Raw genomic sequence first — 59,564 nt, forward strand, 5'->3', positions numbered from 1 at the left:
ACTTTCCTCCTTGTCCTTGCCCCTGATTGGAACACAGGTCTCACATGGCGTGTCCAAACTCCAAAATCCTTCTAAGAAGTGCTGAATGCCTGATTTGGAGTTTAGTGTGAGCGCAGATGGTGCCCATGCAGTTCCGGTGACAGGTCTTTTTTTTCCTTCTGAGCCTGTCGGGAAGTGCTGCCCGTGAGAGGAGACCTGGGATAGTCTCGCATAGGGTGAGAGAAACGAGTCCGACGGTAGAGTCTTCTGAAAGGCAGCAGCAGTTCCAAAAATCTCGACACCATGGGAGCAGGAGCCAGCGCCGAAGCGAAACACTCGAGGGAGCTGGAAAAGAAGCTGAAGGAAGATGCTGATAAAGATGCAAGAACGGTCAAACTCTTACTGCTGGGTAAATAACAGTTAAAACATTGAGAAAATGAAGGCTTTGCAATGATTAAACTTTCGGACAACAGAAAAGGCGCATTTTGCTTTATAGCCAGATTTTAAGCTCTGCTCGCTGTTATGGATAGGTGTAGATGCACGTGTTAAAGCTCTGAGCTTATATTCCAGTCTAACCTGCTATTTATAATAAGTTATTGCCTTTCCACATATGTGGGGACTTCGCAATGGAAGTTGAATAGAAAATGGTGGAAATTGTACAGAGGCAGGAATCTTTTACATTGCACTGAAGGATTCCTTTCAGTCATTGTAGAAGTTTAAACGAAAAACAGCAACAACTTAAAAGGAAAGCTTAGTTTGAACTATTCTTTATAAAACGTGTTCTTCTCAGTCACTAAGTGTTGCTTAACTGCACCTTTCGTGAGGTTTGACCAATGAATTTGCCACTTTTCATACACCATCCCATAATAAGCATTCAACAGAACGCTTTCTTTCCATTTCCTAATGAAAGAATGAGAAGTAGTCTTTACAATTCATTTCATCAAGATTCAAAATTCTCCTAAAATATTCAAGAAAACTCCTACAAAAAGATTTTTAAAAAATAATCAACCAAAGTTACTGTGATCTGAACCTAGTTGAAGAATGACTGTGTATTAAAAACATTATATGCAATATTAATATACAAGAGTCATGCTATATGCTCAGGGATCTTTGTGTCCGATGAATAATGTTGAGGTGAGGTCACTTTGAACAGTTGTCCCAGAGCTTTCATGAGTTTCATATTTGTCCTCAAAAGTGTTCAGAAGTAATGATGTTTCAAAAATGCCTTGACATAAGAATACTAAAAAAAAGCAGGGTAAGGGAAGGCCATTTGACCCAATGAAGCTCATCCCCGTGGTACCCTGATTTTCCCATCATAGCATCCAGCTGTACTTTGAATGTCCTTAATGTTTTGTCTCCACAATCCTGCATGGCAGATTATTCCAAATATTTCCCATTCCTACAATGATCCTGTGAAGAAGAGGATCTTTGAATTTGTGCACAATACATGTTAGTGCTTAAAGTGATTGGCAACAATGAACTTATTCCGGAACAGAACTATCAATTTATACCCTGTGGCATTAAGATGTACATATCTAGAATTACTTTTTCTTTGTTCCTCATGCTAATTTAGTTTCAAATTTATTTTTAACCTCTTTATTCAGAGCACTGCATTCAATTCACCATATCACACCACACAAAAAAAATCAGTGTCCTATGCTTCCACTCTCCTGACTTACCTTAAAAATAATATTCTGGGTTTATCTTGCCTATTCTGTGTAATATTTTATTTACCTCATTGAGGTCTCCCCGTAACCATCCTCTTTAACATTTCCTCTAAGCTAACCTTTAAACTGATGTTCAGTGTGATGTGCTGTATTGAGTACAATACTCCAAGTAGGGCCTGACGATAGTGGAACTTTGAAATCATACATTGCTGAAAATGAAATGGTCTTACTTTTGGGTAATATTCACTGCACTTTCTGATTCCTGTAGGATGGAGGTGGGAGAAAGATGGAAATGAGAGAAGCTTATTGTGTTTTCTCAAAATGTTGCCTTTCTATGTCAAATCCAATAAAAAAAAACTAAAGCCGGTATTTTACTTGTATCTGCTAGTGTACTCTACAAGGTGGAACTGATTGTATTATACTAACACTTAACACTCTTGCATCAAACTCCTCTGTCTTCTATTTTAAAAGAGTGTTAACCTGTTAAGAAAGAGTTTGATACAAGTGCATTAAGCGTTCATGCAGTAATATTGCTAACATCAATTTCTACTGTTATATTTTAGTATCATAGGAACATAGGGATGTAGGAACAGGAGTAGGCCATTCAGCCCCTCATGGCTGATCTGTATCTTAACTCCATCTATCCGTCTTGGTTCCGTAACCCTTAATACCCTTGTCTAACAAAAATCTATCAACCTCAGTTTTGAAATTTTCAATTGACCCCCCAGCCTCAACAGTGTTTTGGGGGAGAGAGTTCTAGATTTCCACTACCCTTTGTGTGAAGAAGTGCTTCCTGACATCACCTCTGAAGTGCCTAGCTCTAATTTGAAGGTTATGCCCCCTTGTTCTGGACTCCCCCACCAGAGGAAATAGTTTCTCTCATTCTACCCTATCAAATCCTTTAATCATCTTAAACACCTCAATTAGATCACCTGTTAAGCTATTATATTCAAGGGAATACAAGCCTAGTCTATGCAATCTGTCCTCATAATTTAACCCGTTTAGCCCCAGTATCATTCTGGTGAATCTGTGCTGCACCCCGTCCAAGGCCAATATATCCTTCCTGAGGTGCGGTGCCCAGAACTGAACCCAGTCTCCAGATGGGCTCTAACCAGAGCTCTGTACAGCCGTAACATAACTTCCATCCCTTTGTATTCCAGCCCTCTTGAGATAAAGGCCAACATTCCATTAGACTCTTTAATTAATTTTTGTACTTGTCCACCAGCTTTTAGTGATTTCTGTACTTGGACCCCTAAATCTCTCTGCTCATCCACAGTTCCTAGCTTTTCGCCATTTAGAAAATACTCTGATCTATCTTTCTTATGTCACACTTTCCCACATTGAACTCCATCTGCCACAGTTTTGTCCACTCACTTAATCTATCAATGTCCCTTTGCAACTTTCTGGTCCCATCTACACTATTTATTATGTCACCTAACTTAGTGTCGACAGCAAATTATCAACTCCTATCCATGTGCACCAGCTAAAAGAGCACAATTCACTCATATCTGAGACTGTATGGAGTAAACTCGATAATCTGTACACCTACCAAAGCAGAGACTCTGATATTTGAAAACAGGACAAGCTTGGTTGGTAACAAAGGAGGCAGTATTCATTGCTTACACAGAATATAGCAATAAATAAAATACAGCTTGTAATGTTTGTGTCTTAATAAAGATTATACTGTGTACTAGTGCCAGCCTTTACATAGTACATGATAGACACGCACTTGAATAGCTGATGCAACATGAGCAATAGTCAAAACGTAATTCTAGATATCTTCATCTTAATGCTACAGGGTATAAACTGATAGCTCTGTGCAGGAATAAGCTGATTGCAGTCAATCACTTTAAGCACTAATGTATTGTGCACAAATTCATGGATGCTCTTCTTCACAGGATCATTCTCAATTTGACATTACAAATCTAGATAAACATACTGAGAGACAGTGCATTGAAGTCCGCTTGGGAGGACCGGATTCCACAACAGAACTGGAAGTAAAGCTCATTGGGGTAGATCTTGATTTGGTGCGATTCTGTAAAACAGATGGTAACGAGTCGTCAGCCCGATCTTGATTTCCATTGACTTCAATCGGGAGAGATATAAAATGGGTGCCGACTTGCTATCACCTGTTTTACACCATCACACAAAGTCATGACCTACCCCATTTTCTTTCCTTGCCAATTTTTCCCCTTCCCCTCCTTGTTTGCTGGGATAAGATTCCACAGCATCACTCACCCTCAGTACCTCACCCAGGCAACCATTATAACTCAAGTGCGACTCCTGACACCGAGTTTCGGTGGACTGTTTAACCATAGAGGACATCACAACCATCGCTCACTCCTGTCCTATCACCAGGAGTTGCTGGATAGCAATCAGGAGGAGGGACCCCAGGCAACTTTCTTCTCCCTGACCTACAGGCACTGAGATAAATTGTATCATCCCCTATCACACCACGACGTAGAGTTTTGCGGGAGTTTCTTAGCCTGTTTGGGTTAACTGCTCCCTGGATAAATTCTCTGAGCCCCAAATAGTCACACTCTTAAGTAACAAATGCTGAGTATTATGTTTCTGTACACTTTGGAGTTGGGAGGGGATCACAGGAAATTGGACAGATGCGGAAGCTTGGTTTTGAAATGACAGGGTTATTATTAATTAAATTAATTAGGAATAATTGAGGCTTTGTTGTGGGGGTGGGGGGAGGCATTGTAGGTTTTCACCAGTAATCCTCCATTGCTAAGCATCAGAGCTCAGCCATTCGACTGTGGGGAGGCACCAAGCAGAGTTTGTGGCACCTTGCTGTGCGCAAATTTGCTGTCACCGTTCTCTACATTACACAGTGATTGCACTTCAAAAAAGTGCTTAATTGGATGCGAGTCTGAGTCAGAAGGTCGTGTGATAATGACCAGATAATCTGTTTTTATGGTTGGTTGAGGGATAAATGTTGACCAGGATACCAGGACAATTCCCCTGCTCTTTTTCGAATAGTGCCATGGGATCTTTTACATCCAGCTGAGAGAGCAGACGGGGCCTCGGTTTAACATCTCATCCGAAAGATAGAACCTCCAGCAGTGTAGCGTTCCCTCAGTACTGCACTAAAGTGTCAGCCTAGATTATATGCTGAAGTCCCTGGAGTGGGCTTGAACCCACGACCTTCTGACTCAGAGGTGAATGTGAACCAAAATAGCCATATCCCTTTAGAAGGGCAGCAATCGATGGCCATTTTATCGGGCATCCCATACCAGTATTGCTGCCATGTGACTGACTGATCAGAACTATCTAGATTTGGTCAGACATAGAAATCAAGACACTACGAAAAGATTCTTCCACTCAACTGAAGAGAAATCCATGAGGGAATTATAATTGTGATATGTATAGCTGATGAAAACTATTTTTAACAAATGGCTATTCAGTCAGCTATGTTTTAGTCAAATACATATTGCAATACAGTGAAGTCTTGATACATTGAGCACCAATACATCTCAGTAAAAGAAAGAAAGTTAAACTTGCATTTATATTGCGCCTTTCATGACCTCTGGATATCCCAAGGCGCTTTACAGCCAATTAAGTATTTTTGAAGTGCAGTCACTGTTGTAATGACGGAATAACAGCAGCTAATTTGCACACAGCAAGGTCCTAAAACAGCAGTGTGATAATGACCACATTTTTTTTTAACGTGTTGGTTGAGATATAAATATTGTCCAGAACTCCCCAGCTCTTCTTCAAAACAGTGGCGTGGGATCTTTTACGTCCACCTGAGAGGGCAGACGGAGCCACGGTTTAACGTCTCATCTGAAAGACGGTACCTCTGACAGTGCAGCACTCCCTCAGTACTGCACTGAAGTGTCAGCCTAGATTATGTGATCACGTCTCTGGAGTGAGACTTGAACCCACAACGTTTTGACTCAAAGTATATCAAAGTTCTGGCCTATCCCAGTCCCCTGTATAAAATGGTGTTCAATTCTGCTTTGATACATGAAAGGTCTCTTGTGGACTCTGCTCAGATGGTCCATAACATAAAACATAGGCCTACACATCACAGTGCTTAAGATTAGCCAAACCAACTTCGTTGTTTCCAGATCAGATCCACTCTGATTTCAGCCTTACCACTTGTAGGGGAGCTCCGGCTACTCTGTTATTCTGTAAGTATACTAGACTGTCCACATAGTTTACATATTGTCTGAGGTAGGGATTGTCTGATATTTATCTCATTCTGTACAAACCTGTGAGCGTCAAACAAATGATAATCCTTCAGAAGCCATTAATCGCTCACCTGCTTTCACAAGGAAAATTTTTCAGAGAGAAAGTCTTTGGTTATCATTAATAGGTTAATGAATGTGTTAAAATAACAGAGCTAGGAAATTAACATGAATTCATTAACCAGTGCAGTATAAATATTGCAGAGTAACTGAAGGTTACTGAGATTTATACATCCTCTAACTGAAGTTAGCAGCACTCAAGCAATCTGGGCGATATTATTTACCTTCCTTTTATATATCATAGAAACATACAGCACAGAAGGAGGCCGTTCTGGCCATCGTGCCTGTGCCGGCTCTTTGAAAGAGCTATCCAATTAGTCCGACTCCCCCGCTCTTTCCCCATTGCCCTGCAAATTTTTCCTTTTTCCGTTTCTTGTTGGACGGATAAAAAGAATATGAGAAAGACAAAGGAAACACCCGCCTCTTTCTTCAAATGAAACATTATGAAGCAAAGATCTTTAACAAGGTGAACAATAGTTGTATGGTGTTGACCGGTCAGGAACTGAGAACAGCTGTAAGAATTGAAAGTCTCAGTGGTATTGTTGCATACTTGATTCCTGTAGACAACATTTTCAACCCTACATGATGGATATTACTCTTGATCTTTATTAGCAAGCTCATCTTCAACCATTAGAAGTTTTCCATAAATGCTTTTCTTGTATATGTGATCTGGTTTAAATCCAACTCAGCCTGAAGAGACAAAAACCGTCTCTCTCATGATTGTAAGGGTCCAGAGAGAAATGAATTTGGAGCAGCCTCATCCCACCCAGTTCTGCAGCATAAAACTACCTGTAATGTAACAATATCTCGCAGTTCCACTCAAACTGGTCAAAGAAATGGCTGACATGGAGAGTTGAAATGTCACTGTATTTGATACTCCCTCAGTACTGCATGGGAGGGGCAGCCTAGATTTTGTGTTCAAGTCTCTGGAGTGGGACTATGAACCCATGGACCTTCAGTCTCAGAGCAAAGATTGCTACCCACTGAGCCACGGCTGACACTCGTACCATCTTTGCACATGAGCCTACAGCCAGACTGTTGCTACAGACAAAATTCTTAGACAGATTTATTTATAGGAGATGGAATCATTGTACACAATTTGTTTTCGTGACAGATAATGCAGCTGATTCCCTACTTCACACAGTCACAGATATCTGTCAGGAAGTGAACTGCAAGGAAGATAAACTTAATCGAATAAAGGGGGGCATATGATGTCTTTAATGACTTTCTGCTAAATTTGAGTGCCAGCCTTAATCTCACTGCCAGACATTTAATATTGCTGAATAGTTGAGGGAAGTTTTCATCCCCCAGATTTTGTACAATTATGTGTAAAATAGACTGGCTGGGATTGAATGGTAGAGGCAGCACAACAGAGCTGAAAGGGTAATAAAGTCCACACTGATGTAGGTCTCCCAGCTGTATGACAACACGATGACAATTTGCATTTATATAACTTGCCTTTAATGTAGTAAAACGTCCCAAGGCGTTTCACAGGAGAAGCGATTATCAAACAAAATTTGACACTAAGCCATATAAGGAGATATTAGAACAGGTGACCAGAAGCTTGGTCAAAGAGGTAGGATTTAAGGATGATCTTAAAGGAGGAAAGAGGTAGAGAGGCAGAGAGGTTTAGGGAGTGAATTCTAGAGCTTAGGGCCTAGGCAGCTGAAGGCACGGCCGCCAATGGTGAAGTGACGAAAATCAGGGATGCGCAAGAGGCCAGAACTGGAGGAGCTGGTCTATTACCAAGTTCCAGCAGTGAATCACTAATTGATCAATGATTTTGTATACATTATATTGCAATGCAGTATGACACTATCTCAGCATAGGCTGGCCCAAAGTGCAATAAGGCAATCTCTGACTTGTTCTGTTACAGGCTAATCAGTACAAGAAATGTAGTGTTGAAAGCAGCCTATACAAACATACTAAAAACCACAAAAAGAATCATTCCAGGGACTGGATGGCACAGTCTGTTTGCACATTGCCCTTTCACCTCTGGAGCCCAGGGTCAATTTCATTCCCGGCTTTAAATGAAAGTCTCCACTTTCTGCCTGCTTTAAGAATCCTTAGAGAAATGAGTTTTGGACATTTTTAATTTAGCTTCACATGAGAATGAATCACAACAAAAAACAAACTGTTTACAATTCAACACCAATTAGCAGTGTCCCTCAGAGGGGTTGATGCGGGAAATGGAAATGTCACACTGATATTATAGACACTGACCTTCTGAGATTGGAGCAAAAGTACATCATTGGGTTAAGAGTGGAACGGGCTTTACTCTGCACCCAGCCTGTGCTATATCTGATCTAGGAGTGCTTAAATGCTGACATTGGGTGAAAAATGTATGAAATAAAACAATATTCTTCAGTAGGTGGGGAGTGGGTAGTATATCAATATAACAATATGTAGAGGGAGATGGCCTCTGCTCTTTACAAGTAAGTTTATAATTTCACACTGAAATTTGGAATTCTAGATTTAACAGATAGATGTCAACAGATAGATGTCAAAGGAGACTGGGAAACATACTTAGTGTGAACCACCCCAGGAGTACCCCTTCAAAATTGGAGCTGGTTGTCTGAAGTGCCAACACCTGCCAGGCAGAGATAGGAAACTGGATCGTGCCCACAATTCCCTACATGGGAATACGCACTGACCTGGAGAGCAGCTGCTCTCCCAGTGATACTTTTTGAGGGAAACAATGTAACCTGAACAGAAAGATACTGCAAACACACAGCAGTTTAGCTAGCATCTGCAAAGAGAAAAGACAGATTATGGGCGTGTTCCCTCCTGAAGGCGGAGAGATCCTGAAGCCTATTGCCAGAGTGTAAACCCAGCAGCTAATAGTTGTCTTAGGCTCATTGCCAGTCTCCGGAGTTAGGGCGAGCAAATGTGATAATTGTGCGTTGAATCATAAAACTCAAAGTTTTTTTTAAAACCGCGAGTACCTCAGCCCTTTCAATGACCTGTGCTTGAATAACTAATACTATCAGTGATCTGTGGGTTTACCACTGTGTGCAATAGAACCATTGAACTGTCGTGCCTGAGTGACAGTAAAATTTTAATGTATAGCAATAAAGGCCCTGGAGACATCAGTAGATCACTATATCTCAAAATAAAGTAACTGCGCACGTCTCACGAGGAGTTAACGGGCCCTTGGCATGGGGCAGGGAGGGGACTCAGACATGGGCAAGTCCATAAAGAAACTGGTGTGATGTGACCCTTGCATTAACATGAGAATAGATATGGGGAAAGAGCAGGGGAGTGGGGCTAATTGGATTGCTCTTTCAAAGAGCCAGCACAGGTACGATGGGCCGAATGGCCTCCTTCTGTGCTCTAAGATTCTATGATGTTATTGTTATTTAGTCTGCAATGTAGAGGAAGTCCTGCATTACAGACTTTAAAACTTCAGAAGCGATCTTATAGAAGCATATGAAATTGACAGACAGGAAAAGACCAACTGGTCCATCAAGCCTGCCCCACATCACGATAGCTGGACCATCATGGGTAAACATCTCTTCCCTCCCCCGACCTCTTTCCTTCTCCCCCCACCCCCACCCCATTGCCATGTAATCTCCTGGAAGAGGCAAAAAAAATCCAGGGCCAATAAGGGAAAAAATACCCTGTAAAATTCCTTTCTGACTCCATGAGGTGATCAAAACCAGTCCAGGAGATCACATGGACCTCGTGTTATCTTCTATATGATGCGATCTCTGCCCCAGTCAGGAACTGGTCCAGCTCCCTCTTGAAGGCATACGAAGGATATGGAAAAAGTAAATCCAGAATATTACTTTAAATTAAATTGCTAAAGCAGCACAAGGAGACACAGGTTTAAACCACCAAAAGCCACATTTATGACAGATGTCAGGAAATTCTTCTTCACATAAAGTGTGAGCAACATGTGGAATAGATTTCCAGAAGGAATAATGAAGGCAAAAACCCAGACCATGAGATGCTTCAATGGGAGGAATATAGGGTCTTTCTGGATGGATGAACTAAGATGGGAGAAAGATTTTGAACGGAACATAGCGACAGGAGAAGGCCATTCAGCCCCTCGAATAGAATGTTCTCCCATTCTATTAAATCACAACTGATCTATATTTTAATTCCATTTACCCGCCTTTGATCCATTTCCCTTGATAGAATCATAGAATGGTTACAGCACAGAAGGAGGCCATTCAGCCCATCAAATCCATGCCGGCTCTTTGTAAGAGCAATTCAGTTAGTCCCATTTCCCTGCTCTTTCCCCATAGACCTGCAAATTTTTTCCCTTCAAGTGTTTATCTAATTCCTTTCTGAAAGCCACGATTGAATATGCTTCCACCACCCTTTCAGGCAGCGCATTCCAGCTCATAACTACTTGCTGCGTAAAAAGTTTTTTCCTCATGTTGCCTTTGGCTCTTTTGCGTCCTCTGGTTCGCGACCCTTCCGCCAATGGGTATAGTTCCTCTTTATTTATTTTATCTAAACCCTTCATGATTTTTGAACTCTTCTATCAAATAAGTTCCTCCCCTTGACATTTATAAGTTCCCTCGTACCTCTGGTATTTTGTCCTCCCTCCCCTCCGGTATTGCACACAGGTGTAACAAAGCAGGAAGTCAGCATCTCCTCTCAAAAGGCGAGGTTCAATGAGTCTGTGCTTTCTAGTGGACTGACTCATAGTCAGCTAAAGCAGCAGAGATGGGGGTTTAACAGCAAAGAGTGTTAGCTCTTGCAATGTGTAATACGTTTCCAATTGGTCTTTCTTTGGTGTGGGAGCCCAGTTTAAAATGTCTGCCATTGCCCTGTGCGTTTCCTCTATCCATAACAGCTGCATGCCTAAGGTATTGTACAGTGCTGGCATCTAGAGCGTCAATAAGTTTGAATGGCCCATGGCACAACATGGCCCTTACGAGCCTTGTCGGCACTAAAACAATAAGATGATAAACAATGTTCCATCAAGAGTTTATCTGATAAGTTCTTCCAAAATGGTTTGCAATCAGGGACTATTTGAAAGCATTTTATCAGTTGGTCCTTATCTGGCCTAATTTCAAGAAGTGTTAAGGACGACTTGTGCTTGACCCTGTCATTTTGTACACAGGTGTCAGTGAGTTAATGCAGAGGTTACCTAGCAACCATTATTCTCTTTGAAGTGAACTAATCCTGAGGATTATTTGGGGTAAGGGAATGACTGTACTTTAAAAGATTGTTTCAATCTGTGTTCAACTTGATGTATAGGTTACCGTGTACAGATCATGACCCTTTTAAAATAGATACCCATCTTATCCTTTTAAAATGGATACATCTATCTTAAATTTAAGACCACGTGAAACAGTATAGGCCTCAGTAATGGTTAAATACTGATAGAATTACTAGTCCCATTTGCAGTCTCTCTCCATTCTGCCTGTGTACTCATTAATTCAACTTGTTTCACTATTAACCCATAATGGCCCAGATTTTGCTGGAATGGGACATCTCGTGTCGTTCCCCATTTTCCCCTCACCCGTCAGCTTAAATTTTTTTTGCCCCTGTGGGTTGCTGGAAGTGCGAGCTGGTAACGGGGTATCTGGGACATTAGTGAACAACAGGACCAACAGTCTATCTCCTTAACCAATGAGATTTAAGGATTGAGAAAGAACCAGAGGGACAACGGAGAAGGAGGGTGAATTATAGTGAATTAGGTACTGAAAGAGAAATAAAGAGAGCAAAAGAAAGATAGGATTAATAGAGAGAGAAAAAAGAGACAGAAAGGAAAATTAAGAAATAAATTAAAACATTTAAAATTTAAAATTTTAGAAATCTCTAAGAACAATTTAGGAAAGTGATACCACAGTTTAAATTGTTCCATTTCTGGGCTAGAGAGGTTGATTGGCATTGCAAGATCATAAATCTCCTCATTAAAAAGGTACGTATGCTGTTAAGTACCAGCCCTAACTTTCTACGGTGAGTTTAATTAGCAATTAATGCGCAAATGCAGCAACTTCATGAAACTCACAGGGAGGTTGAGGGCAAGCTGCCATTTTCACAAGGCTAAAGACGGAGTGGTACAAATCGTCCAGCAATTTGTAACGAGTCGCAATTCACCGTCTATCTCTTCTTTACCACAAGGTGCTGGACGATTTACACATTTACTCCATTAAACACCACGTCATTTTGGCAGCAAATTCTGGGTCAATGTGTTTTATGTAAAATACAAAATCCTTTTACGATCAGTCAGAAGGAGTCCTCTCAAATTCAAGACATTGGGCCAGGAATCACGCAGAGCGACATAGGCAACATAAGCAAGTTTGCAATTTTTCAATGGGCTAGAAATCACTCCTGAAATAAGGGAGGAGCTTAACAGCACGGAAACATTGCTTAAGGATGGCTATGGTGTGCTCAATGATGTTCTGTGCGGCAGCATTGCTCTCATTGCACGCCTGCACTGCACGTGTGCATGCGTTCCGGACCAGAGTCATGAGCCATTTCATGAGGGGATAACCCTTGTCGCCCAGTAACCAGCCTTCGACTTACCGTGCTGATTGAAATCTAGATGGCACTTTGGACTGCCGCAGAATGAAGGAATCATGACTGCTGCCAGGATAGCCGGCATTGGTCGCACACCAGCTACACATTGATTGCGTGCAGTCAATAGCACCCTGCACTATGGGGAAGCCTGCACCATGAGCAAACCCTCGTGCTCGCTCATGCTGCTTGTCTCTGTCCAGAGGGAACGTGGTGAATCTGTTTCTGAGTGCATACAGAACATCAGTGACCTCCCTTGTACAGCAGTGCACTGCAAACTGCGAGATGTTGCTTATATTGCCTGCAGCAGCCTGAAAGGAGCCAGAGCCGTAAAAATTAAGCGCCACGGTTATCTTGACAGCCACAGGCAATGCTGTCCTTGCCCTGCTCTGAGGCTGCAGTTGTGGCTGCAGCAGTTGACAAATTTCAGTCACGACCTGTTTAGTGAACCGCAGCCATCGGATGCACTGGTCGTCGCTGAAGTTGAGGTAAGAGAATTGGTCCCTGAAGACCCTCATTGGATATGGGCTCCTACTGAGTGCTGTGAACCTCCTCCTCCTCCCTCTTCTAGCTGCTTGTCCTGCTCTGCGTGGTCTCTCTGCATGTTCCCAGTCATGTTCAATTCCCAGCGGAAGCCCTAGCAGGCCACCCACATCTGGCAGCAACCTTGTTCAGCACACTATTTTAAATGCCATCAACAATACTGCATGACCAACCAGACCACTCTATATAATATTGCAACTTTCTCCAAGTACACAAAACTTCCACAAACACCCACAATTGTACCAACAGTCAGGATAACTAATCCAGTACACTGATTAACATCAAAATCTCCCTACTTTACACGCAGCCAGTGTTCATTAGGTGCACGCGCGCAAACACCTTTACCAAGATGGTGTCCTGCGTACATCTCGCCGGAAACGTGCACGCGAATCTCAGATGTCATTTTCGGGGCTCAGGAGTCAGCGCAGTGCCTGCACAACGGGCGCTACGCGGCCCGATTTAGCTTCCTTTGTATCTGATTCAACCTTGATTTTTTTTTTAAAAACCCCGTGAATGCAGGCGATCACGTCTGAACAAATGCTTGCCTAGAAGGTTTTGTACAATATCAGTGCGATAAGGACCTGGCTTCTCATTACATGCCTTTGAAAGAGGAAGGTTGAACATTGAGATGCTGTTTAATGATGAAGGATGTCTGAGCACTTCTAAAAAGAGGCATGTTGTTAGAGGAGGAATTACACCTGAAGCTCCCTTTTTGATTGTTTTTTTTTAAACTCAGCTGCTGTAAGGGTGAGCCTTCAGGTTTTACTAAGTTTCATCTGCAGACGTGTAAAATTCATCAAAGTAGAAATTGTTTTCAATCTGCATAATGGCTGTCACCTTTACCTCCATAGAACACTCTGTAAACTTCAACTGTAGTTTATTATGTGAAGCGCTTTAGAACATTTCAGTGCAATAAGATGTTATATGCGACTATTATCATATTATCCCATACGAAACTCCCTATAGTGGCAGGAAAAAGCATTTTCTCCCCACTACATGAAAAGGAGCGTTGATGGACACTCACACCCACACCATCAGGGATTAGATCCAGTTTCTTCCCCCTAGTAAAATTTCCATCACTTCCTAGGGAGATGGAATACATGCCTGTGCGTTTGTTATATACATTCCTGTACCTCTACTGTTCCCTTGTACCTCTCCACATACACTGCGCCATTATATCCCTGTACATCTGCTCATATACTGGCCTATAAATTCGACCACGCAGCACCCATTTCTCGGGCGCTAAATGGTCTCTTAAGCCTCCAATATGTTGGGCACAAAGCGCACGCTCATTAGGAACCAGAAGTGCGCCACCTGCCACGTTGGTGTGGTCAAAAAAATTGGCGTCCAGTACCCATACCTGAAACAGGCGTTAGAACCTTTGCATATTCAAATAAGGGGCCTAATGCCTGTTTGGAGGCCCACTCCTGCTCCTCCCTGCTTCACATTCAGTTAAATATATTTTAAACACTTTCGTTGTTGGTTGTGGCCTGCAGCGGTCCCTTTAAGGACCACCTGTTAGGCTGCTTGTAGACCTGGATTTCCTGAACGCAGTTGATTTATCTCAACTTCTCTTCTTCAGCCTTCATGGTGGCCTGAACTACTTAGGCCTTTCACCCAGGTTTCTCAAACTTAAAAGTACACTGGCCCAGGTTTGGCTGGAGCTGAGCACCTCACGGCATTCCCCGTTAGTTAGACCTTTTCCCTCACCCTTCAGCACGAAGATTTTTTGCCCCTGTAGGTTGCAGGAAGGGCGAGCTGATAACGAGGCATCTGGGACATTAGTAAACGACGGGACCAAAGGTCTATCTCCTTAACCGATGAGATTTAAGGATTGAGAAAGAAACAGAGGAACGACGGAGAAGGAGGGTGAATTAAAGTCAAATCAGGTGCAGAAAGAGAAATAAAGAGAGGGAAAGAAAGATTGAATTAAGAGAGGAAAAAAAAGACAGAAAGGAAAAGAAAAGAAAATTAAATTTTTTAATTTAAAATTTTAAAAATCTCTAACAACAATTTAGTACCTGTAGTAGTGAGGCTCCAGAGTTTAAATTGTCCCCCTTTCTAGGCTGGAGAGGTTGAGTGGCATTGCAGGAACATAAATTTCCTCATTAAAAGATACTTACGCTGTTAAGTTCCAGCCCTAACTTTCTGCGGCGAGTTTAGTGGACAATTAATATGCAAATGCAGCTCGTTCACTAAACTCACGGGAAGGTTGAGGGCGAGCTGCCGTTTTCACGAGGCTAACGGCAAATTGTCCAGCAACTTGTGGCGATTCACAATTCACCCCACAAGCTGCTGGACGATTTACGCATTAATAACGGTGAGTGCCATTAAACTTGCTATTATTTAGACAGCAAATTCTGGGCCATTGTTTTTTTTTCCAAGAACCGGGAATGAAGTCTGGAAGGAATGAGTCTTCATTCTTCCCAGTGCTTGAATCCGCTTTTCAATTCATAATTTTGCACAGTCTACAAAAAAGAATGACCTAAACAGAGACAACAGAGTCCACTTAGCACAATATCCAAAACAACTTTTACATTTCTCGATTACCCACCCTGCTGCTTAAATGAAATAATCATTTCTTTCAAGCAGATTGCATCTGTAATGCAATTTCCCTTCTCTACAGGTAGGAATCTTTATTAAAGACCAATCATGCCATTAAAATAATAATTACCGGGCAATTATGGAACATGACAGCCTTCAAGAGCGTCTCAAAGTGCACTCAATGCAAATATTTGAAGGGGGCTCATTTTCTTCTGTTAGTTTACCTCATCAATATGCTCTGCATTTATTCCTTGCAGTCTACCTCCCACGGCTTTCTAAGAAAAGAACCAATTACATCAAATGCTACAAGTAATCTCTTCCACATGAAGTGAAGCATTTCGATATTCAGCCAGCCTCTGCCTGTAACTCTTTCAGGTGTTTCTGAAGGTGAAAATAACTCCATTATCCATTATTTTCCACAGTGATATACTTCAACAAAAAGCATGAAATTATTTGGGAGTCTTAAAAGGAACGGGTTAATGCCAGGAATTAACACATTCCCATGTGAACTGCAATTTGCTGCCTGAGTACCACAGTTTTGTGCAAAATAGGCAGTGAAAATGAGCAGATCTGATTGATAATAAGTCACTCATCGTATCAATGGCCATAAAACAAGCTTGGCAACTCTTCACTGACTTTTCAAAACATCATCACAAGGGGCAGTGATTCCTTTGGTCAAAATAAGTAAGGCCTGGTTAATGGATGGAGTGCAGCAAAATTCATGACTTTTACTTCCCTGGTGTTACAGTGGTCGGGTTGTCATGAAGAAAGTCAGAAGCACTTCCACTGTCTAGACATTCTGCTTTGTAGATGGAGATCAGCTACATTGTGATCCTCTCAGCCCCTCTGCCCCCACCCCTCACCCCCACCCCCTGTAGTCCACATCTCACAACGAGCTGTTGCAGGACTATTACTATTGACATTGTTAGCTCCCTCCCAGAATAATACTGTGCAGGACACATGCAGTGGCACTAGAACTGAGATGGGCCTTAAAGTCATTAAATGGAGCTGTACTTAACAACTTGATGTTCAAACTACAGGAAAAATTATGCGAGGCGGTCTGGATAAGTTAGGGAACACTAACATTGTATTACTCTTTTAATGAAATGCCTTTCTCATAAAATCTTTCTGATACCTGAAACTGCAACAACATAATTGTCTGCTCCTGATATATGTGAATCTCCTTTTACAATGAACTCTCTTATTCAGTGAAACATTTCCATTGAGCTAATTCAGTGCTGCTGCTTCTTATGATGAAATTACCTTCAAACAAACAGGACATTGTTAATAGATAGTTCCCCCGGGACTAAATAGGGGCATAAGAACAGGAGAAGGCCATTCAGCCCCTCGAGCCTTTTCCGCCATTCAATTAGATCATGGCTGATCTGTATCTTAACTCCATCTACCCGTCTTGGTTCCGTAAACTTTAATACCCTTGCCTAACAAAGATCTATCAATCTCAGTTTTGAAACTTTCACTTGACCCCCAGCGTCAACAGCCTTTTGGGGAGAGAGCTTCAAATTTCCACTACCCTTTGTGTGAAGAAGTGCTTCCTGACATCACCTCTGAACGGCCTAGTTCTAATTTTGGTATGCGCTCTTGTTCTGGAGTCCCCCGCCAGAGGAAATAGTTTCTCTCTATCCACCCTATCAACTCCTTTAATCATCTTAAACACCTCAATTAGTTCACCCCTTAATCTTTTATACTCAAGGAAATACAAGCCTAGTCTATGCAACCGGTCTTCATAATTTAACCCTTTTAGCCCCATATTCTCCTGGTGAATCTGTGCTGCACCCCCTCCAAGACCAGTATTCATGAAAAACTGGGTTCCCTTTTTCATGCAGGTTTGTACTGAACATTATTGTCATTCTCCAAATTGAGCAGAGAAGAGGTTTATGAGTGTTATTCTGACAGGATTTTCATACATCAACCTGAGTGGTTGTAAGATGGCAGGGAGAAGGAGAGGGGAAACCAGGGCAGACTATAGTGAAGTTATTGTACACGAAACAAAGCCTCAGTGTGTTGGATGGATCTCATTACCAAGTCATGACAGAAATAACCAAGCATCATGATGCTGTACACCCTTGTATCTGGTTATCAAGGTATAGAGGGGGACAAATATCCACAATATTTGATTACAGATCTAATCATTAGGTGTCCTCAAACAGTGCTTACACATTGTTCTCAATTTGTTAGGGTAGTGGCTTCATCAAAAAGTGTTATTTTTAAACTCAGCTGCTGTAAGGGTGAGCCTTCAGGTTTTACTAAGTTTCATCTGCAGACGCGTAAAATTCATCAAAGTAGAAATTGTTTTCAATCTGCATATTGGCTGTCACCTTTACCTACATAGAACACTCTGTGAACTTCAACTGTAGTTTATTATGTGAAGCGCTTTAGAACATTTCAGTGCAATAAGACATTACATAACTACAACTATCATATTATCCCATACGAATCTCCCTATAGTGGCAGAAAAAGTATTTTCTTCCGACCACACTGAAAAGGAGCATTGATGGACACTCACACCCACACCATCAGGGATTAGATCCAGTTTCTTCCCCCTAGTAAAATTTCCATCGCTTCCTAGGGAGATGGAACACATGCCTGTGCGTTTGTTATATACATTCCTGTACCTCTACATATACACACTTCCTTGGGCGATGAAATACATGCCTGTTTTATATACATTTTCAGTTTATCATGGAATCACAGAATCATAAAACTCAGGAAGGGGCCATTCGGCCCATCGTGCCTCTGCCGCACTTTGAAAGAGATATCCAATTAGTCCCACTTCCCTGCTCTTTCCCCATAGCCCTGCAAATGTTTCCTTTTCATGTATATATCCAACTCCCTTTTGAAAGTTACTACTGAATCTGCTTCCACCGTCCTTTCAGGTGGCTCATTTATAAATAACGGGATAAGGATTTAACTCTAAAACCTTCATTTACAACAATCCTTTTTAGGGGATAAAGGCATATAAAATGTGCGCTGCATATATTCGCCAGGCACTACACAGTGAGCCTTTAAGGCTCTGAAGTGTGCAGTGTACCCCTTTAATAAAGCAAATGTCTTTCTCCAATTGCTTGTAATTGTATCTAGTTTCGTTTGTACACATCTGGAAGTGGTCCGAGAGGAGAATAATATTCACAAGGACTGTTATTTAATAGCAAGCCCCAACAAAGGAGTTCACTTTCTGCTCACAGAAGAGCTAATTGTGTCAAATTCAAACCGCCTGGTAGTGTTGGCTCAAGCATTCCGGTGTCTGTATTCCAATTCCAGTGCATATCCTCCCCTTTAACAGTATCATTGACAATTTCAGGTCAATTCTACAACTTCCAAATCAATTTAATCATTCCATGTCCCCAACCTGAATCTTAAAGCAAGACCATCAGTAATTAGATTTACTTTTAATAAAATCAAAAGTGTTTTTGTTTGTTCTGATGGAACATGGAAATGTTCTGTCCAAAGTTAATACATTTCAGGATAAAGAGGTGCCTCCAGTAATAGGTTGTAAACTAACTAGTACGAGCTGCCTTTTTTCCCATTTTACCCCGCCTCTATGAAGCCATTGACTACTGCTGGGGTACGTTGTCATGGCAACCAGCACCGACAATTGTCATTCTTCAGGTGTGAGCCTGCACAGTAAAGAAAGAAAACAACAAAGAATTTGCTTTTATATAGCGCCTTTCACGACTTCAGAATGTCCCAAAGTGCTTTACAGCCAATGAAGTATTTTTGAAGTGTAGTCACTGTTGTAATATAGGAAACGTGGCAGCAAATTTACCCACAGCAAGGTCTCACAAACAGCAATGTGACAATGACCAGATAATCTGTTTCAGTGATGTTGGTTGAGGGATAAATATTGGCCAGGACACTGGGGAGAATTCCCCTGCTCTTCTTCGAAATTGTGCCATGGGATCTTTTACGTTCACCTGAGAGGGCAAATGGGGCCTTGGTTTAACGTCTCAACCAAAAGATGGCACCTCAGACAGTGCAGCATTCCCTCAGTACTGCATTGAGGTGTCAGCCTAGATTATGTGCTGAAGTCTCTGGAGTAGGACTTGAACCCACAACCTTCTGACTCAGAGGCGAGTGTGCTACTACTGACCCACGGCTGACACCGCTTTTAGCCATGAATGTCGTTCTTCCGGGGCTTCTGCTGATCTCTTGTCGGAGAAGTCCCTCCGAAATTCCAGGCATTGGTGTTTAAGGGCTGGAGAAGAAGGAAATTTGATGTTGTCTATTTGACCCTACTGATGGTTACAGCCGAGATTACCTCCTGGCTGGAAGAGAGCTTATAGGAAGGTGTCCTGCAAAAGGAAATAAATCCTGTAAAAATAGTATTTCATCATCAAGGAAAGGAGAATTTTCTGGGGGTTCTGTTGAAATCCATCCTAGAGCTAAAGGGAATGAAGGTCTCTTCACTGTGTATAAGCGCTTAAAACTGGGTACATTGCTGGAACATTGTGCTTCATCTCATAACACCCAGTTCCAGAGAGAGAGAAAGAGAGAGAGAGGAGACCAATATCTCCACAACTGCAATTGTCCCAGAAGTGTTTCCTACCCTTCCTGTGGGAAGGACATCACAACCGCCAGCAAGGTGACCTCCCCTCTACTGTAGACCAACAACATGCCTCATCTCCAGCCTCAAAAGATCACCCTCTTAGAGCTAGTTTTGTGCTTTGGGTCCGTGCCCACCAGGAACTGAGTTGAGGTCGGCCACGTTCATTTCACATAGAGGGCGAGAGAGAGACAGAGCGCGGGCGCAAGAGGGAGAGAGAAAATATACGTTCATCCCATGATTTAAATGCAGGTCCTGATAGTGAATGGACAATCTGTCAACACAAAGTGTGCCACCCATTTCACCCTGTTTAAATACCAGGGAAAAAAATCTCAATTCTCCTAATTAAAAACTGACACTGTCTGGCAATTTAAGTTTCCCCTTGTATGCAGCAAGCATTGTGACATTATCATATGGGGACAATTTGCTGGAAGCTTCCCATGAGTTTTCACCACAACGATTAAATTGACACAGCTCAGTACAAATTGTAAAGACAGCAAGTGCCCCATTCTCGTTTTTTTATTCATTAATCAGGTATTCACTTAAGTGGAATCGGCTGCAGTCGACGAATCGGGAACCATGCACCTTCCAATGTAATTTAGTCTGCTTTCCTTTCCTAAAATAGCTACTGCAGTCTGATCAGGGTAATGATGGAAAATCAGATTAACTGATTGTACCTTGCTTAGGATTGTCCCTGTCCTAATTTAGGTGCCGATTAAGGCCAATCACAGATGGGAAGAGCATGGGGGTTGAAGGAAGGTCCTGTTGCTGTTGGAGTTGAATTGATTAGCTTGCACAAACATGTAGGATTGATCTGGTATTAGTAAATGGGATTCCAGCTGTCTGCTCAGGGATCACTTTGTCTTTGGCAATGTCAACATTCAGCAGTGCCATCGCCAAAAAGGAGAGAAAACGAGGGGTTTGCTCACTGCTGCTTCAGGCAAAAGCCACGTTGCAAAGGTTAGGGTTTAACATACTATATTGGGAGACTTCTTCCAAAATTCAACCTCTGACATCCCCTAACAAGAGCTTGCTGTCTGCTTATTTTGTATGTGTGGTGGGGTAGGGGGGTTGGGAAGTGGGAGAAGAGGGTGATATAAAACAAATACCCACACTGGCTTTGCAGCCTAGTGTGGTGTGATACTGCTTCAGGCAAAGGTTCCCGCACCACCCTAACACAAGAGACAGCACAGAGCAATTAAGGGAAAGTTCATGAAATCAAGTGGTCACAGTATGGAATAGCTGCACCCTTAATAATAACAGAACTCTGATCCTACAAGGCTAGGATGAGAGAGCTCCCACAATCAAGGCTTAGCAAAGGTGTTTATCGTCAGGAAGTAACCAGGGGCAATTCAGAAGAGCCATAGAAAACATTGTAAAAATTAATTCATCTCATCATTGTGCTTTAATGAGAACAAAGCCAACTCCTAATGTGAGTTCCAACAAAAATGTAGCTGTTAACTCTTTCAGGAGTCTGTCAACAGAAAGTATAATATAATTCACAAGATATAGGCAGAATTCAAGGACCATGATTCATTATAACCAATTGTGGCAATCCCTCTTTAAGGATTAGCAGAGAGTCCTTGGAGACCCCCGGGTTATTAATCAAGTCTTTCCTTAATACTGTGAGAAACTTAATATATCAGACATCCAGGTAAGAATAAAATAGGTTCTTTAATAAAATACAGGGGAAATGAATTGCAAAGAAATGAAGAGTAATAGAACAAGACAATTACTAACTCCAGTCCTCATTATCTCCACCTGTCCCTCCCGTCATGGATATTTATCTACAGATTTTTTTAAATATTTGTTCATGGGATGTGGGCATCGCTGGCGAGGCCGGCATTTATTGCCCATCCCTAATTGCCCTTGAGAAGGTGGTGGTGGTGAGCCGCCTTCTTGAACCGCTGCAGTCCGTGTGGTGAAGGTTCTCCCACAGTGCTGTTAGGAAGGGAGTTCCAGGATTTTGACCCAGCGACGATGAAGGAACGGCCGATATATTTCCAAGTCGAGATGGGTGTGTGACTTGGAGGGGAAACGTTCAGGTGGTGTTGTTCCCATGTGCCTGCTGCTACATTATTCACATCGAAAGGGATGGATAGAGGTGAGCTCCGGACACACAGAGTCCCTCCTATTAGCTTAATTACTAAAACCAGTTTCGAGTCCCATGGAGGCCCATCTCTCTTATTGGTACATCTGATAGAGCCTGCTGAATATAAAGCTCCACAGTTTAGTAAAATATTTTTTTCTTTCTCCTTGCAGGCATTGCAAAATATTCTCTACCCCTATTGAGCTCAGAGAGGAACGGCAGGGGTTGTAACATGTTATCACACTGTGCGGAGATTCCTTCGAAAAGCTTTCACTCGGGTTTCTTTCAGAACTCAGATGTAATGCAGCGTTCGTTTACCTCAGCTGATAAGCAGTTGTTCACCACTAATCCCACCATTGCATCCCATGCTCTCTCTTTTGCTTGAACTGAATTATTACATTCCACCACTAACTTTGGGTCTCCCTGCAACACACACCATTTTTCTGGTCAAATTTACATTTGTTTTGATGAAGTTTGAAGCTCATTAAGCTGAGGGATCTCAGTGGAACGGTTGCAGAGTGAAGTTCCTTGTGTTCTACTCCAACCTCAGGAGAACATTCACTACTGCACCAGGGTGATTTTTTTTTTTGATCATTAATTCTTGGGATGTTGTTGCCCTGAATTTGGGACTGGAGTCATATGTACAGCAGACCAGGAAAAGGGAAGATGGGCATGTTCCCTTCCCTGAAGGAAACTGGTTCACTAATGACTCACTAGTTGGGTTTTTACAATAATCTGGCAACTTTAATGGTCATTTTCTGGTGCTAGATTTATTGACTACAATTTCAACTTGGGTGGGATTTGAACTCTCAGCCTCTAGGTTGCTTGTCCAGTACCATAACCACGAGGCTACCATACTCTATTCTCTTATTAGGCAGCCTTGTGGTCTTCCTGATTTAGATTAGCAACGTGATCCCAATTTGTACCTCATTGTGGACAGCATTGTGCCGAGAGCTCACACCCACTCAGAGCTGAATCCGATTCAGCCAATGTTCACTTGGCAGAGAGAAATGCTGGATTCAAATCTGAATCCCAGAGTCCAATCAACTGCCTCACCCTGGTCCAAGCCTTGCCCCATTCCTTGCCCAAAAGTGGACAGGCATGCCTCGGTCAGTGCCGCTCAAACCAGACCACAAGGAAGTTCTCAGGCAGCCACGCAAGGTACCTCACCCTCTCAATTTCACTATTCCCCTGTAGGGAAGCACCCTCGTATCTCCGACTTGCCCTCACAAAGGGTGGAACCTAGATAAATAACTCAATCTGGGGGTAATCGTGCAGCAAAATCCGTTTAATCACTTACAATTACAAGGTGCGTGTCAGTATGAAAATAAGCTGCACTAATGTGCCGTTTACCTCTGAAGCCCTTAACTAATGGCACTAGGACTGAAGCTGGCATTGAGAGAGTAATGGTCGGCATTCAAGTCCGTAAGATCACTTCTTATACCAATAGTGTCACCCTCGGTATCCAAATCAACAAATGATTTCATGTTGTTAGTTGGCCCTTTCTCTCCTTCCATTCGCATCCCCAAAAAGCGATTGATTTGCTTTTACTTTTTGTAGTGGTTATGTTACTGGACTGGTAATCCAGAGGCCTGGACTAATAATCCGGAGTCATGAGTTCAAATCCCGCCATGGCAGCTGGGGAATTTAAATTCAATTAATTAAACTAAAATCTGGAATAAAAAGCTAGTATCAGTAATGGTGACCATGAAACTACCGAATTGTCATAAGAACACATCTGGTTCACTAAAGTCATTTAGGGAAGGAAACCTGCCGTCCTTACCCGGTCTGGCCTATATGTGACTCCAGATCCACAGCAATGTGATTGATTCTTAACTGCCCTCTGAAATGGCCTAGTAAGCCACTCAGTTGTCAAGAAAGCAGCTCACTACCACCTTCTCAAGGGCAATTAGCGATGGGCAATAAATGCTGGCCTTGCCATGAATTAATTTTTTTAAATGTGTAGTGCGGCAGGCTGTAAAACTTATTCCTCTGAGAAAAGCTCAATTCTCTTAACTACAGTGTCTCGGACAGGCAAAAGCACCTTTGTTATGAGTGTCCCACACGCGGACAATCCAGTTCTATCCCTCTCCCCTTCATATCCATATACGCACCATTGAGCATTATTCCTGGGAACTGTTGTGGGGGTTCAGAGTAATAACCAGCGAACTTGCCCACACTCAGGAGATCCCTTTTTCAGGGATTTCCCTCCCACTCGTGGGCTTGCCTGATCGACACCAGCCAACAGACCTTTAACCATTACCCTTACAGTGGGAGTGCCTGCATTGCAGAAAAGGTCTTGCCTTGGAACAAAAGTTACCTCGACACCCACCACACACTTCTTTGTGATGTGGAGATGCCGGTGATGGACTGGGGTGGACAAATGTAAGGAGTCGTACAACACCAGGTTATAGTCCAACAGCTTTATTTGAAATCACAAGCTTTCGGAGCTTTGCTGTTGGACTATAACCTGGTGTTGTGCGACTCCTTACACTTCTATGTGGCAGAACAGATACAGTCCAGGGGAGAACAGCAGTCCTGCAGTCAGGTAGTCAGGTCATAGTACACCATTTTAGAAGCAGGGTTTATTTTTAGACCCCTCCACTATAAACAGAAAAACAGTTGAATCCCAGCCGATATAAATTTCCTAACTTTTCATGCATAATGGGAAGGTTGCCTGAGGCCAGGGTATCAGGTATATTTCAGGACAGCTCCCCTCAGCACTGGAGTGGAAGGAACCTTTAGCTATTTCTCATGTTATCAAACGTCATGCCTGATGCGCTAGAGCTGAAAAATATAAACACACAGAGGTAAGTTTTACACTAGGAGGTAAATTCACAAAGTTTTTTAATGAGCAGCCCCCACCCCCCAGAGTATTCCTTGAAATCCCAGCCCAACAACAACCCCTCGGAGGCTGTAAAGGGGTTGGGAGAGGGAGTTTAGAATTTGATTCCACCAGTCTGAGCGACTCAACCCAGACGAGAGACAGATGTCTGATCCAATGCCCCTGAATGCACTTCCAACCTTCTTAATACTGTCCAGTGAGCAGATTCCGACTTAAGTGGATTCTGTCAGCAGGAAAGGGATCAAACCCCTGATCTCATTTCTCTTACACCTGACACACGCAACGGTCATGCAGCCAGAGCCAGCAACTGACACCGAACGCAGACAACCACAGCAAACCGCATACAGTGCGGAAATCTTCCCTTTCAGGCACTTTTTATTCTCTGCCAGTAATTTGGTCCCAGCTCCTTGTTTTAAGAAAGTGACAGTAGAGGGTGGGAGACCTAATTTAGAATCATCGGCACAAGAGTAAATCCCCTTCCGGAGATGCTCTGTCATTTTCATGACAACATACCACTCTCTCAGAAGATGCAGTGTCTCCTAAGCTGGCTGGAAAGTGTCACCGTTTGGCAAGTGGATGAGACAAATAAAACAGTGGGTTCAGGCCCAGATACAGCAACAGTGAGGTCAATGGCCAGGACTCCTTGAAACATCAATCCTCTGAAGGATGAATGCTTCAGGGAGTCCCACAGCAATGTCAGCCACGACTCCTCCCAGGCTTCTTTCCGCCAAAGAGGGTGTGGAGTTGGGCAAGGATGACACAGGCGGCGTCACCCTCATGATTTCCCGTTCCTGGCCTCCTCGGGGTATGCGTTTGCAGGTGGCCCACTGTGCGGTGAGACATGAGCTAGAGTGTGGCTCGGCAGACTGGCACTCTGCCACCCTGCACCGCCAATACTGCCTTTGAGTACACCAGCAATTCTCAGAACTCGATGCCGCTTCAATTTAAAGGGGCAGGAGCCTGCGAGACAATGGCCAAATGTGCCACAGATTCAGGGCAGCAATTCCCGAGCAGCTAGTTCCTGATCATGGACATGGTGTCAAGGACTGGGGAAGGAGCAGTAAGACTCAAAAGAGTAAAAAGATGGAAATTCATTAGCATCCAACCCATGCATCTTCTAGGCAGAGGGGACACAGCATCTCACCATTCCACTTGAATAAACTATGATGCTTGACACGTGAAATGTAAACTTTAGAAAAAATACATTCGAATGTGTAGCAGCAGACACTATAGGTGATGGCCTGCCACTTTGGCTTGCAATATCGGTTACCGGGGCAACAAGAATACTTCAAAATGTGTTGGAATAAAATTAAGGGGTGCAGACCTGCGTCAGCCACGGGGCTGCGGATGCCTAGTCGTTGAGTATATTCAAGGCTGAGAGATAGATCTTTGGACTTTAAGGGAATCAAAGGATATGGGGATCGGGCAGGAAAGTGGAGTGGAGGCCAAAGATTAGCCATGATCCTATTGAACGGCGAAGCAGGCACGAGGGGTCATGTGGCCTACTCCTGCTCCTATTTCTTATCTTATGTTTCTTATGGAACTACCGGGTTTGGTTTTCCTGTCTCAGGACTGCTTGTGGGCACTGATGCTCTGCGAGAACAAAGATTTGCCATAAGATTGGAGAATGTGTCTGATAGTGTTTCCAAAGGAAAGTGAAAGGTGGAATGTCTTTAATACAACAGCCAACAAGACTGAAAATAGCAAAAATCAGCCAGATTTATTTTGTAAGTTCTATCATTTTCTCCCCTATTGCCTCAGTTTTTCCCTTTGTTGTACATATTTTCTGGTGAAGAGGGCAGGCAGGCTGCCAGGCAACTGGGCCACAGGCAGCAATGCCCTTTGACTGGTTGCTAGGAGATGTACAAGAGTGGCTAGGGGTTGATTGTGGGGTGGGATGGGGTTGGTTGTCAGAGTACTTTCTAAATGGTGAAAAACTCGAACCAGTGGAGGTCCAGAGAGACTTAGGAGTCCATGTACATAGATCATTAAAATGTCATGGACAGGTACAGAAAATAATCAAAAAGGCTAATGGTATGCTGGCCTTTACATCTAGAGGACTAGAATACAAGGGGGTAGAAGTTATGCTACAGCTATACAAAACCCTGGTTAGACCGCACCTGGAGCACTGTGTTCAGTTCTGGGCACCCACCTTAGGAAGGATATATTGGCCTTGGAGGGAGTGCAGCGTAGATTTACTGGAATGATACCTGGACTCCAAGGGTTAAGTTACAAGGAGAGATTACACAAACTAGGGTTGTATTCCCTGGAATTTAGAAGATGAAGGGGTGATTTCATTGACGTTTTCAAGATATTAAGGGGAACTGATAGGGTAGATAGAGAGAAACTATTTCCACTAGTTGGGAAGTCTAAGACTAGGGGACATAGCCTAAAAATTAGAGCCAGGACTTTCAGGAGTGATGTTAGAAAACACTTTTACACACAAGGGTGGTAGAAGTTTGGAACGCTCTTCTGCAAACGGCAGTTGATGCTAGCTCAATTGTTCATTTTAAATCTGAGATTGGTAGATTTTTTGTTAACTAAAGGTATTAAGGGATATGGGGTTAAGGCGGGTATAAGGAGCTAGGTCACAAATCAGCCATGATCTCATTGAATGGCGGAAAAGGCTCAAAGGACGAAATGGCGTACTCCTGTTCCTATTTTCCTTTGTTTCCTATGCTCCCTGCCCTGTGGGGCGTTTGTAGCCCTGGATTGAGCTATATTGTCCAGCTGCCCAGTCACCACACAAAGGAACAAGAGTGCCAACAAAGCCTGGTGACATCATGACACCTGACGCACCGCTGAGGATCTGCCGCTAGATGTTAAGGTCACATTTAGTACGTGCGCTATTTTGCTTCTATGAGGCATGCTGAAGCCACTTACGGACAGAACGTAGTTACTGCACCAATTATTGCCCCGCCCCATCATTGTTTAGTTGAAATCGGCTGAGCAATATCAGTAATAAGCATGTTGAGCTTGTGTTGATGCCTTTTTCAACATGGCAGAGGGGAACTTGATAAAAACTAATTAATGCATTCAATATTGCTATTGCTCAGCTTGATTTCCACCCATCAATGCGGTAATGGACTCCTGAAGTTTGGAGACAAGAGACTGAATAATTCTACTTTCTGAATCTGGATCTAACAGTGCTATGAGTTACATATACGTAGAAATATATACAAGTTACGATGGAGAAACAGGTCATTCGGCCCAATAGATCTTTGTCAGCTTTTGTCCTCCATACAAGCAAATTGTCCTAATCACATTTGCCCACCTTGTTCCCCTTTTCCTTCATCCATCTATTCAACCGAATCTTGAATGTTGACATAATTTCTGCCTCAACCATTAACCCTGGAAATGAATTCTACAATTCTCTGCGTGAAAAAGTTTCTCCTGTACTCTGTTCTAATTTTCTTACATTTAGTCTTATATTTATGGTCCCTCATTCTTGACACCCCAAAACTGGAAGCAGCCTAATTCCATCTTCATCTCCCATCCGTTCATATTTCTAAACACTTCTATTTTATTGTCCCGTAATCTGTGTTGTTATCATGAAAATAAGCTTCAAGGCCGAATTCAAAACCGTTCCTAATTAAATTCTCCTCTCTTGCAGGTGCTGGAGAATCAGGCAAGAGCACCATTGTCAAGCAGATGAAGTAGGTTGTTTTTTTATTTTTCTTAGAAGAATGTTATTTTTAAATTGGCAAAGGGTAAAGGTCACTCTGGGCATGGTAGTGACCAGCGTCCATTTGCCAGTTGGAATCTAAATGCTGTCACAGTTGGGGGGCAGGGGGGAAGAGATTGGGCACTTGACTTTCCAATTGAGATCTGGCCAGTTGTAATGAGTATTTTGTATTGAATTTCAAGTTCTTTATTTTTGCTATCCTCCTTCCACCGTGGTCTCTCTCTCGCTCTATATCAGTTAGGCACAAGAGTCAGCAAGAGTGGTTAAAAACAATTTTTATCTGCCACTGAAGTCAGTTCATTGAGTTAATCTCACGAAAAACAAAAAGAGTCAAAGATAATAGGCCTTTTCTCAGTAAACCAACAGTGACATGCATAAAATAACCTGCTTTAAAATTATTTCCAGGTTTCAGAGGTAGAGTATAGTGTTATGAACAAAGTGAAGACACATTACAATACAGCTGAGTCCGAACTGTGCCACAGTAACATATACTGAACATTGAGTAACTCCTCAACCACAAACTTCAACTAATGCCATTGCAATGGTTGTGTAAAGGTCACCAACACAATGGGCTGACAGAGCACAGACATGGCAAGCGTACAGCATTAAGAAATAGGGAATAACCAGAAATACAAGAAACCCGTCCGTCTACTGATGTCAAAGATGCCCGTTTCATGTCCTGCTTCCTGAACAAAGCCTGCTGCACAGGGGCACTTAACGTACCATAGGGTGCCAGCACCCAGGTGTGCACCTGCAGGCACACATAGATTGAATCCCTGTTGTGCCATCAGGGAGGACACTTGGCTGCCAGCCAAGTTCTTCTCGCAATGGCTCCACTAACCACTGGGAGATGCCTGATGGCTGAATCAGGAATGGCACTGCCAGTCCTCTTGGAATAGGTCACCTGCCCACAATCTCCAATTGGGATTAACGCGTGGCACAAGGGGTTGCATGCAAACGGGGAGAAAGTTTTAAAATCCTCATGTCTTCTGTTGTCTGATAGAATTATCCATCAAGATGGCTACTCACGTGAGGAATGTCTTGAGTTCATCTCCATCATCTACAGCAACACCCTGCAGTCCATGATGGCTATTGTCAAGGCAATGACTACACTGAACCTCGGATATGGAGACAGTGGCAGACAGGTCAGTGTAACCAGTGCACCGCAATCAGACGCGGTACAATTAACATCGCAATCAGACGCGGTACAATTAACACCTCAATCACACGCGGTACAATTAACACCTCAATCACACGCGGTACAATTAACATCGCAATCACACGCGGTACAATTAACACCTCAATCACACACGGTACAATTAACACCTCAATCACACGCGGTACAATTAACACCTCAATCACACGCGGTACAATTAACACCTCAATCACACGCGGTACAATTAACACCTCAATCACACGCGGTACAATTAACACCGCAATCACACGCGGTACAAGTAACACCTCAATCACACGGGTACAATTAACACCTCAATCACACGGGTACAATTAACAGCTCAATCACACGCAGTACAATTAACACCTCAATCACACGCGGTACAATTAACACCGCAATCACACGCGGTACAATTAACACCTCAATCACACGCGGTACAATTAACACCGCAATCAGACGCGGTACAATTAACACCTCAATCACACACGGTACAATTAACACCTCAATCACACGCGGTACAATTAACACCGCAATCACACGCGGTACAATTAACACCTCAATCACACGCGGTACAATTAACACCACATTCACACGCGGTACAATTAACACCGCAATCACACGCGGTACAATTAACACCGCAATCACACGCGGTACAATTAACACCGCAATCACACGCGGTACAATTAACACCGCAATCACACGCGGTACAATTAACACCACATTCACACGCGGTACAATTAACACCGCAATCACACGCGGTACAATTAACACCTCAATCACACGCGGTACAATTAACACCGCAATCACACGCGGTACAATTAACACCACATTCACACACGGTACAATTAACACCGCAATCACACGCGGTACAATTAACACCTCAATCACACGCGGTACAATTAACACCTCAATCACACGCGGTACAATTAACACCTCAATCACACGGGGTACAATTAACACCGCAATCACACGCGGTACAATTAACACCTCAATCACACGGGTACAATTAACACCTCAATCACACGGGTACAATTAACACCTCAATCACACGGGTACAATTAACACCTCAATCACACGGGTACAATTAACACCTCAATCACACGGGTACAATTAACACCTCAATCACACGCGGTACAATTAACACCTCAATCACACGGGTACAATTAACACCTCAATCACACGGGTACAATTAACACCTCAATCACACGGGTACAATTAACACCTCAATCACACGGGTACAATTAACACCGCAATCACACGCGGTACAATTAACACCGCAATCACACGCGGTACAATTAACACCGCAATCACACGCGGTACAATTAACACCTCAATCACACGCGGTACAATTAACACCTCAATCACACGGGTACAATTAACACCTCAATCACACGGGTACAATTAACACCTCAATCACACGGGTACAATTAACACCGCAATCACATGCGGTACAATTAACACCGCAATCACACGCGGTACAATTAACACCTCAATCACACGGGTACAATTAACACCTCAATCACACGGGTACAATTAACACCGCAATCACATGCGGTACAATTAACACCGTAATCACACGCGGTACAATTAACACCTCAGTCACACGGGTACAATTAACACCGCAATCACACGCGGTACAATTAACACCTCAATCACACGCGGTACAATTAACACTGCATTCACACGCGGTACAATTAACACCACAATCACACGGGGTACAATTAACACCTCAATCACACATGGTACAATTAACACCACAATCACACGCGGTACAATTAATACCGCAATCACACGCGGTACAATTAACACCTCAATCACACGGGTACAATTAACACCTCAATCACACGCGGTACAATTAACACCTCAATCACACGGGTACAATTAACACCTCAATCACACGCGGTACAATTAACACCTCAATCACACGGGTACAATTAACACCTCAATCACACGGGGTACAATTAACACCGCAATCAGACGCGGTACAATTAACACTGCAATCACACGCGGTACAATTAACACCGCAATCACACGCGGTACAATTAACACCTCAATCACACGCGGTACAATTAACACCTCAATCACACGGGTACAATTAACACCTCAATCACACGGGTACAATTAACACCGCAATCACACGGGTACAATTAACACCTCAATCACACGGGTACAATTAACACCGCAATCACATGCGGTACAATTAACACCGCAATCACACGCGGTACAATTAACACCTCAATCACACGGGTACAATTAACACCTCAATCACACGGGTACAATTAACACCGCAATCACATGCGGTACAATTAACACCGTAATCACACGCGGTACAATTAACACCTCAGTCACACGGGTACAATTAACACCGCAATCACACGCGGTACAATTAACACCTCAATCACACGCGGTACAATTAACACTGCATTCACACGCGGTACAATTAACACCACAATCACACGGGGTACAATTAACACCTCAATCACACATGGTACAATTAACACCACAATCACACGCGGTACAATTAACACCGCAATCACACGCGGTACAATTAACACCTCAATCACACGGGTACAATTAACACCTCAATCACACGCGGTACAATTAACACCTCAATCACACGGGTACAATTAACACCTCAATCACACGCGGTACAATTAACACCTCAATCACACGGGTACAATTAACACCTCAATCACACGGGGTACAATTAACACCGCAATCACACGGGTACAATTAACACCTCAATCACACGGGTACAATTAACACCTCAATCACACGGGTACAATTAACACTGCAATCACACGGGGTACAATTAACACCTCAATCACACGCGGTACAATTAACACTGCAATCACATGGGTACAATTAACACTGCAATCACATGGGTACAATTAACACTGCAATCACACGGGGTACAATTAACACCTCAATCACACGCGGTACAATTAACACCGCAATCACACGCGGTACAATTAACACCGCAATCACACGCGGTACAATTAACACCTCAATCACACGCGGTACAATTAACACCTCAATCACACGGGTACAATTAACACCTCAATCACACGGGTACAATTAACACCGCAATCACACGGGTACAATTAACACCTCAATCACACGGGTACAATTAACACCGCAATCACATGCGGTACAATTAACACCGCAATCACACGCGGTACAATTAACACCTCAATCACACGGGTACAATTAACACCTCAATCACACGGGTACAATTAACACCGCAATCACATGCGGTACAATTAACACCGTAATCACACGCGGTACAATTAACACCTCAGTCACACGGGTACAATTAACACCGCAATCACACGCGGTACAATTAACACCTCAATCACACGCGGTACAATTAACACTGCATTCACACGCGGTACAATTAACACCACAATCACACGGGGTACAATTAACACCTCAATCACACATGGTACAATTAACACCGCAATCACACGCGGTACAATTAACACCGCAATCACACGCGGTACAATTAACACCTCAATCACACGGGTACAATTAACACCTCAATCACACGCGGTACAATTAACACCTCAATCACACGGGTACAATTAACACCTCAATCACACGCGGTACAATTAACACCTCAATCACACGGGTACAATTAACACCTCAATCACACGCGGTACAATTAACACCTCAATCACACGGGGTACAATTAACACCGCAATCAGACGCGGTACAATTAACACTGCAATCACACGCGGTACAATTAACACCGCAATCACACGCGGTACAATTAACACCTCAATCACACGCGGTACAATTAACACCTCAATCACACGGGTACAATTAACACCTCAATCACACGGGTACAATTAACACCGCAATCACACGGGTACAATTAACACCTCAATCACACGGGTACAATTAACACCGCAATCACATGCGGTACAATTAACACCGCAATCACACGCGGTACAATTAACACCTCAATCACACGGGTACAATTAACACCTCAATCACACGGGTACAATTAACACCGCAATCACATGCGGTACAATTAACACCGTAATCACACGCGGTACAATTAACACCTCAGTCACACGGGTACAATTAACACCGCAATCACACGCGGTACAATTAACACCTCAATCACACGCGGTACAATTAACACTGCATTCACACGCGGTACAATTAACACCACAATCACACGGGGTACAATTAACACCTCAATCACACATGGTACAATTAACACCACAATCACACGCGGTACAATTAACACCGCAATCACACGCGGTACAATTAACACCTCAATCACACGGGTACAATTAACACCTCAATCACACGCGGTACAATTAACACCTCAATCACACGGGTACAATTAACACCTCAATCACACGCGGTACAATTAACACCTCAATCACACGGGTACAATTAACACCTCAATCACACGGGGTACAATTAACACCGCAATCACACGGGTACAATTAACACCTCAATCACACGGGTACAATTAACACCTCAATCACACGGGTACAATTAACACCTCAATCACACGGGTACAATTAACACCTCAATCACACGGGTACAATTAACACTGCAATCACACGGGGTACAATTAACACCTCAATCACACGCGGTACAATTAACACTGCAATCACATGGGTACAATTAACACTGCAATCACATGGGTACAATTAACACTGCAATCACACGGGGTACAATTAACACCTCAATCACACGCGGTACAATTAACACCTCAATCACACGCGGTACAATTAACATTGCAATCACACACGGTACAATTAACACCGCAATCACACATATGATACAATTTACACCACAATACCCCACGATATGGTGAACCCTGCAATCACATGTGGTACCAGTAACATCACAATCCCGCATGCAGTAAAATTTACTCTATGAACCCACAGCAGACAATTCGCACCTCAATCCCACACATTCCAATTATCACTGCGGTCACACAAGGGCAGCGTATGCATTTTCCCATCAGTTTGCATGAACCCAGTCACAGAGTCCACGTTGCTCACGGGATTGTCATCAGTCCTCAGCACTGCAGAAAATACAAACGGAAACTGCCAATAAGCGCCTAGCAAGTGCACAGAGCAGTCAAAGGGCCAGAGACGATCATAGGTCAGCAATTGAACCTGCAGCTCAGCCACTGGACACTGCGCTCAACAACTTTGATTTCTTCAATCATGAATTAAAGTACAGTGTAACCAGATCACAGTTTCTCCATCTCCCATAATACAGGCTCCACAGGAGAGACACCCAGGGCTTGAAACACAGAGAAGAAAAAAAACCTATTGTTCAGGGAATTGAGATCTTCCTTCCCACACCATGGACCTTGCTTAACGGCGGTCCAGACACCTGCTTAAAGCTCCATGGCCTCTGCTGATCTGCAAGTGTCAGGCTGGGGTACTTTGGGAAGGAGCACGAGAGGAAGTATTCGGCCTCAACTTAGCTCTTGCCCAAGGCAGCACGGCTGAGATAGGGAACTCGCTGCATGGGGAACGCTGGCACTGATCCGCTTCCTGTAACGCAGCAGATTCAGGCGCAGTTGCTTGGTGCCAGCGCGCAGCTTTTCCTGCTCCTACCTTCTGTTCTTGTGCAGTCATAAACAGAGTCTCGTAACTCTCACCACCCCCCCCACCCCCACCCCCGCACAGGATGATTCTCGCAAACTGATGCATCTAGCTGACACGATCGATGAGGGGACCATGCCGAAGGAACTCTACGAAATTATCAGCCGTCTCTGGAAGGACACTGGCATCCAGGCCTGCTTTGACCGAGCCTCGGAATACCAACTGAACGACTCTGCTGGCTAGTAGGTGGTTCTTATTTTATTTTATAGTTTTGCAGCAAATCTGAGCAGTGATCTTGGGCACGAAATGAACCAGATATCTTTTCCATTTAAAGGGCAAGAATAGGTCCTTGACTCAAAACAACCAAAACGGATTAACTAGTCATTAATTGCTGCATGCAAAATGGCTGCCGTGTTTGCCTACATAACAACACCAGCTGCACTCCCAAAGTTGTTGGTTTGTGTGAATGCTTCGAGATATTTAAGGTGCTACATATTTTTTTGGCCTATTTATATATTTTTCTGCCAATAGATGGCGCAGCTGTTCGCTGTAAAACCGTTTACCTTGTGCTTTACAGCACAATGGCACCACCTACTGCAGTAAACTGATACTACAGGGGCAACAAATAGACTTATTGTTAGATTCATTGCAATTATATGGCACTTAAATTGGAAAGTTCCAAGGCTCTTCACTGTGCGGGGGGGGCGGGGGGGGGGGGGAAAGAGAGAGTGAAAAAAATTGGGCATTGAGCATGAGTTGGAAGAGTTAAGGGCGATGAACAAAGGCGTGGTTGAGGAGATGGGTTTGCAGATGGAATGAGAGGTAAAGAAACAAGTAGCATTTATATGGTACCTTTCACATCCTCAAGATGTCCCAAAGTGCTTCACAGCCAATGAACTACTTTTAAATTGCAGTCACTGATGTTTTGTATCAAACACGGCAAGTCAAATTGCACACAGCAAGGTGCCATAAACAGCAAATGAGATAAGTGACCAATTCATCTGTTTTGATGATGTTAGTTGAGGGGAATGTTAGCTCGAACACTGAGGAGACTCTTCTTCAAATAGTGCCAAAGGATTTTTCATCTTCAACTGAACAAACCATTGGTTGAGCATCTCATCTGAAAGACAGCACATCCGCAGTACTGAGGTAAAGTGTTAGCCTAGATTATGTGCTCGGTCCCGAACTCTCAATCTACTGACTCGGGGGTAAGAGTGCTACCATCGAGCCAAGCTGACACTTGGGGAACGAGACCGAGGGATTTAGGAATAAAACCAAAAAGGTGATGGGCTCGAGACTAGCTCCATTAAAGAGAGATAGAATAAATAGACACACCCCAACAGGAACGACATGGAGCTGAATCATAATGTCTGGGCCAGAAGGATCAGCTTGGCTCAGTTGGTAGCACTCCTGCTTCTGAATCACATGGTACAGAGGTCTGTGGGCTCAAACCCCCAGGATTTGGATACACAATATAGGCTATCACTTCAGTGCTAGTACTGAGGGAGGGCTGCAGTTTTAGGTGAGATGTTAGTCTGAAGATGTGAAAGATCCTTTGCCATTAAAAGCAGGGAGTTCTCTAATACCACCAAAAAAACCAGACTAACTGCCCATTCACTTCACTTGCTGTCTGCGGCCTCTTGCTGGGCACATTTGACAGCTGTTTTTTTGTATATATAACAGTCCCTGCACTTCAAAGAATAACTTTGATAGTTGTGAAGTATTTTGAGCTATACAAATGCAAGTTTTTTCCTAATAATTTGAGAATGTAAATATGAAGCTAATTTACATTCCAACTATTAACCTACAATGACATAGGGACATACTGGAGATAATGTACAGCACAAAGGAGGTAAAATAACAGGGGAGAGAGATATCACCAACAGTGGCGAGAGATATCTCCAACAGTGGAGAGAGATATCACCAACAGTGGAGAGAGATATCACCAACAGTGGAGAGAGATATCACCAACAGTGGTGAGAGATAACACTAACAGTGGTGAGAGATATCACTAACAGTGGAGAGAGATATCACCAACAGTGGAGAGAGATATCACTAACAGTGGAGAGAGATAACACTAACAGTGGAGGGAGATATCACTAACAGTGGAGGGAGATATCACTAACAGTGGAGGGAGATATCACTAACAGTGGAGGGAGATATCACTAACAGTGGAGGGAGATATCACTAACAGTGGAGGGAGATATCACTAACAATGGAGAGAGATATCACCAATAGTGGAGAGAGATAACACTAACAGTGGTGAGAGATATCACTTACAGTGGAGAGAGATAGCACTAACAGTGGAGGGAGATATCACTAACAATGGGGAGAGATATCACTAACCGTGGTGAGAGATACCACCAACAGTGGAGAGAGATATCACTTACAGTGGTGAGAGATATCACTTACAGTGGAGAGATATCGCCAACAGTGGTGAGAGATATCACTAACAGTGGAGGGAGATATCACTAACAGTGGAGAGAGATATCACTAACAGTGGAGAGAGATATCACTAACAATGGAGAGAGATAGCACTAACAATGGGGAGAGATATCGCCAACAATGGGGAGAGATATCACCAACAGTGGAGAGAGATAGCACTAACAATGGGGAGAGATATCACTAACAGTGGTGAGAGATACCACCAACAGTGGAGAGAGATCTCACTAACAGTGGTGAGAGATATCACTTACAGTGGAGAGATATCGCCAACAGTGGTGAGAGATATCACTAACAGTGGAGGGAGATATCACTAACAGTGGAGGGAGATATCACTAACAATGGAGAGAGATATCACTAACAATGGAGAGAGATAGCAATAACAATGGGGAGAGATATCGCCAACAATGGGGAGAGCTATCACCAACAGTGGAGAGAGATATCGCCAACAATGGGGAGAGATATCACCAACAGTGGAGAGAGAAAGCACTAACAATGGGGAGAGATATCACTAACAGTGGTGAGAGATACCACCAACAGTGGAGAGAGATCTCACTAACAGTGGTGAGAGATCTCACTAACAGTGGTGAGAGATCTCACTAACAGTGGAGAGATATCGCCAACAGTGGTGAGAGATATCGCCAACAGTGGTGAGAGATATCGCCAACAGTGGTGAGAGATATCGCCAACAGTGGAGAGAGATATCACTAACAATGGAGAGAGATATCACTAACAATGGAGAGAGAGATCACCAACAGTGGAGAGAGATATCACCAACAGTGGAGAGAGATATCACCAACAGTGGAGAGAGATATCACTAACAGTGGAGAGAGATATCACTAACAGTGGAGAGAGATATCACTAACAATGGAGAGAGATATCGCCAACAATGGGGAGAGATATCACCAACAGTGGAGAGAGATAGCACTAACAGTGGAGAGAGATATCGCCAACAATGGGGAGAGATATCACCAACAGTGGAGAGAGAAAGCACTAACAATGGGGAGAGATATCACTAACAGTGGAGAGAGAGATATCACTAACAGTGGTGAGAGATATCACTAACAGTGGTGAGAGATACCACCAACAGTGGAGAGAGATATCACTAACAGTGGAGGGAGATATCACTTACAGTGGAGAGAGATCTCACTAACAGTGGTGAGAGATATCACTTACAGTGGAGAGATATCACTAACAGTGGTGAGAGATATCGCCAACAGTGGTGAGAGATATCGCCAACAGTGGTGAGAGATATCACTAACAATGGAGAGAGAGATCGCCAACAGTGGAGAGAGACATCACTAACAATGGAGAGAGATATCGCCAACAGTGGAGAGATATCACCAACAGTGGAGAGAGATATCACCAACAGTGGAGAGAGATATCACCAACAGTGGAGAGAGATATCACCAACAGTGGAGAGAGATATCACCAACAGTGGAGAGAGATATCACCAACAATGGAGAGAGATCACTTACAGTGGAGAGAGATAGCACTAACAGTGGTGAGAGATATCACTAACAGTGGTGAGAGATATTACTAACAATGGAGAGAGATTACTTACAGTGGAGAGAGATATCACCAACAGTGGTGAGAGATATCACTAACAATGGAGAGAGATCACTTACAGTGGAGAGAGATAGCACTAACAGTGGTGAGAGGTATCACTAACAGTGGTGAGAGATCACTTGGATATCATTAGTTTCCTGATTGTGTCATTTCTATGGTTTCAATATTGATTTCAGTTCCCCCTTGTGGTCAGACACAGTAACTCACCTTAGCCAGTACCCCAATTATCACCACCCCCATCACTAAAACAATGTTGAAGTTAATGACAGCCATTCCAACTTTTAAAAAGCACCTCAACAATCAGAATCATCCTTTAAAAGGGATTCTTATGACGACAATCCCTTCAAAACCACTGCACCAATGGCAGTTGCAGTAAAACTGATCAAAGTACTATGTCGAAGAGCACTAAAACATAGCATTTCATTCTGTGTTGAAGGAGCTGGTCGAGTTGTAAAATGCATTGATCTGCTGCCTCTTATGAAAACCCAAGCTCCCTCGTCCTGTCTCCCCTGGGATCCCTTGTCCTGTCTTTCCTGAATAATCATTGACAATTAGTTCAATTGCTGGTTGCTGACTTTTGCTCCATTGTTTTTCATCTGACTGCTTCAGCTATCTGAACGACTTGGATCGAATCGTAATGCCAGGCTACCTCCCCACTGAGCAGGATGTCCTGCGTTCAAGAGTGAAAACCACTGGTATCATTGAGACTCAATTCGGATTGAAAGATCTCGAGTTCAGGTACTGGGAATTGGGGATCAAGGGGCTCATCCTTTCATTCAGTCTACACATCTATAGCAGGCAGCAAGTTAAGCTGGCAGTAGCTACTGTCTCAATAACATGTCAGCTGATTGAACAAAGCAAACATGATGTCATGGCAATGGCCATGATGTCTGTTCCCAGTTGGAAAGGCAAACGCTTGGTTATTGGTCGGAACTGCTCAAGAACTGAGATGTTCACTGCCTTCAAGACTTTTTAATGCAGAATCGTGGTATCCGGGCAGCTAATCGTTGTACACTCAGTGAATGTAGAAATTGGTAGGCTCTCACATGCTTTACTGATTGGATACTTTGAATGTAAAGAGCAATGCTCCATGTTACGGAGTATTCAGTATTCACGGGTAGTCAGCTCACAGGAGAACGGGTAGTCAGCTCACAGGAGAACGGGTAGTCAGCTCACAGGAGAACGGGTAGTCAGCTCACAGGAGAACGGGTAGTCAGCTCACAGGAGAACGCTTTGTCTGAAACAGCGACACCAGATTGGGGGGTATACTTAACACTGAGGAAGACTGAGACAAAGTACAAGAAGATATTAACAAACTTGCAGAATGGACGTGTAAATGGCAAATCAGTTTCAATGTAGATAAGTGTGAGCTGGTGCATTTTGGCAGGAGGAATAAGGAGGCCACGTACTCCTTGGAAAATAAGAGTCTGAACTTCTGTACTCAGAGAGTGGTTAGAATGTGGAACCTACTACCACAGGGAGTAGATGAGGCAAAGAGCATTGATACATTTAAGGGGAAGTTAGATATGTACATGAGGGAGAAAGGAATGGAAGGATATGTTGATAGGGTGAGATGAAGTAAAGTGTGAGGAGACTTGTGTGGAGCATAAACACTGGCATGGACCAGTAAGGCCGAATGGCCTGTATCTGTGCTGAAAATTCTATGTAACATTTAATTTAAAGTTGCAGCAATATTTGTTACCTGTATGTTTGCCCTGTTAAAAGTTTATTATCCTCTTTGTCCCCTAATAACTGGAGAAGCAGTTTGCCCTCAAAGATCACATACCAAGCCCAAAGTCCATTGTTTTGTGCTCATCAAGGTATGGGGTGTTGGAACTTTTCCCACTTCAGGCACCTAAGATCAGTCAATCTTCATTTCCTTCCTCTCCCCTCTGCAGAATGTTTGATGTGGGCGGTCAGCGCTCTGAGCGCAAGAAATGGATCCACTGCTTTGAAGGCGTCACGTGCATCATCTTCATTGCTGCCCTCAGCGCGTACGATATGGTGCTGGTAGAGGACGATGAGGTGGTAAGTGGACACGTACCCTGAACACGGCCCTCACGCCTCATGAGCAATGGAGGGGGGAGGGGGGGTAGAGGCACCTTCTCAACTCCCGACCTCAGGTACCAATCGTCATGGAAGCGAGTCTCTCAGCTAAAACTCCACAATGATCTTGCTTTACATTTTCATCATATAAGCAGGGATTCCCATGGATAGCCAGCAACGATTCATCAAATTTATACCATGAACTCTCCAGTTGCAACACCTTTGGCATTGTATTGAAATATAATTTTAGCGCAGGTGTGCTATTAATCTGATACCATCAGCATCAGTAGAATCCACCACCAAATGTAGTGTAAACAAAACCTCTCCCCAACCTTGTATCTAATGTCTTCATAAAGTAATTATGGATGAGGAAGGGCAATTGGCCCATCTTAATTCATCCATCCAGAAAAAGCCCTACAGTCCATTCCCCCACCACCATATTGCAGCATTCAATTGATTCTTAAATTCAAACCAGAAATAATTCTATAAAATGAGATGAGTTCCACAGCTGAGATAAACTGAATTCAAAACAGAAAATGAAGGCTGCAATTCTTGCGAATGCCACCGATAGCATCGGGTGCACAGGCAATCAATCTGTGGTCCTCGGTTGATGGTGCCCCAAAGTATTGTAGCTGGGGCATCTCAAATAAAAAGGCACTGCCATATCGGTACCTGCCTGCAATTAGGGTTCAAACTCCAGGGACTTTCACTCATCCTTCTACAAGGTCTTGATTTTAATCACCCCACTATTGGCGGCCATGTCTTCAGCAGCCTAGGCCCTAAGCTCTGGGATTCTCTCCCTAAACGTCTCTGCACCCGTCCCCCCCACCACTCTCATCCTTTAAGACGCTCCTTAAAACCTATCTCTTTGACCAAGCTTTTGGTCTCCTGTCCTAATATCTCTTTATGTGCCTCAATGTCAATTTTTGTCTGATAATGCTCCTGTGAAGCACCTTGGGACGTTTATATAGCGCCTTTGTTAAAGGCACTATATAAATGCAAGTTGTTGTTGATTAGAGAGACCTGCATGAAAAAAATGCATCATTGGAAGCCACAAATTAATTGACCAAGGGGCTTAGGCTCCATGTAACTCATGTGAGCAAATTCTGTCACTTCAACCTCACGAGTGAATTATCCCAAAATAAACCACTGTTCCTCCTTTAATTGTTACATCTATTGCTTGTGCTGTTGTGGGAACAGTGTCATTAGTCCTAATATTAAGTACAGCCTAACGGGGGGGGGAATATGTATAAATAGGAACAAGACTAGACCATTCAGCCCCTCGAGCCTGTTCCACCGTTCAATTAGATCATGGCTGATCTGTACCTCAACCCCATTTACCCATCTTTGATCAGTATCCTTTGATACCCTCATCTAACAAAACTCTATTGATCTCAGTCTTAAAAATTTCAATTGACCCAGCATCCACAGCCTTTTGGGGAAGCGAGTTCCAGATTTCCACTACCCTTTAATGTGAAAAAAGTGCTTCCTGATTCCACCCCTAAATGGCCTAGCTCTAATTTTAAGATTGTGCCCCCTTGTTCTGGATTCTCCCACCAAGAGGAAAACGTTTTTAGAAATAGGTACGTTTTATGAGACTCTCGTTACATCTCCTGGTTATTGTGGGCCGTTGGCTGTGGGTGAATCACGATGTGGTCACTTTGGATGTGGTCACAGTTGGAATTCAGTGGTTATATTAATCAACACTTTGGTCCTTCCCAGTGGGAAGGACCAAATCCAAAATAAGTGTTGATTAATATAACCACTGACTTCCAACTGTTGGATGGGAATGTATTGATTCGAGATTCACTTGTTTTCTTTTCTGATTTATCGACTGCTCTTGCCCCATCACAGAACCGCATGCACGAGAGTCTGCATCTCTTCAACAGCATCTGTAATCATCGCTACTTCATTACAACCTCCATTGTCCTTTTCCTCAACAAGAAGGACGTGTTCCTGGAAAAAATCAAGAAGACCCATCTGAGCATCTGTTTCCCAGACTATGATGGTCAGTCCAAACTTAATTGTTGTCCGTGTGTTATGTTACATTTTTCACAGGGTTCCCATTAAAACAAGAGTGAATAATAAAAGAAAAGCAACCAGGTTCATTAACAGCTATACACACACCAGATCATTGTTGCTTTATAAACTCCATCTTGCAAATTTACAAACTCCAGTCTGTATTTAACTGGTTGCTCAATTGTAACATTGACACACTACTTAATGTAAGTTTTCATACTCAAACTGGTATCAGTACATCCCCTGTCCACAAAACAGGCAAACATTTGTGCATAGCTATAATATATTAAAAATTTTAGTCTGTGCCTATTTCCCATCTACAGAACCTTATTTCCTTAAGTGTCAGCTGTGGCTCAGTTGGTAGCACTCTCGCCTCTGAGTCAGAAGGTTATGGGCTCAAGTCCCACTCCAGAGACTTGGCTGATACTCAAGTGCAGTACTGAGGGAGTGCTGCACTGGTAGAGGTGCTGTCTTTCGGATAAGATATTAAAGTGAGGCCCCGTCTGCCCTCTTGTAAAAGATCCCATTGCACTGTCTTGAAGAAGACAGCGTAGTTCTCCCTCGTGTCCTGGACAATATTTATCCCTCAACCAACATCATTATCACATTGCTGTTTGTGGGACCTTGTGTTTCCTACATTACAACAGTGACTACATTTCAAAAGCGCTTCATTGGCTGTAAAGCACTTTGGGACATCCTGGGGATGAAAGGCACTATATAAATGCATGTCTTTCTTTCTTTTCCCATTGTCGTGTTTTTGTCACACTTTTGTGTTGACTTTTCCTGTTATGAATTTCCATGTCCACATTTATACCAGAAACTGCCTATGTAAACATGCTGTGACTATACCCCCCCACTGGTGATGGTGCTGTAACATCTCAGTATTGTGTCTCCCAGCTCCCCAACCTGTACCACAGAGGAACTTCAATGCTCTGACCAAATTGCTGTAAGCTTTGTTATTTAATTGTACACGGTATCAAATGAAATATTATATAAAAAGAACAGCATATCTGACTTTAAAAAGGGGACCGAATTACACCTGTGCATCCCGCCCTCTAATCCTGCTTCACCTGAGGACTACAGCTGGCCTTGACACCATGTGCCATAGTGCAGGGGATCGATTCCTTACACTTTACTTACATACAGAATTAGTAACCCTGTAATATATCCACAGTACAATACAGAATTTCTATTTCCAGCAGCTAATAATAGCCTACACATAACTATCTAAAAATGTTAGCCTTTTACATGTCTCTATAAGTTATTCCGGGCAATTAACAAGGGTCAGTTGCCTCTTCTTTTCCCCCTCCCTCCCTTCCTCCTCCTCCTCCCCCTCACTTGAAGTTTGAAACAGCGTTCTTCACCAGTTCGACCCAGGCTAATTAAATTTAGTTGGGGGATCATTGAGCTGTTCTCAACATGTGACTGACTCCCAGTCACCCGCCTATTTCATTCTGTCAGCCAGAACAAAGCACTTACCCCACCCCCTCCCAGTTTGAGTCTTGCCAACTTCCTAACAAACAAGACGGTAGCAGGTCAGTGAAGCAGGGACTTATCTCAGTCTATGATTACGCAGCAGTACAGCGAGTTCTCCATCATTATTTAACTGGAACTCTTTTAACTTTTTCAGAACCAAAATAGTTAGTGAAACCTGGTTATATTTAACAGCTATTTTTCTGATTTTCTCTCCAATTTCTGCTCATGTTGAGTACTTTTTGCGTTAAAAGCCAGCGCTGATGACATCATTGGGTGAATTGTCCTGGGACAGTTGCTGAGTCCAGTGGTGTGATTGAGCATAATTCGCACACACGCACACACAGCTTGCACACGTGCACACACGGCTTGCACACACACACACACACACACACACACAGTTGACGATCATTGGAAGGCCCATGGTTAATGATGGGATTGCTTATAGCATTAACTCAGATCCTCATCCTGTCAAGCTTGCTGATTTCCTGAAAGTATTTTGTTAAAAGGGCCAAGCCATGTGATGAAACTGATTCTTGCACTGGAGAGGAACGTAGGAACAGCAGGAGGCCATTCAGCCTCTCGAGCCTGTACCGCCATTCAATTAGATCATCGCTGATCTGTATCTAACTCCAGCTACCCGGCTTGGTTCCATAACCCTTAATTCCCTTGCCTAACAAAAATCTATCAATCTCAGTTTTGAATGTTTCAATTGATTAGCCTCAACAGCATTTTGGGCAGGAGAGCTCTGGATTTCCACTACCATGTGTGAAGAAGTGCTTCCTGACATCACTCCTGAACGGCCTGGCTCTAATTTTAAGGCTATGCCCCTTTGTTCTGGACTCCCCCACCAGAGGAAATAGTTTCTTTCTATCTATCCTATCAAATCATTTAATCATCTTAAACACCTCAATTAGATCACCCTTTAATTTTCTGTACTCAAGGGAATACAAGCCTAGTCTATACAAACCGTTCTCATAATTTAACCCTTTTAACCCCAGTATCATTCTGGTGAATCTGCACTGCACCCCGTCCAAGGCCAATATATCCTTCCAGAGCTGTGGTGCCCAGAACTGAATGCAATGCTCCAAAAGGGGTCTAACCAGAGCATTATATAACTGTAACATAACTTCCACCCCTTTGTGTTCCAGCTCTCGAGATAAAGGCCAACATTCCATTAGCCATTCAAATTACTTTTTGTACCTTGAGAGATTAATGCACTCTGACCAGTTGAATTATTAATTATAATAATCACATATTTGATATTTCTGCCATGACTGAAATATACTGATTAAATGTTATTCGTTACATTAAAACTTTAAAGATCAAAACCAAACTGAATATCAGAATACAACAATCCAGCCTAGATATTCTTTCTGTGCCTGTTGTTCTCTCTGCCTGTATGTGTATCTCTCTCCATCTCTGTAGCCATCTCACTCACTCTCTGCCTCCAACTTTGCCTGGCCATTTCACGACCTGTCTCTTGCCGTTTCTGGAAATGAGGGAGAGGGGAAGTCGGGCATTCCGTACTCTGAGGCTAAAGATTAGAACTCGCCCTCCAGTAGAGTCACGTTCTGCCCCTCCCCCAACACAAGAGCTGGTCAGGCAGTTGATGTCCCCAAATATTTGTTTCAATAATACGAGGTACAATAAAACGCATAAATAATCTGACAGTGTGCTGTGTGTAAACACTGGCTATCCCAGCTCTTCTGGGCTATGAACCAAAGGATTTTGCAAATAAAAATCCTATTCAGTTTTTAAAAATTCCCTTTTCCTTTGCTTTTGTTTCCTTCACCTCCCCCTTGTCCTGAAGATGTCGACCTGCTGGGGCACAGAGCCATGGGAGCTGGTCACACTCTGCTGCCTTGCGCAAATAGTCATTCTTTCAAAGAAAGGAAGAACTTGCATTTATATAGCACCTCTCACAATCTCAGGACCTTCCAAAGCTCTTTACAGCCAATGAAGTACTTTTTGAAGTGTAGGAACACATTTCATTTTGTAATGTAGGAAATGCAGCAGCCAATTTGCGCACAGCAAGCTCCCATGGACAGCAATGTGATAATGACCAGATAATCTGTTTTAGTGATATTGGTTGAGGGACAAATATTGGCCAGGACACTAAGGACAACACCCCTGCTCTTCTTTGAAATAGTGCCGTGCGATCTTTTACGTCCACCTGAGAGGTGGTTTAACGTCTCATCCGGATGTCTTTCACTCGAACTTAATGTTTAAGCCTTGGCATTGAGTGTCCCCAGGGTATTTGATCATGGGGAGCAAACCTAGTACTGTTCTCACCCTACAGCCACTTTCTAGCAGAGGTTGTGGAATAGCAGTCAGGAGCAGAAGCCCTGGCTAATTTCCCCTCTCTAACTCGAGTTTACTGAGACTAATTGTAACACTGCCTTCCACCTCCCAAGTTGTGATCAGCCAACTCAGCACAGTTTGAGGACTGAAATCAGGACCTTCTTAGTGTGTACAGCTCAGATACTCCCTACCTGAACCATCTGAGCTGTCAGGACCGCCTCCTTCCTTATAATCGCCAGCTCATGTTAAATTACGGTTGCCAGTTTTCCCACCTTTAACATAGGAACAGGAGTAGGCCATTCAGCCCCTCGAGCCTGTTCCTCCATTTAATGAGATTATGGCTGATCTGCATCGTAACTCCATTTACCGGTCTTGGCTCCATATCTCTTAATACCCTCGGCTAGCAAAAATCTATCGATCTCAGATTTGAAATTATTAATTGAGCTAGCATCTACTGCTTTTTGTGGGAGAGAGTTCCACATTTCTACCACCCTTTGCGTGAAGAAATGTTTCCTAACTTCTCTCCTGAATGGCCTGGCTCTGAATTTAAGGTTATGTCCCCTTGTCCTAGACTCCCCCACCAGCGGAAAAAGGTTTCTCTCTATCCACCCTATCAATTCCTTTCAAAATCCTAAAAACCTCAATCAAATCACCCCCTAACTTCTATATTCCGGGGAATACAAGCCCAGTTTATGTAATCTCTCCTCATAATAAATCTGGACAAAACTTGGATCAGGGAAAAATAGGATGAGGATAGGAGTGAGACAAGATCGGAGCGAGTGAGGCAGGATTGGGATAGGAGTGAGACAAGATCGGAGCAAGTGAGGCAGGATTGGGATAGGAGTGAGACAAGATCGGAGTGAGTGAGGGAGGATTGGGATAGGAGTGAGACAAGATCGGAGTGAGTGAGGCAGGATTGGGATAGGAGTGAGACAAGATCGGAGTGAGTTAGGCAGGATTGGGATAGGAGTGAGACAAGTTCGGAGTGAGTGAGGGAGGATTGGGATAGGAGTGAGACAAGATCGGAGTGAGTGAGGCAGGATTGGGATAGGAGTGAGACAAGATCGGAGTGAGTGAGGCAGGATCAGGATGGATCAGAATCATATTTTGAGTGCTGATGTTTACTCTGTTGCTAATAGAAATGAATTGAAACCCTTATTGACAAACACACCTATATCATAAAACACAAAGGTAAGTGGAAGAAAGCACGTGATATTTTAATATTAGACTTTTGGCATGTGGGATACATTTTAGAAATATCTGGACATTCAACTCACAAGCCAGACTGGCTGATCTCAGGCAGACCTGACCTCAAGACACACAGGTAATTTTCAAAGTTCATTGACATTGTGTCCTTATCGACCCTTTACAGGAAACAACTCGTTTGAAGACGCTGGAGCATACATCAAAGCCCAGTTCCTGGAATTAAACATGAGGAGAGACGTGAAGGAGATCTACTCACACATGACCTGTGCCACAGACACAGAGAACGTCAAGTTTGTGTTCGATGCAGTGACAGACATCATCATCAAGGAGAACTTGAAAGACTGCGGTCTGTTCTAAACCCATTCCACCACTCCAAGGTATGGTTTATACCTGAATTACATTGTTTAAAACCCTGGTCAGAGCAAATAGGGCAACAAGAATAGTGCAACTCAGAAACTCCCAGAACAAAAACACAACTTGAAATTGTTTCATTGCATTGGGAATCTATCATCGGTGTCAGTCATCTTTCACTCTAAATACTTTGATGTGGAGATGCCGGTGATGGACTGGGGTTGACAATTGTAAACAATTTTACAACACCAAGTTATAGTCCAGCAATTTTATTTTAAATTCACAAGCTTTCGGAGGCTTCCTCCTTCGTCAGGTGAACGATGTGAAACATCGTTCACCTGACGAAGGAGGTAGCCTCCGAAAGCTTGTGAATTTAAAATAAAATTGCTGGACTATAACTTGGTGTTGTAAAATTGTTTACAATTCTAAATACTTTACTCAAGTGATTCTCAAGCTTTATGGCTGGGCCCCACCAAAGAATTCTCATAGCCTCGTGTCCAACTGGCTGTGGATACTGGCACTGGGAAATCTGCAAAGCTCTCATCATCCTTCTCACTCGATTCCCTTACTCCTGTTGTTCTCTCTCTCCTTTTTGTTTGTATAACACTTCTCTCCCCTTTTCCTCTGTTAGTTGTGTTGTTACATGGGGAGACTGTGGGGGGTGGAGAGGGAGTCAGCAGATTGGAGTGTTCGGTGAGAGGCAGCAGATCAGGATTTGGGCTTGAGACAGGAGCAAACTGGGAAGCAGTGGCAGATTGGGAATAGTGCCATTTCCACACCCCACTGAGACAGGCCACCTCCCCATCAGAGAATGCATCCCATAGTTTACCGTGCGCCATGCCCTTCTCTACATCACTATTTTTCCACAGCCTCCATTTCAGCCAGTCCCTCGTTTACTCTCTCTCTCACTCTCTCTCTGGTGCCCTGCACTCTCTCCACAGACACTCACTGCCTCTCTCTGGTGCCCTGCACCGTCTCCCCCCCGACCCTCGCCGCGTCTCCCCCCCGACCCTCGCCGCGTCTCCCCCCCGACCCTCGCCGCGTCTCCCCCCCGACCCTCGCCGCGTCTCCCCCCCGACCCTCGCCGCGTCTCCCCCCCGACCCTCGCCGCGTCTCCCCCCCGACCCTCGCCGCGTCTCCCCCCCGACCCTCGCCGCGTCTCCCCACCGACCCTCGCCGCGTCTCCCCACGGACCCTCGCCGCGTCTCCCCACCGACCCTCGCCGCGTCTCCCCACCGACCCTCACTGCTATCCTGCATTATCTTTCTTTGTAACATCTCAGGATCATTTCCTTGCTCAGCCATATGACTAATTTAGATAATCAATTACTGGATGCTCTTTTCTCCTTCTCTGCATATTTCCTGAACCAAAACAAACAAAACTCAAGTGATCTACAGTCATCCCCACAAGAGTATTAGAGCCTTATAATACACTCACAGCCACTATCCTCTGCAATCTATATTCAGACATCTCTTTAAGGCATTCTCCTCCAGCCTTGGGGGCCTATGCAGCACAGCGCTTTTCTCCATACGTAAGCCTGACACAGAAGGGTGCTGTCCCCCAGTTTTAGGGCCTACAGAGCAGGCTGCTCTCCTTCAATCCCAGGGCCTGCACAGCAGGCTGCTCTCCTTCAATCCCAGGCTACTCTCCTTCAATCCCAAGCGAAAGGCGACAGAGAGTAGGGATAATGGGTAGGTACTCACATTGGCAGGATGTGACTAGTGGAGTCCCGCGGCCTCAATTATTCACAATATTTATTAACGACTTAGATGAAGGCATAGAAAGTCTCATATCTAAGTTTGCCGATGACACAAAGATTGGTAGCATTGTAAGCAGTGTAGATGAAAACATAAAATTACAAAGGGATATTGATAGATTAGATGAATGGGCAAAACTGTGGCAAATGGAATTCAATGTAGACAAATGTGAGGTTATCCACTTTGGATCAAAAAAGGATAGAACAGGGTACTTTCTAAATGGTAAAAAGTTAAAAACAGTGAATGTCCAAAGGGACTTCGGGGTTCAGGTACATAGATCATTGAAGTGTCATGAACAGGTGCAGAAAATAATCAAGAAGGCTAATGGAATGCTGGCCTTTATATCTAGAAGACTAGAGTACAAGGGGGCAGAAGTTATGCTGCAGCTATACAAAACCCTGGTTAGACCGCACCTGGAGTACTGTGAGCAGTTCTGGGCACCGCACCTTCGGAAGGACATATTGGCTTTGGAGGGAGTGCAGCGTAGGTTTACTAGAATGATACCCAGACTTCAAGGGTTAAGTTACGAGGAGAGATTACACAAATTGGGGTTGTATTTTCTGGAGTTTAGAAGGTTAAGGGGTGATCTGATCGAAGTTTATAAGATATTAAGGGGAACGGATAGGGTGGATAGAGAGAAACTATTTCCGCTGGTTGGGGATTCTAGGAGTAGGGGGCACAGTCTAAAAATTAGAGCCAGACCTTTCAGGAGCGAGATTAGAAAACATTTCGACACACAAAGGGTGGTAGAAGTTTGGAACTCTCTTCCGCAAATGGCAATTGATATGTGAGATAGATAGCTTTTTGGCAACCAAAGGTATTAAGGGATATGGGCCAAAGTTGGGTATATGGAGTTAGATCACAAATCAGCCATGATCTTATCAAATGGCGGGGCAGGCACAAGGGGCTGAATGGCCTACTCCTGTTCCTATGTATGTTCCTACTCCTGTTTGTATGTTCCTACTCTCCTCCAGTCTATATCAGCAAGGCACTCACCTGCAGCTCCAGGGTCTACACAGCAAGCACTCACCTCCACCCCTAGGACCTACGTCCAGCAGGCTGCTCTTCTCCACAGCAATGCTCTCTCTCCAGGCCTCAGGCCCTCTCTGTCTGAGATACTCTCTAATTCCACTATCAAGTGTGTGCACAATTCTACAGCTTACTGTTTAATGTAATCAGCTTTATGGTACTTTCCTTTGCAGTGTTTAGCCGAGGTTGCATCTTGTTGAATGTTGCCGTTACATTTGCTGTATTTGCCTGTATGTCTCTATGCCAATTACCAATAAGGAGGACATTTAGTAACATTGTGACAACAGACAGGATACACTGAGTAAGAGTATGATTCAGGAAACATGACTCAGTTATTCCAGCCCACATTCTCAAACATTACTGCCGCATGCAACAGACCAAGTCATGGTAAACACTGGAGTTTTCAAAAGGGCCATTTTACCACCAACATCCAAGACAAGCAAACCCCATTCACTGAACTGCCAAGCAGCCCTGAAGAGCCTGAGCCAACGCATTATAACTCGTTCTTATTACAGATGCTGACTGACCTGCTGTGTATTTCCAGGACGTTGTTTTTCAGTTCAGCCAGCGATAAACGAGTCAGAGACCTCACCTGAATGGGACTTTTTCCAACCAGAAAACCCCACATGCCGGCTCCTCAGCCAGCTCCTTGGAGAAAGTCTTCTTTCCCTTCAGTTTCTCCAGCCTACCATGAGGGGGCCCCTGGGCCATGTGTTGCCTACGACAGCAAAATGTCCGAGATCACAAACTCTGAAGTAGGAGGTTGAAATGGTGTCCCACCATTCTGCATTGCTACTCATCGGACAGCCTGCGACGATCCTTCTCTATGTGCCTCCTCCACTCTGGAAGTCTCTGACCTCTCGACTCGATTATTCCAATCCTCTCCTGGCCGGCCTCCCGCCTTCCACCCTCCGTAAATGAGTTCATCCAAAACTCTGCTGCCCGTATCCTAACTCGCACCAAGTCCCGTTCACCCTTCACTCCTGTGCTCGCTGACCTACATTGGCACCCGGTCCGGCAATGCCTCCATTTTAAAATTCTCATCCTTGTTTTCAAATTCTACCATAGCCTCACCCCCTCCCTATCCCTCTAACCTCCTCCAGCCCTCCAACCCTCAGCGATCTCTAGGCTCCTCCAATTCTGGCCTCTTGCGCATCCCCGATTTTCATTAGTCCACCATTGGCGGCCATGCCTTCAACTGCCTAGGCCCTAAGCTCTGGAATTCCCTCCCTAAACCTCTCTACCTTGCTGTCCATCTTTTAAGACACTCCTTAAATCTTACCTCTTTAACCAAGCTTTTGGTCACCAGTTCTAATATCTCTCTGTGGCTCGGTGACAAATTTTGTCTGATAAAGCTCCTGTGAAGCGCCTTGGGACTTTTTACTACATGAATGGCGCTATATAAATGCAAGTTGTTGTTGTTTGTTTGTGGCCATAGTCCTCCATACTTTACAGTCTCTAAACAGATGGATTGTATTTGCCCATTCCATCACATTGTGTTGGTATGTTCTCCTCTGGCTGCCTCTTGATCTATTCCCATTGATATTTTCAGACTGTAACAACTCCAAACAACACTTTCCTTACAACCTCTGAATAAATTGGCACGGTTTGTCATCTTTCTCATCATAACCGGCCTCATCACATTTCTTTCCTTGTGCTAGCTCAGAGACCCTATCATTAGACATTCTTACCCAAAATGGATGGCTCTGTACGTTTATATAGCTCAGAACTAGAACTTAAGCCCATATCTTTTTTCCCTCCCTCTCCTGAAAATACTAAGTCTACAAGGGCACAGGCAGCCTTACAGTACCTTAAGGAGGGACAATCCTTCACATCAGTCTTAGACAGTGTCAATAGCTATTTGACTATGCAGGATGTCATATTGGAACATAGGAAAGCACAGGACTGGAAAGGGCTCTTCAATTCACCTGGCTGGTCCCAAAAACTAATACCCGTTAATTGACCACTTCTTCAAATATTTATCCAATTCTCCCTTAAATATTTCCACACTACCTGCCTCCACGGTAGTCCATTCCACACTTGCACCACTCTTCTGCATAACCTACATGATCTCTGCACACCTTCCATTTTCTGAGCTGGAGCCCATGTCCCTAGTTGTAGTATTGGGGTTCAGTTTATCCATTCCCTTAAGAATCTCGTGTTATATCTCCCAAACTTTCTCTTTTCCAAAGTAAATAAGCCCAGCTCTTCAACCTCTCCTCGTGGCTCTGATGCCTTTTTCCTCATTCCCTCCAATGCCTGTAGTACGGTGACCAGTACAGTATACAGTATTCCAGCCTTGGCTATAGCAGAGCCACATATAGACTCAATATTTACTGCCTGGGACTTGTACTCGATCCCTCGGGATATACATCCCAAACTCTGGTTAGCTTTCCTTACTGGTGCCACACAGTACGCTATTGGTTTCAGTGAGCTATCCACATATACCCCCAGATCCTTCTCCTGTGTTGCACCCTGTAGCCTAGACCAGCTTAGTTTACATTCTGACTGTTTATTTCCCCTCCTCAGTCTCAGTACATTGAATTTATTCACAGCCGAGCGTAATCCTGTTCTCACTGAATGTCCACACGTACATACCTTCCAGCAGCCGTCACTTGATAGTGATCAAACATAGGATGCCTGGCTGCTTACCTTTCCCTCCCTAGCCCAGGGGGACTGAGGCCAACCATAGCATCCCAACATTTACCCCAGCTGAGTTCAGTTAACTGAACACGAAAACGAATATTGAACATATGGTCTCCATATTTTAAAAAATATATAGAGGCAATGGAGCAGGTGCAAAAATGATTGACAAGGATGATAGCAGAACTGAAAGGTTTTTCTATCAGGAAAGATTTAACAGATTGGGGCTCTTTTCTCTAGAAAGGAGGAGGCGGAGGGGTGACCTAATTGAGGTCTTTAAGATTATGGAAGGGTTTCATAGGGTAGACGCAGAGATGTTTCCACTTGTGGGGGAGACCACAACTAGGGGCCATAAATATAAGATAGTCACTAATAAATTCTAACAAGAATTCAGGAGAAACTTCTTTACCCAGATAGTGGTTAAAATGTGGAACTCACTACCACAAGGAGTAGTTGAGGCGAATAGCATAGGTGCATTTAAGGGGAAGCTAGATAAACACATGCGGGAGAAAGGAATAGAAGGATATGCTGATAGGGTTAGATGAAGCGAAGTGGGGAGGCGGCTCGTGTGGAGCATAAGCACCAGCATGGACCAGTTGGGCCGAATGGCCTGTTTATGTGCTGTACATTCTATGTAACAGAACCTTGGAATCTGTAATGGTTCAGTGCTACACTAAGTGTCCATTTACTCACCTAGTCAATGAGAGTTCCCCTCACCATATCGTTAATGACTGTGAATATAACATTGGTTTATTGGCTTATACTTTCTTTTTTCTCTCGCCACAGGAGTTCCACGTTACTGCAATAAAACTACCCACCAATCTCATCCCACGATGATTGAATCCAGGGAGGTCCTGAATCTGGTCTGCACTAGACGTTTCAATCTGTTCGTTGTCATTGGCTCCAATTTAGATATGGACAGAAGATAGTTTGATTTTCCTTTAATGATCAGATCAGTGCAGCTGATTATCCTATTGAAGGCCAAGTTGTACTTTTAATCAAAATTGCTTTCCTATAATAATATTGATAGAATAGAGCCCATCACCTGAACATCCATTGGATTGGAGAATTGTCCTGGTCTGTCAACACCACAAATGTTTGTGTTGGGTATAAATTGTAGCGCTGTTTTCATGTATATTAACATTAGCAAATCTAGAGATCTGCAGTGGGAACTCTTAAATGAAATACAGAGCTCAGTTCAGTTCATGCTATAGTGAATTATTAAATCCATAAGAATGCAATACATTAAGCATAACTCAATCTGTACTGTAGGGGGCTGTGAGACCTGTAGAGGGAGCTTTTATAGAAAAGACACAGTTCAATGAATACTGTAGTGAAGTGAGAGAGCCATAGAGGGGGTACTTTCAGGAGATGTATGGGGAGCACCTCAATGTGGTGAATTTGAATGACCCGCAGAGGAAACTCAACCGAACACGAGCAGCTAAGTCAGTGGTGTGGTGAGCTGAGACTAGTGCGTATATCAGATCTTTCAGGAAATGCACAGCTCCAGTCCATGTTGTAGTGAGCTATAAGACCTGTAGAGGGTGTCCTTGAAAGAAATAAAAAGGCTCAGTCTATCTAGTGGAGTAGTTTGGAGTAAAATGGCTGCCAGATAAGTGATGCTGAAAAAGATTCTCATACTTTTGTGTAAACTCAATAAAAGACCAGCAAAAACCTAACACAATGTGAAATAATCATTCAAACTGATAATTAACACCTGCTTTTGGACAGCTTCCAAGGCAGTAGGAATACTGGTTATATTATGTATTCTGTTTATAGTCTATGAACAGAAATTTACAAAAACACTAGCCCTTGTAACACTGTAACCTGGCTTTGAAGAACATCCCTCTTTAAATTGAACATATCTAATCACACAATGGACTTTAGATTCTATTTAATTGCAGAAAATCTAAATAATTCAATCAGGAGACCAGAATTGCTATATAACAGATCAAGAGCCAGGCAAAGTTGAGGGTTATTTGCTACAGTATAGACGAGAGAAAGATCTCCAAATGCACCAAATTGTGGATAGGTTAGCAAGTGCGGGATAGAGAATTCCTAACAGAGTCTGCTGTTTTTGTGTTGACTTGCTTTTTAGGGGAATTGATCTGGAGTTGAATACACTGCTCTGATTGCTACTTCAAGAGGAAGTGAGCTTCTCCCCAGCATGACTAACACAGGATGCCCAAACCAGGGGCGGAAGAACTGCGTCTAAATATACACATGCTGTATTTGTTAAGGGGGATGAGTGAATACTATCATCATGACCGATTCAAACATACTCTAAACTGGTTATGCCAACACGACTTGTGCATTTATGTCAGCTCCTGGATGTGTACAGTACACACCAAGTAAAAGAACGATTCACCCATATGTGGCCCTTGTGTACATCTCGGTATCAACTCCTGTAATGCTATAAACTGACCAAGTACTCGCCATTTCACTTCGATGAGCTGTCAATGTTTGTGGGTCAGATAATGCAGGGTGTTGTAGTGTTTGGATATGTAGATATCTCTCTAACACTGGTGATTTAAAAAGATATATACATTTGGTTTTGTTACAGATCAAATAGCCAAGTCACATCCACAATTTTATTTTATTGAGAAATCAATTTGAAAGGTTAAGAAACCATCAAGGTCAGGAAGTAGTGATCAGGTGATGTCAAACTTTGGTTTTAAAAGCCTAAAGATTTAGGAACGATGAAAGACTGCAGGAAGTGAGGAGTTCCACAGTTTTGAGGTCCTGGGAAAGAACGAGTTGGACGAGGAACAGTGATGAGTTTCTATTCAATATGTGGGGAGAGGGGAGAGGAATGTGTAGATCAAACAAGAAAGTTCAGAGGAGCATAACAATACTGATTTAAGAAAGAGAAAAGAAAGATAACTAAGATAGAGATTGTAGGGTAGAGATGAGCAAGGGATCTATATTTTTTAAAAATGGTTGTACCTTGTACAGGAATACAAGAGAAATGTGAGCAGAGCCGCCCCAGGTGAGGAAACAATATTCTAGTTTCGGACATACTTGGGCTTTGTAGAGAGTTAAGGGTTGTTTTGATTAAAGAGGAAACAAAGCTTCTTTGGGTACATTTACACTGCAAGTGACTTTTGCCCTGCACTGATGTTAAGTTTGCAGCGAAAATTGGGAGTCAGTGTCCAACCTGACTCCTGAGCGAATTAGAGTGAGACTCCCTGGAAGGGGTATCTCCCATTATTTTAGTTTGACACTACAATGCAACGTCAAACCTAATGCTCAAGAGGTCTGTTGGACCCCTGGACACTTGGTAAATCAACCAAACCACAAATTATATGTTTGGAGAGCAGGGATTCTCCTCTCCCCTCTCCATGCTCTAAGCATTTACATTTCAAATTATTGAGACACATACATTTGTGTTTTCAGGTATGTGCATCACTCTCTGGGTGGTGATCATTAAAATGAAGAGGAGTGGTAGAGAGGACAGGTCCCTGGAGAACACGAATTAATGGAAAAAAATGTCTGGATGAAACATTACAGCACAAATAGATTGGAGATTAAAATGGATAGCGATGAATATAGTTTTGGTAGGAGACCTTATAACAGCTTGATTAGAAGTACACAGTGTAAGAGCCCACCAAAGGCAATGCCAGGTAATTCACCAAAGCATTCAAGGGACAGGGATCTGGAGATGGTTACCAGTGAAGCAGCTATGCTGAAAATCATAACATCTAATATGGACTAAACCAGTACTTTTAGAGCAATAGATAAGTTTAACAGCAGCTTTCATAGGATCACAATCAATTCTTTTTTTAAAAAAAGGAATTCAAGCAAACTTCCAAGAAAAAGAAAAGATAGACAGGGATTAAGAGAGATAGAAGAGATGGCATAGGACAGGGATGAGGTGGAGACACATGCCCTGAGGACAACAGCAGGGATACCAACAGGACAAGTCCAAGGTGTGAAAAATCTGACAGTGGGGATAACACTCAACATCAATCATAATAATGACACCGATTGGAATAATGGTGGGAGTTGTTTTCTACCAAAATCATTGTTTAGAGTTGGAAGGCAAACTGAGTCAAAAACATTAACACTCTCTTTAGGATAGCTTGCAACTATGCCATTGGGTTGGAAGAGGGTGGAGAGCAAGATTCTCAAATATAATGAGAAACAGCAATGGCAAGGGATCAGTAGGAGTGGCTGCCAGAGTGGCAGAATGAGAGCAATTGATATTTTTCAATAAAATTGGGGTTAGCACCTCAAGTATGAGCAGATAATATTGGCTTGAGAGGATTCAGACGGACAACTGCGATGGGCAGAATTTTTACATGGTAACAGAACAGATGAAGTATCCAGTTCTGACAGAAGGGCAAGAGTGAGGTATGAAACCTTCCATGCCAGCCAGAATAATGCATTAGCTCACTGGCACATACAAAAAGGTCGAGAATGACAGCATCATTGGACCAGAAAAAGCGAAGAATTCTCAAAGGTCATGCTCTCGATGGGTTGACTTATCTTTACCCAGCACTTGATGTGCACTGAATGATATTCCAACCTGGAAGAACTGCTTATTTCTATTTATGGATTTCTTAAGATTGGGATAAATTGACTCATGAGACATGTCCTGTTATTAGCATCACTGGCCACATCTCTTACATCAGCACCAGCTCTTGTCCATTTTCCAAAGTTAGATCTGCTTAAAGAAAACCATCCCAAAGTGATGCACTGCTCAACACAAAAACAGAACGAGAAATTTGGAAATGAAAAATCTAAAGCAAATAAGAATAAACTTGAAGGCATGAACGGCATCATACAAACGCAAGATGTCCCAAAGCGCTTCCTGGCCAACAAACTACCTTTAAAGTGTGGTCACTTGTTTTGTACACAATAACATGTCACTGATACAATCCTAGTCAAGTAGAATCATAGATTCATAGAAAATTTACGGCACAGAAGGAGGCCATTCGGCCCATCGTGTCCGCGCCGGCCGAAAATGAGCCACCCAGCCTAATCCCACTTTCTAGCACTTGGTCCGTAGCTTTGTAGGTCACGGCACTTCAGGTGCATATCCAGGTAATTATTAAATGAGTTGAGGGTTTTTGCCTCTATCACCCTTTCAGGCAGTGAGTTCCAGACCCCCACCACCCTCTGGGTGAAAAAAGCTTTCATCAGCTTCCCTCTAATCCTTCTACCAATCACTTTTAAATCTACATCTCCTTGGTTATTGACTTCTCTGCTAAGGGAAATAGATCCTTCCTATCCACTCTATCTAGGCCCCTCAATTTTATACATGACAATAAAATTGAGTACATTGAATTGGATACATAACATAACACTCTTG

General features: G+C 43.3%; 1 protein-coding gene across 1 annotated transcript; it reads left to right on the forward strand.

Moving 5' to 3' along the window:
• The first annotated feature begins 282 nt into the window (after positions 1-282).
• LOC137334375 (guanine nucleotide-binding protein G(t) subunit alpha) lies at positions 283-55,193 on the forward strand. The gene is made up of 9 exons (XM_067999088.1): positions 283-388; positions 28,581-28,623; positions 29,656-29,797; positions 35,496-35,653; positions 40,032-40,160; positions 41,321-41,450; positions 43,323-43,476; positions 48,637-48,847; positions 55,037-55,193. Exons 1-8 carry the CDS (start codon positions 283-285, stop codon positions 48,825-48,827), a joined length of 1,053 nt encoding a protein of 350 aa, XP_067855189.1. The 3' UTR covers positions 48,828-48,847; positions 55,037-55,193.
• The last annotated feature ends 4,371 nt before the right edge of the window (positions 55,194-59,564 follow it).

The sequence above is a fragment of the Heptranchias perlo genome, chromosome 17 (genome assembly GCF_035084215.1).
Source record: "Heptranchias perlo isolate sHepPer1 chromosome 17, sHepPer1.hap1, whole genome shotgun sequence".
NCBI classification, from domain to species: Eukaryota; Metazoa; Chordata; class Chondrichthyes; order Hexanchiformes; family Hexanchidae; genus Heptranchias; species Heptranchias perlo.

Bases quoted from the DNA above. Each gene is read 5' to 3' on its own strand.
- LOC137334375 (XM_067999088.1), top strand. From the start codon at position 283: ATGGGAGCAGGAGCCAGCGCCGAAGCGAAACACTCGAGGGAGCTGGAA. The intron at 28,624-29,655 runs GTAGGTTGTTTT...GTTGTCTGATAG, and splicing joins ACCATTGTCAAGCAGATGAA to AATTATCCATCAAGATGGCT. The intron at 29,798-35,495 runs GTCAGTGTAACC...ACCCCCGCACAG, and splicing joins ATGGAGACAGTGGCAGACAG to GATGATTCTCGCAAACTGAT.